The sequence below is a fragment of the Arachis hypogaea genome, chromosome 14 (genome assembly GCF_003086295.3).
Source record: "Arachis hypogaea cultivar Tifrunner chromosome 14, arahy.Tifrunner.gnm2.J5K5, whole genome shotgun sequence".
Taxonomy (NCBI): Eukaryota; Viridiplantae; Streptophyta; class Magnoliopsida; order Fabales; family Fabaceae; genus Arachis; species Arachis hypogaea.
In genome coordinates this window covers 126,471,336-126,543,424 of record NC_092049.1, presented here as the reverse complement: position 1 = coordinate 126,543,424, position 72,089 = coordinate 126,471,336, and the positions used below count along the sequence as shown (strand labels likewise).

Here is a 72,089-nt window from a genome sequence, read left to right as displayed (position 1 = left end):
AAGATAACCGTGTATTGACTATCTAAAATGACAAACTACGTACCAAATGACTATATAGTATAGCATGAAGTTATTTTGTAATACAGTTAATAACCTTACTCCCAAGTTAAAGAATAGCCGTCATGTATACTCATTATGCATTCGATTCATTCAAATAAATAAAGCAAAAGGGTTCATTCCGGTCACATTTAAATGGTTCCTGTAAATTATTCAATCTCACTCTTGGAACAACTGCATACAATCTTAAAACCTATATGTTTACATGAAGTCATGCCACCTATTCACCCCAATTCAGTAAATTATAAACAACTATTCTTTTATCCTTTGATCATAAATTAATTTAAACTAGTTGTTTTAATTTTAGAAGTATGGATTATTTTGACTTTTCGAAGAATTCAATGTACACGGGAGGCTGGTTACTGTCCCAAGCATTAGAATACAGGATAAAACTAGAATCCAAACCTCGTAACCAAGAACCATCTCTTCACTTCCAACCTCAGTAACATCCAATAGTGGCATGGCCTATAATCACGAAATAAACACCCAAACAAAATCATGAAAACTAATTAGATAAACAATTAGTAAATGAGAGAGATACACAAATATAAATGAAATACACAAATATAAATGAACCACATCAACATTTGTTTATTAGAATTTAACAACTTAGATTCTCCATTCCATGACTTAACCTGAATAAATAGCAAATAAAGTAATTTAGTATGCAACAGGAAGGGCCTCATGCAAAGAATTTTCATTATTTGGGTGAAGTATCTAAATCTGTTCCAAATTTAGGCAAAAATTTATCTACTTAAGTCATGGATATTGTACACCAGAGGGAGTATTACAAATTGCAGATCCGACAAAACTGTCAAGCATGATATTTATTTGTCAGTTACATTTATCTTGGGATATGCCATATCATAATCTCACATATTAGCCTGTTTGTAATTGCTGAGTAAGCAAATTAATTGAGTACCTTGATGCAACTTCCATGAGTACCTTCATATCATGTGTGGTTTTTATTTCTTCTTTTATGTTGAAGTCATTATAAACCACTTATACAAATAAGCATATAAACTCATAAGCATGAAAAATAATAAAATAATATGCAGGAGGCATGTAGGTATACCAAATAATATGCAGAAAGCATATGAGCATATAAATAACACACATGCAAAGAGCATATAAGGATACTTTAGCCATTATAAAACACTCATATAAGCATTCCATGATTAATATGCTGCAAATACAATAAGCATACATTTTAATTCAGACAACGATTTCAACCACTGCATCACTCTATGGTTGCTTTTTAATTCATTGAATGACCATCATGTAAGGTTAGCATATAAAATGACATATAACATGAAGGCAGCATACATTCATCTACAAATACATACATAAAATATACTTCCTGCATATAATCATATAAGCATGAAATTATTAATTAATTTAAGCAAATCCTCCATGAATATAATCATACCATTCATTATAAAACAATCACAATTTAGTTGAATCTCAACTCATCGATCACATTTGGATATTCCATTAAACATACTAACAAACACCACATTTTCATTGTGACTAAAAATATAAGTTAACCAAAAAATAACCATTCGTGGCAGAAATTGTTGATCGACATTGCTCACCTTGTTCGACTTCTGACCGTGGATGATGACATCGCTGTATAAGTTTTCCTGTTGATTTGATAAATTCTCTGCAACCTCAGATGGAACACAAACTAGCAGTTCAACCATATCGCACTCCATTAATGAATTTCGGCTCGGTGGTGTGCATGAAGGAAGACCCTCGCTTGAAACACGTTCGTCTTGCGATGTCAACATTTCGAAGAAGGCAAACCGGCTTCGTAATGTGCGGACGAGAGGGCCGTGCTGGGCGGTGGACTGTGCGATCCGAAAGGGCGGTAGAAACAGAACAACGGGACGCAGTGCTTGCCGGTGACCTGTGCTGTGTGGTTGAAACAGATGCAGACGGCAGTTCGTTATTAATGGAGGTCACGCCGTCTTAAAAGAGGGTTTCGTAGGTTTGATTCTATAACTGAGGCTAATCCTAATTTAATTCAAATTTCAAATTAGAAAGAATTCAAAATTAAATAATGACCCATAATTTAATTTTAATTACAATTAAACCCCATTGTATGCATTGTACAATAAAGCTATTGTCTCCTCATACTTTTCCTAACTTAATTTACCAATAATGCACATGTAAGATAATGAAATTAAAACTAAAATTTGACATGATTACAATTAACACAACTAATATTAGTTATAATAAATTAATTGCTTTTTGCTTTTTTTTTTGCTTTTTTTTTTTTGCCTAAATCTTCAGAAATAATTTAGCTTTCAACATAATCCAAGCACTTAGCAAAGGAATTTTATGAAATTAGTATGAGATCATATTTTTTTTATAAGATAAAATACCAAAAAAAAAAAACTTTATCTTCATAAATAGTTAACTAGACTTAAAATTCATGAACTAAAGACAAACTCAATTATATATATGATGTTGGTAGCAAAGACTAATACAATGTAAAAATTAATAAATTTGGACGTCAAACTTGTAGCCATGAATCTTCATCTTCATCTTAATGTGCATCTCTATTCACACATACTGATATTTTTAATCACATCCACAATGCTATTATCTTTGTGTGTGTTCTCTTCTTTCTTTTTTTTTTTTTTTTGATCCACCAATAGAATTGAATACCAGAAAAAAAATATTAGTAATTTAAAAGCTATCTTTTCAAGAAAATATCTTTTATTAACATGAAATAATAATCATAATAGTCATAATTAATTTTTTTAAATCTAAATATAAAAAAATATATCCCTCAAATTCTTGCCTTATTTTGAAAAATATAATATCATGAATTTTTTTTTTCTGGATCTCTTACTCATTTTCAACCCAAAAGCGAGTCTAGCAAGCACAACAACAACAGCTACATACAAATCAAGAAACTCATAAGTCTAATCACAAAACAGCACCACTACTCACAACTAACTACTACAAATAACAAAACTAAATCAATCAAATAAATTTAGAACACCACCTATAAAATTGTCATGAGATATATATATATATATATATATATATATATATATATATATATATGTATATGTATATATATATATGTATATGTATATGTATATATTAAAGGCACCTAAAATATCATGCAGGATGTACTGAATTGAAAAAATATGTTATGTAAGAGACCGATGATAATAACAATGAGACAAAAGAGAAGGGTACTAGAAAACCAGACAAAACATTACCAAGTCACTGTTGAATAGAAAATTGAATCTTAATTATATCAATATGCAAGAATTTATTGTTTACTGACAATAATAATATCGATAACACACAATGATGACTTGAATAGCAATAACAACAATAACAATTTATAGGCAACAACCTATTCTAATGGGTAGAGATAAAAGATTCAACAATAATATCGTATATCATAATAAAAAATGAAAAATTGTATCTGTAAAAAAGATGTAACAAAAATAATCAATAATACGAATAATGAAAATAGAAACAACTTTGTTACCAGAGCACAAGCATTTCAAACTACCAATCTTCTAATAAAAAATCCAAACTTGATAGAAAATTTATCAAAATAGTCTTTATATGTTATGTTATGATTATCCAAATAAATTCTCAAGTTATTTTAATATTGATTCCCACTTTTAATTTAGAAGCAACAAAGTTCACAAGAATTCTATATTATCGCATTAAGATAGCTAATATCTTTCCAATCCTAGAAAAAACTAATTCAAAGCATCATTGTATTATCAAATTAGTACCTTAATACATAAGTTCACTTACACTATTTCATTCCACGAACCCAACCAAATATAATTCATGAAAAATTAGGTCTCATTGAGAAATCAAATAATTTAAAACTAGAGTTATTAAGGACTTCATAAAAAAAAGGTTTAATTACTCTGCAGATCCCTATAGTTTCACCGAATTTTTAATTAGGTCCCTATACTTTTTTTCTTTTCAATTGAGTCCTTATACATTAATTTTTTTTTCAATTTAGTCCTTGTTAACGTTAAACGTCAAAGAAATGTTAGTAAATTATGAAATTACTTGTATACCCTTAGGAACCCAATTGAAAAGAAAAAAAAGTATAGGGACCTAATTGAAAATTCGATGAAACTATAAATATTCAATGAAAGATATTCCTATAATCCCTATTCAATGATTTTACGACATGAAATATATTTCTATAATCCTTTTTATTTTGTTACTATCATATTTGTAACATAATTACATTCTGAATGCATCTTCATTTGTTAAAAAAAATCTGCTAGTGTTTACAATTTCACAAGATTTTTGGAAAGATATGCAAATGACAATTTTAATGATATTTTAGATGAAAGCTATAATAAAAAAGATTATAATATGTTCTAGTTCGATTCCAAAAGTGAGATATACATCCAGTCTCCACAACAATAAATGGTAGAATTTTTCACTATAAACGAATTCAAGTTACAAATATCAATTTAAACCAAACACAAAACAAAGTTCTCAAACACCTCATGACTTTTTCTAGATATTCTCACATCCTAACTCTCTTGCATTTCTCACGACAGAAGTTGATACTCACTTTTTAATCTCTCTCTTTCTTATAAATAGAATAATTCATATCAGCTATCCTAAAATAGAATGAAATGATGAAGACATGAAAACTCTTTTAAGAGAAAAAAAGATAATTGCACAATATCAGTCAAAATATATAACTAAGTTTTTCCTTCCTTTTTTTCTTTGTACACTTTCTGCCTATTTTGACAGGCAGCCCCAACTGTATCCTTATCGTTGAAGGTGCTCTTGTTGCATTTTGATTGATCTATCCATTTTAGCGAAATTCTGTTCTACATCATCTACTTCTTCTTTTGATTTTCTACGAGGATGGTGTCTTCCATGAATTCAGCTTTTGTATCGATGCAGAGACCACACCTCGTGAAATCATTCTTGACCAGGTTCCCTTGCTCTCCAAATTGAGCTTACTCCAACTTCGCTTCAATTTGTTTCTTGCTGCACCGAAACAAACACATTATAAAAACCCATACAATTTTTGCTTAGCACACATTAACTCAACCATAAATGTTTGGCATCACAAAATTTATTAGTTTCTTAATTCAAGAGAAATTAATAATAAGATAATAAACTTATACCAAATCCAACAAAGGCCACGGGGAAGCAAGCAGAAGCAACACCAAGAAAGGTAATGAAAGGCCTTCCATTTGGGTGTAAGACAAGTAGGTGATTGAAATAAGAAAAAGAAAGAAAGGCCTTCCATCATTCTCAAGGTATGATCCTTGAATTAACAAAATAAGCTTCAATAGACTGAGAAGCATCCTTACAAGAATGGAGGTGCACAACCGAACTGCATTAAATTGATGAGTCCCTAAAGAATCATTAAATGTCCCTATACATGAAGAACAAAGAAGAAGAAATTAGGAAAAAAAAAACCAAAATTGACATTGTATACCCATACTATATGTTCTCAAAAGTAGGCATCGACTTAACAGTGTGAAAAGAGAGGAATCAGTTTTATGTTTTCCGCAAAAGAGTAGAAGACACAGAATTTGAATGAGGTATAGAAATTTGGAAATAAAAATAAGATTATGTTGGAGAAAATGAAGTGGGTTTGGGATATAGAGAGATAGCAAAAGAGTTACCTGTTTTAAGATATTGAGTCATTGTCAACCCAATGTTTAATTCAAGGTGAGTACAATTATCATTACACGTAGTAAAGCATGTGCTTTTTTTTTTCTGTTCACAAAAATAAACACATGGGCTATGATCCTAGCATGCATTTCATCCATAACAAACATATCCATATACAGTCCAACTAATCTAGATCATGAGCAACCGCATTTTGAAGTGGATGTAACTATCAAACTAAGCCTGAATCAAGCTAAAATGAATTAAACTCACCCTGCGAAAGTATAAGCAAGGAGAATGCACTTCGTTGGTGAAAACAAATTCAGGAGCAGCAGTGACCACATGAACATCATGACCAGCAAGGATTAGATGCCTCACCACTTACATATATACATGCAATTGAAATTGAAATTGCAATTCAAACTTAAGTGCAATGCAATATCCAAATAATGAATCATGAACGACAATGACAATGAGAATGAGGATAAGAAATGAGAGGTTACATCCGCAACACGAGTTGCGTGGCCAAATTCATGACCAGTGACATAGTAAGCAAACACCATTTTCTGTGTGGAATAAACAGCAGCAGCACCATCACCATCATACCCTTCCTGCTGCTTCATCCCCATTTTAATATCCATTTTAATCGCTACCATTTTAATTGCTACCATAATTTGTTAGCAGCCACACGTTGTTGCAGAGCCAATCCAGGAAGCAAGATGGAGTTGAACATCGGCGATTCGAGGCGAGACGCGGTGAGACAAGGTGAGACGAGGCGATGCAATGGGCAAGGCAGACAAGCAGAGCAGAGCACCCGTGGACCGTGGACCCGTGGACGATGCAGACGGACGATGACCACCCAACGACATACAAGGACGACGCCACGGAAGACGGCAGCAGAGTGCGACGGAGGAGAAACTCAATTTGGATCTTAGGAAACTAACTTAGGGCTGGTTAGGGTTTTTTTATTTGGGGACAAAATGCAAAGGGTACTATTGGTATTTTAAAAAAATAGAAGAGATCTTAATTAATTAATTTAATCTAATTATAAGAATATTCGGTTTTTTAACAGAATATTCTGTTATTTTAAACAGATTTGTGACGGTAGGGACTAAATTAAAAAAAATAATAACGTATAGGGACCCAATTGAAAAGAAAAAAAGTATAGGAACCCAATTGAAAATTCGGTAAAACTATAAGGACCTGTAGAATAATTAAACCTAAAAAAAACATGGTTTAATAATTAGTTAAATGTAACAAGGAGAAAAATCGTATAAAGAATTTATTCAACTTTAGGAAATTAGATATCTAATCCCTTTTGTCGGAAATTGCTAGCAATCATTTCCCATATCTAAGATCTACATTCTCAATCTCACAAGGGCACTATAAACCAAGAAAATAAATTTCCTAAATCTCTAAGAATAAAAACGATGGTTGATAACAAGAGAACATTCAGAAAAGTAAAGGATTAAGAAAATTCTCAATTTTCATATCTTAGCCAAAAGTAAGTATTCACAATCTTTCTCTCAACTTATCATGTCGAAAATAATTTCGTGACAAGAAAGCCATGTTCAGCAATAAAGAACTATAACAGAATCGGAACAAAGCATTATCAACATAAGAAAAACTCCAATATCGCTTATCAAATCCAGAACAAAGTATCTCAATCAGCAGCTAAGTAAATCTACAATCCACAAATCAAATTACAGTTCTATAAAAGGAATAACAAAATAATTCAAAGCAAAAACATATCAAATCACATAGATCATGGATGAAATCTTGAAATCGAAAACCAAAGAAAACAACATAAAGATGAAGAAGAATAAAGCAAATATTCACAAAAACGAGGAAGAGTAGAATCAGCTAAAAGATAGAGAATCGAAACTTAAACCAATGCACCAACGCGTACAAAATAACCTACTCAAGCATAGGCTAAGATTGGGTATAAGAAAAGGATAGGGAGTAGCAAGAAAGTGGCAAAGAACGCAGGATCACAATAAGCAAAAGACAACTATGACATAGAGAAGACAAAGATGACATTCATATAGGCCTCTGATAGTGCCACAATTTATACAAATAGGCGCGCTTCTATTTATACAATTGTGATCCTACCATAGGACACTTGTTTCATATTACACAGATTAAGCCTAAGCTCTGATACCACTCTGTCACAGCCCGAAATGAGCCATGACTGGCGCTCAGGAAAAAGAGTTTCCTAGCAAGCCTAACAGATTCAAATATAAGTTAAATAAAAATGTTACAAATAATTTTTGATAAATTTACACTTTCTAAAATGAATAATTATATATTTTAACAAAAATAAAATAAATAAATATAGATGGATCCTACCTGTGACATATGGAGCAGATGACGTCTAAGAACTCAACAAGGAATAGAACCCATTGCAGATCATTACTCTTGAATAGAAAGGCTCACATAATCAAATACTTATTCCTGAAAAATATTTTTTTTTTAAAAGGGTGAGTTTTGCAACTCAGTAACTAGACAGTACATCTATGATTCACATGAGACCATCTAAACATTATTATGAAAATAATTTTAGTTAGAAAATAATAATTTATATCAATAAGTAAATTAATAAGGGAGTTCTCATACAGAAATCAAATCAAATAGTCCACACTTGGGCGGCTCCACCTCTAAGGGTAGCCCTTTCCTCTAGTGTGTACGTACGGAATAACAGATCCAACGTGTGGCCTACACGTTAGGCTAGCAACGTCCCTGCTAGCTGAGATCTGAGTCAGATGCATCTAGGTTAACGTCATAACCGCCATTAACTACGATTTTCTAATACAAGCTTCCCAAATCAATTCAAAACATATAATTTCAAATACAACCAACATTTGATCTTTCAAATATATACAATATCAAATTAAATAATACTTTCTTATCAAAAATCCTTCTCAATCATATGAAATGTCAAATGTACTTTACAAATTCATAGTATATAAGTGAGTATTCACAATACTTTAATGTTCCAAAAACACATATTCAATAAAATCGAATATTCTAAAATAATACAAAACTTCATCAAACATGTATATAGTCTCATGTGTAGATTAAAAATTTGAATTTTACAAAAATAATATTTAGTTATAATAAATCCATTATTAAAATCAAATTCAAATCCTTTGTTAATAACTTGTAAGTATAGACATAAATTCAAGCAGCATATGTCAAAATAATTATAGATGTAAAGCCAAATAATTATAAATGTAAAACCTACTCACAAATTGGTCCCGAAAGACTGAAAAGACTAAACCCGAAGTGCCAAATTAAGGGTGAGGATGGTTGAAATAGAATGGATCGAAAAAACGCAGAATTAGGCAGTGGCAACAACTTTGACTAATCCGGCAACAACAACATTGTGATAATCACGGTTATGGTGGCTTAAACAGAACAGAACGGAAATGATGTAGCATAAATGGAATAGCAGCAGAGCAAAAGTGGAAACGAGGCAAGTTAAAGGAAATGACTTAGACCAGAATAGAGGCACTTCGGCGGCGTTTTTCCAAAAACCACAACAGTGACGATGACAAAAGCTCCGGTGGGATGCTTAAACTGGAAGCATAGGCAACTACCAGCAACGGCACTAGCAAAGAACGACTCTGACGGCGGTGCGCAGCTCGACAGTGACCTCCTTCCCCAGCAATGGCAGCAGCAGCAACAACACACCACCGGTACCCTTCTTCTCAGCAACGAGCTCTGTTGCGTTCTCCTTTTCCTTTCATGAAGCCTCTCTCTTTCTCTTCGACCTTCTTGGCGGCACAGTAGTTCGACAACGGCGAGGCTGGCTTCAACGGCGGCAGCTAGGGCTCCGGCAGTGACGGCGATGAAACCTCCCTCCTCTTTCATCACGGCTCTCTCTTCCCCGCGCATTCTCTTTTCTCTCCTCGGGCTCCCCTCAGTGACGGTCTTCCACACGCAGCCACCACGACGATAGCGATGACAACAGTGTGGCCCTACCTGGCGTCGTCCTCCTTCCCCTCTTCTTCCTTTCTTCTCCCTCTTTATTTTCCCTCTCTCTCTTCCCTTCTTTCCTTATCTGATGTGTGTGTTAGAAGAGGTTTAGTATGGACAAAAATTAGGGTTAGGTTGGGAAAAGAAAGTAAGGGTAGTGTTGGAAATTTGATCAAATTGGAGGGTTGGATAGTAAAAAAAATCAAATGTTTCAAAAATAAATAAAAATTCAAAACATTACAGGGAAGATTCCGGATTGGTGTGGTTGTGGGATGCGTCCAGTTCTTCGGTGGTCTGGGACGAATGCCAATCCCAAAAGATTCTTTTATGGTGTCCAAATTATAATGTAAGTTTAATGTCTTCTTCTTCAATGTATTGTTATTGGTACTTTTGTTGATGGGTATGCTGAATTTTTTTTTCTTTTTCTTGGTTGTTGAAGAATTGATAGAGTTCTAGGAGAATGTGTGGTTTCTTTATGTGGGAAAAGCACAATCTGCAAACAATAATGATAGTTGGAAGATGAATTTGACATGGAGAATTAACACAATGAAAACTAAAATTAGGTGTTTAAAATTATGGATTAGTATTTTAAGTTTGCTTATTTGTTTAGATGTGTTTGAGACTCTTGTGTATAGTGTAAGTATGGTTAAATTTTATTAAAAGTATGTAACTAATGGTATATATGTTTAGTATGAATGAAAGCATTGTAGAAAACAAATATGAAAAAGAAGCATACTTTAACTCCTCTAGTACATATGTAATGTTGTAACAGTGAAGAAGTAAAATTAAATATTAAATATGCTAGTACCATTCATAAACTTTAGTTTAAGTCTACATTTAGGATCTAAAAAAAGGCATACATAGCCAATATTCAAAGCATAGTTATCAGACCCGCGCGAGTCTGCCATGCACATGCGCGCCGCTAACCATTGTAAGAGCTCCCGTCGACAACAATTTCCAAAAATAAAGCAGAGGAGGTTCGAACACGAATTGGTAAGAAGACAGATCCTAGCCCTTGCCGCTGTGCCATCAAGCTTCTTCTTTATATTTATGACAAAAATTAAATATATAATAACAATGAATGAACTTTTATTTTTTTACCCTTTTAAACATAAATTGAAATGGATACCAAATAAATAATAATACCTAATATACAAATATATTGATATATTGATATTGATTGTGTTATCTTTTGTTCTCTCTAGTTCATTTAAATTGAGAAAATATTTTATACTAGTGACTAATTTATTATCTATTTTTGCACCATAAATTATATTTAAAAATTGATATTTGATTAATCATTAATATATTTTTTGAAAACATGCATTTAATTTTTTATTTTTATAATTTTATATTTTTATTTAATTATGACCGGGTCAACCGGATAAATCAGTGACCCATCGGTTGAACCAGTGACCCAGTGACCCAGTCGTATGACCGGGTCAATTATCGGTTCGGTTATGATAACTATGATTCAAAGGCATTGTTTGCCATTAATTAAACAAAACAAACTGACCAAAATAAACATGGTAGAATATCAATAAAATACATCCAGAAAGTCATCAATAACCAAGTATATGGACACATACATAACCATGTTCCAATGACACAAGATAAACATAATTAAGAAAGTAACTATCCTAATTATAATAATTCATCATTGCTGAAAATCAATCACTTTTTTTTAGGAGGTTTGAATGCTGGCTTCGTTTCTAGTGTATGGACAAATTTCATGAATTCAGCCATCCTTAAAGATGTTCCAAAACTTACTTCTTGCATTGGATCAATACTTGCTGATCTTGGGACTGGAGATGCTTTATTTTTAGGTTGTAGTTTGTTGGACCTCATTGTAGGAGTTACCTATAGTTGCAGGAGTGGAATACAATAAACTAAGCAGATAATTAAAATAAATCTTAAATCCACAAATGTAAGGACAAATTGGATAATTACTTGTTCTCCATCTTCTGATTGTGAAAAAAATGGCTCGGATAGCATAATCTCTGAAGGAGCACTAGCATTTGTTGGGGCCTCAGAGGTAGCAACATCAGTGGCTAGAATAGGCTCACCCTCTCCTTATTCACCTTTTGCAGATTCACCCTTTATGGTTTCATTTGCATTAGAAGCCCATTTTTTCTTAGAAATTACAACTACTGTAACAGTAGCAAAGGCAGTTGCAACATCATCAGTTTTTTGTGGGAGCAGCTTCTCTTCATGTGATCTTTTGTCCCACAATAAGTAAAAGTAAATTCCTTGTATTTTCTATTTAGTTTCATTGCTTCAATCTTACTCTTCTTACTTTCTAAAGGCTCTTCATCTGCATCCTTACGTCTTTTTTTCTTCAAAGGATCTGGCTTCCTCCGAATTTCGGGAGCTTGAGACCTACTATACTGAGACTTCTTCTACATTACTTGTCCACAGATAGAATTCAACGAATGCACATATGTTTTTTCTATGAATCCATGGTCAATCAAGTGTGACAATAGTCTTCAAAATTTTCATTCAGTCTAGCTATCGCAGTATATGTGTGGACACATGGCATGCCTAAAACAGTTTACATCCAATCAGAATTTGTTCCAACCTAAAATGTATGTCTAACACAGTTATTTCAACCAAAACACAATACCTACAATTTATAGTGGTGGTTGGAATGGACTTCTCATGTTTATTGGATTTTACTTTAGAAGAATATGGTCTCGAAAGAGGCATTGATGTGGACTGGACTGGAGGTGCAGAAGCGGTGGACTGAGCTATAGGCTTTGAGGTGGTCTGGGTTGGAGGTGGATTGGGCTAGAAGCTTTCAGGTGGGTTGGACTGAAGGTGCAGAGGTGGGCTGAGCTGGAGGTGGGCTGAGCTGGAGGTACAGAGGTAGTCTTGGTTGGAGGCTTTGAGGTGGGTTGGGCTGGAGGTACAAAGGTGGGCTGGACTGGAGGTGTAGAGATGGGCTGGCTTGGGGCGTTGGATGTGGGCTCCTCAGAGAATGTGGTCATTGTTGGCAGGGGTGTGGAAGTATTTTGTTCAAAAAGTGTGTTTGAGATACATTGAAAAAAAAAAAACTCAATGATAATTTCAAAAAACAGAGCATAATAGCTGAACTTACTTCAAACACCAAACAACTAGACAGAGCATCATTATTTTTTAAACCACAAAGTTTTTAAATAAAAGTAATAACACACACATAATAATATTTATCCAATTATGATAAAAGATACAAATGACATTTTTTTCAGCAACGAAAACAAAAAACAAACCCTAACATCACTTAAATGCAATAACTTACAATACTCTAGATATAGACAACAGATTGCATAAAAAAATACAATGCAAAATACAAACCAAAACAAAAGTCAAGAACAGAGTATCAAGAAATTAAAAAAAAAAAAAACTTCATTTCCTAATCTGATTTTCGTCCTTTGTTTTTGCGCTAATGCTACTTGTTCAACAACTTTGCCTAACAATCCAATACAGGACGAATGTTACTCACACTTCTGATTCTCCTTTCTCAAAGTCAAACATGCGATAAGAACAAAAACGTAGAAAAGAAGAATAGAAGAAAAAGAGAAGGAAGAAGAAAGGTCAAGTTACGTCTGTGTGTTCATCTATAGGTTGACCCAACTTTTTTAACCCAACCAAGCCCTTAAACGACGTCGCATTTAGTAAACATTGGGTGGGAATAGAAAACGACGTCATTTTAGGCATTCCTACTTGACAACTTAGTGTACTACATCGAATTTCCGTTAACAGAGATAACTCTAGGAACGAACGTGAGTCACAATCCAATATTTGGAGTCTTAATTAGATAACTTGAAAATTTGGGGGTCGAAATTGAGGCCGAGTAAAAATTTCAGGGGTCAAAATGAATTTTAACTCGGATAATTATTCTTTAAAGTTTAAACAATAACTTTTATTTAATTATAAAATTGATAACTTCAATTAATTACAATTATAAATTGACAACATGGTGTTTTTCTAATTGTTTTTAAAAAACTTATATATAAAAAAGGTCAATTTTGGTGTGTAAACTTTCTATGTTACGCATGGTTTAAGAAAAAGTAGCATCTAAAGAGTATAATGTGGATAGTTTAATGATAAACAAGTTTTGACTCCAAGACCAAAAATAAATGTAAAGAATAATAGTGGAAGTTAGGTACACAGAAAACGCCAAGATATGAAAGACAATGCCGACCATGGTAAATTTACAACTGAATTAAGCTAGTAAGCGACCTTGGATGAGCCATTGCATTCTTGGACTGCAGCATCAAGGTAGGTAGGAGCTACATGAAGCTTTGTCTCTGCAATAACCTTCGGGATATTTTCTATTCATAACCTATATATTTAATAAGTTCATTTATGTTGAATTGTTGATCCAATAATCAATTTGGAGTTTATGAATTAGTTCCTTCATCCCCTTCCCTTATGCTTTATTAATGAAGAAAACAAGATGATTCAGCCAAGCAAAAATAATATTCTATATACCACTTTAATGAACTATGATTTAATAAGTTACTTGATAGATTAGTCTGGAAAAAATAGCAAGGTGTTTATAGATTCTCAATGAAACTAAACTCTATCTTATTTTATTTACTTCATGATAATGTCAATAGGAAGTTCATCTGTTTCTGCATTTTCAGTTTCAACTTTGCTGAGAAAATTGAAGCTTATATTTATTTATTTCTTAAAAATTTATGATATGATAAGATGCAGATGCAAATAAGTGTGTCACCTCTTGGATTTATTGCTAGTTGAAGACTTTCCTCATTCATATTATTACAAATTATATCCCTTGTATTCATGGAAATGCAAGTCAGAAATGGGGATAATGCTTGGTAAATATTTGAGTTTCTGCCATTTAGAGCATGCAAGTTCATCTAAGAAGCCGTATCCATCAATAATTAAAGAGCTATGCCCTCAGTTTTCTCTTGAAGATCTTAGGAAATCAATCAACAACTTTGATGCAAACCATTTAACTGAAATATCAGCATATAATAGAGTATACAAATGTTGTATCAAACATAATGGTGCAAGTGATTTCACAGTGGCATTGAAGAGGTTGAATCGCAAAACCGACCTATGGAAGTTCAAGAAGGAAATTGAGTTCCACTTCCAATAGGATTATTCTGCAACCACAAAGATGAGAAGATTCTTGTGTACGAACACATGTCCCTCTCTATGATTACCTATGTTCCAAGAATATAGAAAAATTGTCATGGAAGAAAATGTTAGAAATATGCATTGGAGCAGCAAAAGGACTACACTATCTTCACACAGGAACCAAGTGCCCTATCTTTCTCTGTGACATGAAGCCTCATAACATTCTTTTGGACAAGAACATGGTACCTAAACTCTCACATCTTGGATTTTCATTGCAGGGGCCACCTTTGAATTCAAAGCCAAAATCAGTAAAGTTGACAAGGTTATGAGTAACTATATTTACTTTATGCTCAAAGTTGTTTGCTAATAACTTCATCAAATGAATAACTTAATGCTTCCATTGATTGCTATAGGTTTAGCTGGTTACATAGCACCTGAGCATGTCCTAACCAGAATCTTCACAGATAAATGTGATGTTTATTCATTTGGTATGGTCCTAATAGAAGTTGTATCCACTACTTACAAGCACACCATCTTTGACAAAATCATTATGTTGGAGAGCTCATCAGATTTGTCTCTAGATCCATTTGATTTAATGAATCCATTTGTGGATATATCTGAAATGTTGGAGAGATTCTCAGTTGATGAGATTATTGATCCAATTCTGATGAGAAAGATAGCACCAGAATGTTTGGCAGTATTCATAGATGTCACAAAAAGATGCTTGAGCAGAGAAGCAAATGAAAGACCAAATATAGGTGAAGTAGATCTTGAACTGGAGCTAGCACTAGCACTGCAAGAGGAGGCCGATGACCGGAATCATGGTGGTGGCTGGTGAACATAATTTTTCTGTCCACTTTTCTGCAGAAAACCTCTGTAAACAGTAAACACACCTTGTCCAGTTCTCAAAGACTCATTGAAGTTGCATGTTGCTGATTGTTTCTCAGCAAATGAAAATTTGTGACAAATTATTGTATGGTGGTTGAAGGTTGTTTTGTTCTCCTTGGCCTTGGATTACACCACAAGCAAAACAACCCATTATTTGTGCTGTGTTTTTTCAAAAGCTTAAGCTAATAGAAGGAGATATGTATGCTTATATTTCTAACACATAAACTACCTTTAATTACAATTTACATTACAAATAGTAGTATTGCTAGCTTTCAAGATTAATTGCTTCCCCGGTGCATTGTTTATTTACTACAATTTACATTAGCCGGTGGATTGACTTGACCCGGGTCTACATGTTGAGAATTACTATACGTACAAAGTTTTTCTTAGGTCTGCTTAATTGATGGAGAGCCATATAGTATCATAAAATGTTTCTGACCAACAATATCTCATAGTTTAACAAGGAAATCGATCATCGTTTTCTGTGTCTTCCTCAGATTTTGGTGAGAGTTCAATCACACAAAATATGAACTTTTTAGTTATATTTATATCTGTCTTTGTTAGGCATACCAAATTCTGCTAGCATAGATTATTGTGATGGCTTATTTTCAATAATGATATTCTGACATGCTTGCTATGTCATTCTCCTAATACAGAGTGATATGATTATTTGGGTGAGAAAAAGGAACTGACATAGTGACATGTATCAAAATAGACATATGATGAGTGATTCTAAATCTTAAGCCATCATGGAAGGGATTTAGTATTTAACGCTACGCTAGAAGTATGAAATACTCATCTCATATCTATTTATAATTTATTAAAATCTTTTATTTCTACTTCTTATGTACTTTATTATTATAGCTTAAGATTCTTTTTCATTTTTCTTCTTACTCTCATGACATTTATTTTTCTTTAGGTTATTCTGTAATTCTCTTAATAATATAGTAGTTAGTATAATAAAATTGCCGGCAAAAGCAATTCTGATGACCAAGGTCTTTTTATAACAAATACATGTATCATTCATTCATCATACTATCATAGTACTGCAAGTAGCGAATAATATATTCCACCAACTATTTCATGATTGAGCACGAAACATGGCAGCATATGCTTTACCTCCTTCCTTCATTATTCACTGCTTCTTTGATTTGAAATGCTATATAGCAATTAGCACATCATGACCGATGATGGTTGTGGGCTTCGTCATCCTTATCAGAAGGAGGCATGTATGATGTTTTTCTGAACTTTAGAGGCATGAAGAAAACAGAGAAGGCAAAGACAAGGCGGAAGCGTCGAAGTTGGCTTTATCTACACTTTGCGGGCTAAAGTGGACAACACATTGTTGAAGGGAGATCAATGAGTTCTTTTTAATTAATTATTTAAGAAAAAGTAGGAGGAGCCAATGGAATATTTGTACGATGCGTAGAATGGAGGTTTAGAGAGTATTAGAGATATAACCATTAGTGTTACCTTTTTTCATCAGCGTAAGCCTCTTGGATGAGTAGTATCCTTTTATCCGGATGGTTATTCTGAATATTATGGGTGATGTTCATTTTGTTATCTAATTATTGATAGAGAAAATATAGAGAAATGATGATCATTGTGAATAATATGAACAATAAATAAAAAAATAAAATTATAATTAAAAATCAAATTGTCAAGGGATGAACATATTATTATTGTTATTATCTATATTTTTTAATTCTCGATATTTTGAAATTTTAGAATTTATGATTTAATCGAATTAGCGTTATTCAATTTACTACTTATACAACTTATTGACACAAATAATTAATTTAAAATTAAAAAATAAATAAAATATCAAAAAATAAAACTAATAAGAAATAGAAATTAAACTTTTATATTTTAGTTCAAATTTCAAAAAATCTACATTTTTATAAACTTGTGAATTTAAAACGGAACAATAAATAATTTCTAAAATTCATTAAAAATCATTCTTTCACAAATTAAATGATAATTTAATTGATATAGTATTTTAATTATTTCTCAAATTAAATTATATATTATATAAATTTAGTTCGTTATTTTATATTGTATAACTATCCGTATTTTCGATTATGAAAAAATTCAAGTTTTAACTCCTATGCTACTTCGAGGGCTATACTTTATATTAATTTTTTTAACATCAAAAGTCTCGATAATGATTTTTTTTAGATGCTAATAAATCAAAGAATGATTTTTCTCGAATTTGAATTAAAACATAAAATTGAATTTTTATTCTTATTTGTTTTGATTTTTTTATATTTTATTTGAATCCAAATATGAGTATTTTCTTATTGACATTTAGTAGTAAATAGAATCAAGCGGATTCAATTTACTGTATATATGATGCATAAGTAGTAAATCGAATCTGGTTGATTCGATTTACTACTATTATAGCTAAATTGAATCCAATTGATTCGATTTACATAAAGATATTTCAAAACAGGCATGTAACAAAAATTGATTTAGGACATCTGCGTAATTTTAAACTCCATTCAATTTATTAGTGTAAATTAGTTTATTTGTCATAATTCATGATAAAGTTTCTTTATTAATTAGTTGGCAGACATATTTTTTCTAAAATAATAAGTACAAAGATATTAATATTTTGATGTTGTGATTTGTAGTTATGAAACAGGGGTCATAGGCAAGATTGCTGAACAAGTCCGTGGAAAACTTCTAGAGATCAAGCAATTCGAAGTGGTGGAATCACTTTTGAACGTTGAATCTTGTGATACTGTTCGTGTGGTGGGAATTCACGAAGATCTGAGAGGCAAAAGTTACATAACAACATTTGCTTTTGACGGTTAGAATACGAGTCTTACTCGATTTTTGTGAGCAACCTTCCTGCAGACATATCAAAAAGAGAATTATTCCTTTTGTTCAATTGGACAGGACGCATCAATGATATATATTTATCCCAAAAACAGAAGAGTGAAAATATATACATTTTTGCTTTCATTTGATATACGACGAAAGGAGGGGTGTTGAAAGCTATAGTAAAAATGGATCAACTGAGACTGAGAGGGAATGTTATCTTTGTGGGAGAGGCTAGGTACAGAAGAATGTCGAAAACAACGCACATACCTCTGGGACTAAGAGGAGATGACATGCAACACCACAACACTCAGAAGCCGCATAGAGAAGTAGTGCCGAATGATGCTGTGTCAGATGGACGTGCTCTACGAACGGAAAAGGATGAAAAGGACCCGCATGGCAATGGTTGGACGAAGAAGGTAGAAGTTGAAGTAGCTAAGAAAAATTTGGAATGGCTACAACGAAGTCTCGTTGGGGGCACAGCGAAGCCTATTAATTTTGGATCTCTGAAGGAAGTCGTGGCAAAGAACCTACCTAATGTCGTCCAGGTTAGGAAAATGGGAGCATACAAAGCTCTACTGACCTTTTGATAGTGCTGTGCATGCTGAAGAAACGTACACCTTGAACATGAATTGCCTTCTACGTTTGTTCCACAGTGTATGGAGGTGTCAGACCATAGTAAAACTCGTAGGGTGTGGCTTGAATGTTTTGGGGTTTCGTTACACGCATGGTCTGTCGAGACTTTTACCACAATAGGAAGCCAGCGGGGGGAAGTAGTTGGCTGTGCACGAGAGACAGAATTGTGCAATTCATTCACGGCAGGTTGCGTCCAAATTGATAAGTGCTTAATGGACGTCATTCAAGAATGAATTCATATAACGGTGGGTTCTGGGGGCTTTGATGTATTGGTAAAAGAAGTTGGACATGAGGCGTGCAACCTGCAGTGCACAGAGAGCCTGGGTAATGAAGCTATAATAGCCGGTAGAAAGAGGAACTCTGGCAACACAAATTCAAGCTTAGGAGTGGTTATGGTGCAGGGACATCAAGCAGGGCCGATGTCCGAGGCCGCTCAAGACGAAGACATGCTACTACAGGTCAACTGGGAAGGGGAAGGAGACAAGGGTAGAGTGGTAATTCCAGTTGCAATTTTGAATGAATGGTTTAATGGCAGTAATTCTCAAAATCGCTTGAATTTCGAAACGAATCAATCAATTAAGGGCGATAATCAAGGTGTGGCTGAATTTGGGGAAGGGACGGTTATGAGTGATGCGGCTGACTCAGAGAGGACATTGTCTTATGCTTATACTGGGCTGCAAGGGAGATCCAATAAGGGGAAACAAAAAAAGCTCTCCCACAACTCAGATTGGGCCTGCCAAAACAAAAGTGTGGAACAGGAGTAACAATTCCTGCTGGGCCCAGCCTTGAGTGAAGGTAGCGTCGAAGATAATGGACCTGTGCTGGAGAATCCGGGTCGGGCTCTATGCGGTTCGTTAAACAGAAAGGACGAGAAGGTGCGCAGCCATCATAATAGTGTGGTTCTTCTTGAGGATGAGGGCGAATTGCTTGTTGGGACTGGCCGGGGGGAAGTCGGCGGTCTGCAGACGACGGAGGCAGACTGCGCTGCGGCGGAGCTACACGCGCGCGGACCGGTGACAGTGATCAGGTCGGGACTGCTGGGAACGGCTCTGCCTCTGCGCTAGATGGTGGGGCGGAAAGACTTAGAGGGAGTTCCTGTGCTGGGGGTAATGGTGCAACGGGACCGAAGCGGAAGGAGACCGGCAAGCCTGGCGTCTTCAACGGTGAGCCTGGCGCAGATGTGGAGGGAGAAGAGACTAGTGCTGGTAATAGCTCCAAAGGGATAAGCGCGGGTCCAATCTCTGGCGAAGCAATCTGTGCCTGTCCTGATGTGAGTTTGGGTGGAGGCCAAGTTCGGATTCAAAGTGGTCTGAGGTAGAATTCCAGCCAAGAGGAAGGGGTCCTTGGAGGGAATGAATTTGGGTATGGAAGATGGGAATGTGGCGGAGGACAACGACACGCAGCGCTTGAAGCTGGATGAGCAGATGCTGGAGAACCGAAGGACCTGGGAGTTGGCAAAAGAGTCGGGCGTTATGCTGGTCAACGAGGAAGATGACATTATGGCAATATTCCAATCGCAGAACGAAGAAATAGAACGCAAAAGGAAATTAGTGAAGCAGAAGGAAAAACTGAGACGGTACAGATGCAAACATAAAAACAGGTGTGTCAAAAGAATTTTAAATTATTTTTAGCTCTTGGAATGTTAAGGAGTTACGGGGTGATGGTAAAATAAGAATGGTGAAGGAATTAAAGAAAAAACATAGATTAGATATGCTGGGTTTGATTGAGACAAAAAAATAAGTTGTGACCAGTTTTGATGTTGCAAGAATTTGGGGGCAAGTTAGTGCAGGGTGGGCGTTTGTAGGTTCTGATGGTGCAGCGGGTGGCCTGTTGTTAATATGGGATGAATCGGTGTTTAAAGGGAATAATTGTTATAAGGGGGAGAGATAGTTGTGTGTTGACGGGGTCTTGGTAAAGAATAATTACAATTGTGCTATTTTCTTGGTCTATGGTGTACATAATAGAGATGCGAAGATTCAGGTGTGGGAAGAGTTGAGTTACATAGCTAGGTTATGTCAAGTCCCTAGCTGTTACATGGGAGACTTTAATGAAATAGTACATGTAGAAGAAAGGCAAGGTACTGATGTTCTACCTAGGTCGGCAGAAGAATTCAGGAGTTGGATACAAGATATGCATCTAGTGGATCTGCCGCTCATAAATCGCAAGTTCACATGGTTTCGGGGACGCTCCTGCAGTCATATAGATAGAGCTCTGGTTAGCGTGGAGTGGTTGGAAGAGTTTCCTGAGACTCGGATACGCAGCGGACCGAGGGGTTTGTTAGATCACTGTCCTGTCATCTTAGAGTACATGTGGCAGAGGGTAGGTCCAAGGCCATTCCGAAGCCTAGATTCATGGTTTACACATTAAGGCATTCTTAGCTTTGTGAAGGAGGAGTGGAGAGGCTTGGGGGAGATGCAGTTCACAGACAAGTTGAAGGCTTTGACGGTCCCATTAGGGATTTGGCATAAGACTAAATTTGGGGATATGGACAAAAAGATTACGAAGTTTGAGGAAGAAATCAAGAAGATTGATGATTTGGTAAGCAATGGAATGTATGACGGAACGATGGAGGCTAGAAGGAAGGTGCTAGTTACCTGCTGTGAGAGGTGGTATGTCAGAAAAGAAGTCCATTGGAAACAGATGTCCCGATCACGGCATGCAAAAGAGATGGATAAAAATACAAAATACTTTCACAACATAGCTTCAGCAAGATGGCGGAACAATAGGATTGATACACTCTTAATCAACGGTAGACTTGTCAGGAACTAAGCTAGAATAAAGATTGCTATTAAGGACTTCTACAAAGAATTATATCACCAGGATAATTCTCCTATGATGAGCTTCAGAGATGGTCTGGTATGTAGGATAGAGCAGGAAGATTCTGTAAATCTAGAGGTGCTACCGACAGCTGAGGAGATCAGAGAAGATGTGTGGGATTGTGAGTCTTCTAAGGCACCAAGGTGCGACGGGTACAAAATGAATTTTGTCCAGAGGTGTTGGGGTGAGATTGGGCCTGAATTCACGGCTGCAGTGATTGGGTTCTTTCAGACGTCAAGGTTGCCGACAGACTCTAACATCACTTGGGTGGCGTTGGCACCTAAGTTCATCGGGGCCAAGGAGATTAAAGATTTGCGACCCATCAGCATGGTTGGGTGCGTTTACAAGGTTATCTCCAAGGTTTTGGTTAGGAGGATGAGACCAGTGATGCCATCATTAGTAGGAAAAACTCAGAGTGCATTTGTAAGGGGCAGAAAAATACATGATGGGGCACTTATCGCATGTGAAACGGTAAACTGGCTTAAAATGAGAAAAAAGGAGGCAGCAATAATAAAGCTAGATTTCCAAAAGGCATATGATAGAGTCAGATGGAACCTTGTGGACATAGTGTTGCAAAAGATGCAATAGATGGAGATCGTGGGTTATAGAGTGTGTGTCTACAGTATCTATGTCAGTTCTGATAAATGGGTCGCCATCCAAGCCGTTCAAGATGGAAAGAGGTCTGAGACAAGGTGACCCGCTTTCTCCGTTCTTATTTATACTGGTTGTGAATGTTCTACATCGATTGGTGGGAGAGGCGGTTAGGAATGGGCGTATATCACCTTTGTTGATTGGCAGAGATAGTATAGCGCTGTCACATCTTCAGTTTGCTGATGACACAATTTTGTTTTGCCCACCAGAGGAGGACACTATCAAGAATTACAAGCGGCTATTGAGATGCTTTGAGTTGATATCAGGTCTCAGTATTAATTTTGACAAGTCGAGCTTGATTCCAATAAATTGTGATGAACAGTAGATCCAGAATATGTGCCAGTTGTTGGGGTGTAAGGGTGAGTCCCTTCCAATCAAATACCTGGGCATTCCCTTAGGTGCGAATCCGAGGTTGGTGAAAACCTGAAAGCCTATAATATACAAAGTAAAGGAGAAGCTCAGTCTGTGAAAGGCTAAAGTTCTGAATAAAGCTGGGAAGTTGGTGCTGATTAAATTAGTCTTAAATAGTCTGCCTGTGTATTATTTGAGTTTGTTCAAGATGCCGAAAACTGTTGCTGAGAAATTGATTTCACTGCAAAGAAGGTTCCTGTGGAGTAAGGATGATGGTAGTAATGGAATGGCATTAGTAAGATGGGAAGTGGTGCAGGCCTCGAAAAAACTAGGTGGGTTGGGAGTTGGGGATGCTATGGTTCGTAACACAACTATGTTGTTTAAGTGGTGGTGGCGGTTTGCTAAGGAGGATTGCCCATTATAGAAGAAGGTGGTTTGTTCCTGCTATAATCTGAATCCTCATGAGTTGATGTCAACTCAAGAGCTACCTACTAGAGGAGGATCGTAGAAGGATATATGCCAGCTACAAATAACGAATGATCATAATGGATAAGATGGTTACAGGCTTGTCTATGGAGATTGGTGATGGGCGGCGTACACGGTTTTGGGAGGATATTTGGCTGCTTTGTGGGCCTCTAAAAGATCGGTTTCTCAGACTTTTCTCTGTTTCAAACCAATGTGGATTTGTTATAGGGGATTGCGGATTTTGGGACGGGATAGACTGGATTTGGAACTTCCAATGGAGGAGAGAGCTCTTTCAATGGGAGTTAGGACTACTGGGTCAATTACATAAGGCATTGAGACCTATGCAACTAGTAGTTAACAGAGAGGATAGGGTTGTATGGAAATATGATAGACAAGAAGTTTATTCAACTAACTCATTTGTTCAGGTTTTGCAGGAGGCGATACTCACGGAGGAGGTGACAAGCTACAGCTTCACAAAGACCATCTGGAAAGGGTTAGTTCCACCGAGAATAGAAATATTTACATGGTTTATCCTGGTAGGTAGGGTGAATACAAAAGAACGGTTAAGCCAGTTAGGGATCATTAACCAGGAAGATAACGTCTGTGTTCTATGTAATAAATATACGGAACACGTGCACCACTTGTTTCTATGCTGTGAATTTGCTTGGCAGGTGTGGAGTGCTTGGGTATCGATGGTTGGCCAACAATGGTCTATTTCAGGGTCAATGAGAGAACATTTTCTGTGTTGGACAGAGGGGCCAAGGAGGAGGGAGGATAGAGAGCAACGATTGAGATGCTTTTGTGCGGTTGTTTGGAACATCTGGCTAAAGAGGAATAGAAGGATATTTCAGAATAAAAGCAAAGGTGTTAAAGAAATCACTCACATGACTGTGTTGAGCTACAACGAGTGGAAATGTGTGGACCCCTTTAGTTGTTGATAGCAATACCGGAGATGACAAGGGGCTTCTTTTAATGTTACTGTCTTGATTTTAATTTGGTTGTTTTGTTTCTGTTTGACTGCTCCACTGTACTGTGTTGAACTCCTTGCTTTCAAAAAAAAAAAAAAAACAACATTTGCTTTTGAGCTATACTATAGATCAAATATGAATTCAGAGCGGCAAGTTTTGTTGTTGATGTCAGTAAACAGTTAAGGAAAAACACCGCTAATGGCTTGGAAATTGTCCAAAAGGAGCTTCTTTCTGATATGGCCTTAGAGCCCATGCAAGAGTTGCAGTATAAAAGAGTGCTTCTGGTTCTGGAAGGGGTTGATAGTAAAGATCATTTGGAGTTGCTAGAGGGAATGAGAATAGTTGATTGGTTTGGTCCTGGTAGTAGGATTATCATAACAACAGAAAACGAATATATCTTTCAGAATTCTCATGTGATGAATGGTGTTGAGCTTGAGACACATTGCATTCATGAAGGTGATATCATTGGTATTAATAGAAGTGTGAAGGAAAAGAATGTAGTGGAATTTGTCAAAGATTTCATTGATGTAATTAATCAACTGAGGGAAGAAGATTCAATGAGGAGGAATGTTATTTCAATTGTTGGCATGGGCGGGTCAGGCAAGACTACCCTTGCCCGAATTGTCTACGATAGCAATGAGGTGAGGAAGGTATTTCCTTGCCGTGCATGGGCAACTGTTTCCAAAGATTATAGAGAAAAGAAAGTTTTCTCAAGCCTTGTTCGATCTCTGATGTCATCATCCACACATATAACGGAAAACGAACAAGAGTTAAAGTCCAAGGTGAGAATACATTTGAATGAGAAAAGGAGAAAGTATTTGGTAGTGCTGGATGACGTGTGGGACGCTCAGGTGTGGAACAAGCTGAAGGATTATCTTCTCCCAAAACACAATAACGGGAGCAGGATATTGGTGACTACACGAAATGTTAGAGTGGCAAACTATGTAGGGTCAAAGGAACCTCACCATGAACCTAGCCGTTTGAATGGAGAAAAAGGTTGGGCAGCGAAGTGTTTGGTGGAGAAGTGTGTCCTGCTGAGTTAGAGCCTATTGGTAAATCAATTGCCAAGAGTTGCAAGGATTTGCCATTGGCTATTGTTGCAAAGAGGAAGACCTCAGAAACAGAATGGAAAAGTATTGAGAATTTAGTTCCTCATTGGTGTGATGATGATGATATCGACCAGACGAAGAAGATATTGAAGACAAAGGTGAGGGAGTTAATCAGACTATGGATGGCAGAAGGTTTCATACAAGTAAGACAAACCGGAATATCAAAGGCACCACCGCAGCCTGAAGATATTGGTGAGGATTACTTGAAGGCATTAGTGGATCGTAACTTAGTACAAGTGGCAAGAAGGAGTAATGACGGGGAAGGCGTGAAAACATGCCAGATCCACAATCTCTTTCAAGATTTGTGCATATCAGAGAGCAATGGCAACAACAATGCTCGTAGATTGTCCTTCCCCCGCAACGCAGGATCCATAGATTCCTATGTTTGTTCAGTAACATGTAGTGAATAACAGACATGTTCGTTTAATGTGCTTGACTTATCGCCTTTCACTAAGGAAGTAGCTCATGAGGAGGTTATGGAGAAGTTGATCCATCTAAGGTCCTTGAGAGCAGGCGCATATTGGGACGTTCCAAATTATTTGTGCAAACTTGAGGAGTTAGAAATATACAAACAGGGACAAGGGGACAGACATAAGTATTGGACAGATTAAACAGCTGAGACATCTTCACTGCAGTCACGAGTATTTGACACTATCACAAGAGGAAGGAACTAGGGACAAGATGCAAAATCTCCAATCTCCAAACCTTAATATGTGCATCTTACTCCTCAAGTAGAGTTTCTACTCAACGCGGGTTGCTTTCCCAACTTGATATCACTGGGTTTATATCTGTTTGATTTTGGGATAAAAGAAAAAGAACACTTGAGGAGCCTGCACTGCCTAAAATATCTGAAAAAGCTGAAATTAGAATTTTATGGTTGCCGTCTCTCGTTGGATGCAATTGCATTTCCGCCAAGTCTTACCAAGATTAAGTTGTCACATGTGAATGCCAAAGAGTTGAACTCCGAAGACATACATGCTTTGAGAAGGATTGCAAGCCTTAAAACCTTAAAATTGTGCGTTGCAAGATGTGAGGATAATCTGAATTGGGGTGGCCCTGGGAGTTTCCCGCAACTTCGAGTGCTTCACATGACAAGGGTGCGTCTCAAATGCCTTAGATTAGGAAATGGTTCAATGCCTCGTCTTCAGCGTGTGCACATTTGTTGGTGCCCTGAATTGAAGGACGTTGATAACCGAGTGCTTTCCTTGGCTGGTAACTTCGAGAGGGTGGAGCTTGACCCTTCTTCTTGGTTTAATATATGGGCTTATTAATAATTTGGGAGACGGAGATTTTTCATTGAGTAACTCAAACACCTTTTGGTTTGGTATGAAAAAAATTTTACCATCTAAACTAAAACATTTACATTTATTTTTGGTCTTGGAGTTAAAACTTGTTTATCATTAAACTATCCACATTATACACTTTCTTAAACCATGCGTAACATAGAATGTTTACACACCAAAATTGTCCTTTTTTATATATTAATTTTTTTAAAAACAATTAGTAAAACACCATGTTGTCAATTTATAATTGTAATTAATTGAAGTTATCAATTTTAAAATTAAATCAAAGTTATTGTTTAAAAAATAAATATACGAGTTAAAATCCATTTCGGTCCTGAAATTTTTACTCGGTCTCAATTTTGATTCCTAAATTTCAAGTTATCTAATTAAGGCTCCCAAATATTGGATCGTGACTCACGTTTACGTCTTGAGTTATCTCCGTTAACGGAGATCTGATGTGATACGTTAAGTTGCCAAATAAGAATATTTAAAACGACGTCGTTTTTTGTTTTCGCTCAATGTTCACTAAATGCGACATCGTTTAAGGGTTGGTTGGGTTAAAAAAGTTGGATCAACCTATATATTAATACAAAGACGAAACTTAACCATTCTTCTTCCTTCTCTTTTTCTTTTATTCATCTTTTCCACGTTTTTGTTCTTATCGCATGCTTCACTATGAGAAAGGAGAATCAGAAGTGCGAATAATATTCGTCATGTATTGGACTGTTAGGCGAAGTTATTAAACAAGTAGCATTAGTGCGGAAAGAAAGAGCAAAAAATCAGGTTAGGAAGTGAATTTTTTTTCATTTTTTTTATACTCTGATCTTAGCTTTTGTTTTGATTTGTGTTTTGCATTGTATTTTTCTATGCAATCTGTTGTCTATATCTAGAATATTATAAGTTATTGTATTTGAATGATACTAAAGTTTGTTTTTTGTTTTCGATGCTGAAGAAAAAATATTATTTGTATTTTTTTGTTGTCTTTAGATAAATGTTATTATGTGTGTATTATTACTTGTATTTAAAAATTTTATGGTTTAAAAAATAATGATACTCTGTTTTATTGTTTGGTGTTTGAAGTGAGTTCAGCCATTATGCTCTATTTTTTGAAATCATCATCGATTTTTTTTTTTTAATTTTGCAATGTATTTCAAACACACCTCTTAGACAAAATACTTTTACACCTTTGAGCAGCCAACAATGACCACATTTCCTGAGGAGCCCACATCCAAAACCTCAGTCCAACCCACCTCTGTACCTCCAGCCCAACCCACCTCTACACCTTTAGTCCAACCCACCTCAAAGTCTCCAGCCCAGTCCACCTCCAGCCCAGACCACCTCAGCCTATAGCCCAGTCCACCACTTTTGCACCTCCATCCCAGTTCATATCAATGCCTCCTTTTAGACCATGTTCTTCTAAAGCAAACTCCAATAAACTTGAGAAGTCCATTTCAACCACCACTACAAATTGTAGGCATTGTGTTTTTGGTTGAAATAACTGTGTTAGGCATACATTTAAGTTAAAACAAATTCTGATTGGATGTAAACTGTTTTAGGTATGTCATGTGTCCATGCATGTGTTACAATAGTTAGACTGAATGAAAATTTTGAAGATTATTGTCACACTTAGTTGACCATAGAATCATGTAGAGAAACATATGTGCATTCGTTGAATCCTATCCATGGACAAGTAATGTAGGAGAAGTCTCAATATAGTAGGCCTCAAGCTCCCAAAATTCAGAGGAAGTTAGGTCCTTTGAAGAAGAAAAGACGAACGGATGCAGATGAAGAGCCTTCAGGAAGTAAGAAGAGTAAGACTGGAGCAACGAAACTAAATAGAAAATATAAGGGTTTACTTGTACTTATTGTGGGACAAAAGGTCATATAAAGAGAAGCTACTCTCATAAAAAAACGGATGATGTTGCAGCTGCCCCTTGCTATTGCTGTAGCAGCGGTAATTTCTAAGAAGAAAAAAGGAGCTTCTAATGCAAATGAAATTATAAAGGGTGAATCTTCACAAGACGGAGAAGGAGAGGGTGACCTTGCTCCAGCCACTAATGTTACGCCCCAACGAATGTTAGTGCTCTTTCAGAGATTGTGCTTTTCCGGTTACTTTTTTTACAATAAGAAGATGGAGAAACAAGTAACCATTCAATTTGTCCTTACATTTATGGATTTAAGGTTTACTTTAATTATCAGTTTAATTATGTCTTAAACTGATGTGGACTTATATTTCACTCCTGCAACGAGGTCCAACAAACTACAACCTAAAAGAAAAGCATCTCCAGTTCCAGGATCAACAAGTATTGACCCAATGTAAGGAGCAAGTTTTGGAACATCCTTAAAGATGACTGAATTCATGAAATTTGTCTCTACACCAAAGATGAAACCAGCATCAAACCTCCTAAAAAGAAGTGACTGGATTTTCAGCAGTGATGGATATTATAATTAAGATAGTTGCTTTTAATTATATTTATCTTGTGTCACTGAAATATGGTTATGTATGTGTCCATATACTTGGCTATTGATGATTTTCTGGATGTATTTTGTTGATATTCTGCTATGTTTATTTTGACCAGTTTATTTTTTTCAATTAATGGCAAATAATGCCTTTGGATATTAGCTATGCATGCCTTTTTTTTATCTAATGTAGGAACTTAATTAAAAGTTTATGAATAGTACTAACATATTTAATATTTAGCTTTATTTTTTTACTGTTGCAATATTACATATGTATTAGAAGAGCTAAAACATACTTCTTTTTTATATTTGTTTTTTACAATGCTTCCATTCATACTAAACATATACACCATCAATTACGTATTTTTAATTAAAATTTAACCATACTTGCACCATACACAACGATAAAAAACACACCTAAACAAATAACCAAACTTAAAATAATAACCCTTAGTTTCAAATACCTAATTTCAACTTTTATTGTGTTAATTCTCCATGTTAAATTCATCTTCCAACTATCATCATTACTTGCAAGTTATGCTTTGCTTACTAAACTCTGTTCTTCCTCGGCATCTACCCACATAAAGAAACACACCACATTCTTCCAAAACTCTGTCAATTCTTCAACAATCAAGAAAATGAAAAAAAAAATTCCAACATACCCATCAACAAAAGTACTAGTAGCAACACATTGAAGAATAAGACCTTGAACTTACATTATAATTTAGACACTCATAAAAAGGTCTTCTAGGATTGGCATTCGTCCCAAACCACTAAAACACTGGACACATTTTACAACCACACCAATCAAGAATTTTCTCCAGTCTCCCACGATTAAGGTTTCTCACAGAAGCGCCATGAGAACGTGACCGCGCTGAGCTCTTTGAAGCTTGGCTTCCTGAACTTTTCATATTTCCAGCAAAGTTTCAAACATTTTGGAAAAAGAGGACTGCAAATTAGAGTTTAACATCTTTAAAAGGGTTAAATTGAATAGAATCAACTTTTGTCACATCATTCAACTATTATACATCCACCTTGACAAGTTGAGTGCCACCACCTTGACAACTTAAGCATGCCATATCAAATCTCCCTTAATGGAGATAATTCCAAAGACAAATGTGAGTCACAATCCAATATTTAGAGATTTTAATTGAATAACTTAAAACGGGGTTAAAATTAAGGACAAATAAAAATTTCAGGGGAGTAAAATAAATTTTAACTCATAATTATACAAATATAGAGTATTAAAGCCTATCTTACATTTGTTTCTAAGTTTTAATTTAAAAATTAATATATACTTATTAATAAGTATAAGTATAAGTATTATACATTTAAAATTCAAGAAAATTGATAACTTGAAATGTAATAATTTTTTCCAACTTATGATGTAAGTTTATAGTTTTACCACCCACTTCGATGCACATCAAAATTAGAGATAGGTAGGACTTTACAATGCCAATAAAATTTTATATCAACGGAAGTTAAATCTTAGATAAACACCGTTACATTGACAATTCACTGCTACAACAATGAACACATCTCTTTCAACCCTAAGCCCTCTACAACCATAAACGTTACAAGTTATGAGTTGCTATGAATGGAAACAAAAAATGGAAAAGAAGGCATTACTGCAGCATTGAGCTGCGTGAAGTGTTTACTTCTCATGAACAAGGGGGCTATACTCAGGGAACCACATGTTTTCTCTAACGTACCCCACTGTATCCTCCTGTAATCAGTGAAACAAAGCATGTGTTAGCAGTGGCTGAATATAAGTGAAATAAAGATGACATTTTCTTGTCAAAAATGGATAAAGATATTCTGATGCTCAACATTTGTACATATCATCGGTGAGTAATAAGATATTTTCCATACTTTTGACATGTGTGCAAGTTCTTTTGATCCTACATCACCATGTCCTTCAGCCAGCCCTTCTACAACTGCTGCTCTTAGAACAGCAGCCCCAACCTCTGCTGTAACGTTTCGTATACTGCAGCATGGAAAGTAGTATCAATCAGAGGAGGCTGTAGCCTATCATATAAACTATTAAGAAAATTTTATCCAATAGTAGAACTTCAAATTAGTCCTCAAAAGAGTTATAGGATATTGAAAACAGCCGTTATATCAAATTATCAACTTGCTTTGCAAAAGAGTAAAGTTTATCTCAAGTTGGTCCAAAGGAGTTTGACATAACTTGAAATGATAGTTTAATTTCAATAAACAAATTAATGTGACAGATTTTTTCTGAACCAAATCAATATCGCACAACTCTTTGGAAAACAATAATTGTGTCACAGATCTTGAGAACCAAGATGAGATCCCACAACTCTTTCAAGGTCTAATTTGGAAAAGGCACCAAATATCCAAACCAAAACTATATGTTGTCAAAAATACTATTTGTACACTAAAATCAACCACCATGTATTTGTGTATAAATACATGTGTTATTTAACTCATTTTCAATGTCTATTTTGTATTCCAATATGTATGTTATACTAGTGGTTGATTTTGGTATACACCTAGTATGGTTGTATCGTTATATATTTATTTTCCAACAGTGTATCCATCCAAAAGTTGTGTTAACAAATTGAATTTCCTTTCTTGCAGTGATTCATAAAGGTACTAGGGAAAAAAGGAGACTAAGAGAAAATAAAAATCAAATGATGACAAGGAAAAGGGGGAGCATTACCAATCAATTGATGGATACAAAATTCCTTTATGGATATCTTCCTCAGTCATGTATGAAGCAAGACTGTGAGAAAGACAGCATGTTAGGTATTCATTAGAAAAAGACAAGTGGCATCTCATTAAAGGAAATATTAAAATGGCATATGAAACACAATGAAAAGAAAATGTAATAAGTTTGTCACCCTATAGCTCGTAGAAATTAAAAAGTACTAGAGCTTAGCGCAATGGACTATCATTTATGGCGTTTATTTACACCTTTAACATCAAAATCCTCATCATATTGTGCACATGTATTAGTGTTTTAGAAAAATCATTTCTCGAACATTAAGATATATAAAGAAATGATTTAATTGAAAGGATATAGGAAACAGAAAGAATAATAATTAGACGAAACATAAGACAAGGTCAAATGGCTGAAATGTTATTCCTAAAACCAGAGCGTCCCTACATACATCAAATAAGATTATTTCCTAAACTCTCATTGATACCAGGTATGGCTTAAAAAGCAGCATGTCCAGATTAACATACCATTCAGCTGCTTCCTGCAACATTCCATCCGTTATGAGACGAGCACCTGACAGAAGTGTTCCCAAACCAATCCTGAAATGGAAAATCACAATACAAATGACACCAATGTTCCACCACAAGAGAAAATTGATGAATAATTTTAATTTCTAAGCTGCAAATGCACCCTACCCTGGGAACAGGTACATGTTGTTGGCTTGATTTACATGGCCAAATTTTCCATCACCTGTGTGCAATTGAAAATATCGACCAAAATAAATAACAATATTCATCTTATGAAGCCTTTTGCAGCTGAGGAGAATCTGAACAAGACAAGATACTTGAATTCAAAACCAATTAATCACAGGAAGATGTACTTACCAAGATTTACATTTTCGAAAGGGCTTCCACTGGCAAACACTATATTTTCTCCCGCATGGTTAAAAGCATCAGTAGCAGTGCATTCAGCTGTCCGAATAGCCAACACGAAAAAAGGAGTGGGGAAAAAAAGAAAAAGAAGTTAAAAGGAAAATTGAGGACATTATTAAGCAATTGTGAGTGCTTAATGAGCCTTGTACAAACAAACCATTCATTGTGGGATTAGACATTGCAAAGATAGCAGGTTTTGTTGAAACAGATTCTCTCATTGCCTTAAGCACCTGAGTTGAATCTCAACCATTAAAATTAAGGACTTAAATACAGTAATAAAGCATAAGATTCAGAACCTAAAGCTGTGAAACAGACATTTTCAAACATGTCTGTTGCATTTAAGTAATAAATATATTTCCCGAGGAATATGACATAATAAAAGTGTTAGTATAGTAGGTAATGACCTCCTCATTGAAAATACCACCAACCCCAGACAATCCAACAAGCACATGTGGCTTAATCTTCTTAACCTAAAGAAAATAGGTTCAACATTTAAAATAGTTTAACTCTCTTATAGCAAAATAAAGTATTAAATACATCATAAACATACTAGATCCAACTGAGTTTTCCACAAGTAACATTTACCACTTCAATTATACTAGCACCCTCTGCAAGACCTTCTAGGTCACTTTGGTGTTTAGCAAAGGGAACTGCAGCCGGATCTAGATTGCTCCTTTCTGTTGTGACAAGACCCTGCATTCAGACATCATGTCATTAACAACATACTTAAATAATGAATCATATAATATAATCTTCACAATCAAATCACGTTCATATGATAAAGTAAGAGAATCGATAGAGGAATGTACTCAGACAAAAGTAATTTGATGATAGAAGATAAGGTGATAATTCTACTATTTGGATAAGAAAAAACAGCACCAAAATCATGAGTGAACTAGATCATATACTGTGGTGAACACAATTACCGTTTGAATACTTTAATTTAAAAAACTAGTTATAACACTAGTAAGAAGTTGGAAGCGTACATTCTTATCAATTAAATAGAATTGACTTTTGGCAGCTGTTTCACTGCACCCGGACATCCTTGAAACTGCCTGGACAGCCATCTTAAGAACACCAAGACCTGCACTGAAAGGCAGGAAAGAAAACATGTAAGGCAGAACTCGACAGTAACATGGAAGCAATCTTAAGGAATGAAGAAGGAGCAATAATGGGATAAACAAAGTGGACACTATTAAGAATTACATCACAATCAATTTTGCAAGTACCTCCCAGCTCCAACCACAACTATCTTTTGATTCACAAAATCAGACAATGGTCGACCTTGGGCTCTTACAGTTCCCAGTAATCCGGCAAGTGCAACACCAGCAGTGCCCTGTTGGACAATGGACATGAAGAAAATTGAACTTCCATATACTTAAAGAACACAGTGCATTGCTTAAAACCTTGAAGATTGTACACGTACTAAATATTGCATCACTTCCTCACCTGAATATCATCATTAAACATACAAAACTTTCTGCGATATCGGTACAAAGTTTCAAAAGCCCACTTCATTTGGAAATCTTCAAACTGATAAATCAGCCAAACATCCAGTTACTAAATTAATCAAATCTAAATTGAACATTGAGAACAATATGGTCTAGAAGAAGAAACCTGCACAATAGCCTTAGGCCAACGAGCATGGACAGCTTCCATGAATTCATCCACAACTGCTAGGTACTCTTCACCTTCCAACCTAGGTTGTCGAACTCCCAAATCTGTCACATTGAAATCATGTTAGAACACAATAACTTTCACGATGTAAATTAGGATGAACTATCATCCTAGTTCTCTACACGATCACCAAAAATGTGTAAAACAATTGAGGAATTTTACCCCAACACTCCAAAAATCAGGAAGCAAAAGTTAATTATGTTTATACTAAGCCAACAAGAGTGAAAGAGTTATTTTCTGCAAGGTATTAAAACTGAAAGGCAACCACAAAATCTAGAATGCTGAATAACATCATAGTCCTCTTACATAAAAAACACGTCCTCGGAAAAAACAAGAAAGGGACAACCAAATTAAGAGATAAGCGAACAAAACATCTAAAGAAACAGTGTTACTTACAAAGTGGATCTTCAAGTAGCTTTTGATTGTTTGTGCCAACATCTAACATAACTGGAAGTATCTGCCACAAGAAAATAACAAACAGTACAAGTTAAGAGTTATGGTTTGCTAACCAAGTCAAGTTAAATTTAAAGAGAAAGAATGTGCCTAAAATTTAAATTATCACCGATAACAAATAGTTATAAGTTATAACAAAGTCAAAATTTGACAAAGACACCATCGAATCAATAATTAACTAAGCAACAATGAACAAGATTAACTAGAACCAAACATGCCAGCAAACATGTGGAGTTCAAGTTGAAGAGGAAATTAGCAAAGAAGAGAGATATCAAACTAAAGGAAGAAACACATACTCTTTGTGGGTTCATACCAGCAGCAGCAACATACATATCAAGTTTTCCTATTGGTATTCCAATCCCTTGAACTCCAAGGTCACCTAAGCCAAGAATACGACTACCATCTGTCAAGACAATCATATCTACCTGAAATGGTGGAAATAAATGATTAAAACCAATAATGATAGATAAACAATTTAAGGCAGGCCAGGAAGAAGTTTGCTACTTAATGATAATGAATCAAATTCTTCTAAAAACATGGTGAAGAAGATAGTCACGTAACAGTTGAATAAATCAATTTACCAGAACATTTATCAAGTTGAGAAATAAGAATAAAATACTGTAACTGCCTGCATAGTTCCTAATTTTTTATATGCCTCCAGTCTGTTTTATGAACCTAAAACCTAATAACAATAATAAAATACATTGTAAACCTATGTACTTCTTTTGTCCCTTAATTATTATGAATTTTGACATACTACAAAATAAATCATAAGAAAATATGACATCCAGGTCAGATGAATTCAATTTTGATGGCTACTCACATAAAAATGTCAAAACATCTAATGGTTCTTAGATATCATCTTCACATGAAGACATGTGAGTAATCACCTTCAATTTTATCCATAAGGAATGCAGAATTTACAAAATTCAGGAACAGAATTACTTATTTCAAGTATTAAAGAAGTTCATATAGGTTTTAGTTGTTCCAACTTCTAGCTGCTGATAGCGTGTTTGGTAAGTTTGGTTTAGCTTGTCTCCTGCAGCATATGTCCAAACCATGGCCTGGTTCTTTCAAAATGCTAAACTAAACATGCTTTAAGTACTATGATACAATCTTGAGCAATACTTTTTAGATATCATAAGGGAAGAATGAAAGGGGAAAAAGCCATTGCCATATTTCAATCACGAATGAAGAGAAAAAGGTGTGGCATTTACCAGGGTTAATTCAGTACTACCTGATTTGCTGGCCAGTTATAGATCATCGACATCATCTCTCCTTTATCTTTGGCACTAAAATACATTCCACGTGGGCGCCTATATAACCCTGAATAATTTTGACACACTAATCCAACTGTAGGAGTATAGATTATTGGTGCAAACTCTTTAATATTATCAATAAGAACCTGAAGAGGGCAGGTAACAAATAAGATCAAATGTCCTTATACTCTAGGATTAAAAACTTAGTGATGAAACTCACTCTGTAGTACAGAGTCTCGTTCCTGTCATGCAGTCTATTTAAGATTCTCCATTTCGCTAAGGAGACAAATTTATCTGATTGGCCCCGGGTGTTCTTCTCCAAGGACCTGTATGAATTCACTGAACGAAAAATAATAAATTAAAATAATCAGCTGATTTAAGATTACTGAAGAAGGAATTAGAGACAAGTAAGAAACAGGAATTCAAAGCTTAGATATTAGCATAGATAAAACAGCTATAAGAACAGCAACAACTAAGCCTTGTGTCGCTAAGTATAGTCAGTTACTACAAGGATCAAATCGAACAACACCAAAGTGCTAAAATAGTTCTAAAAAGATAATACCCAAAGATCAGTATCAAACTTACTGAAACGTTCATATTGGTGCTCGAACGATATGACACGAGGAGGAAGGAGACCCCGAAGCCCCAACCGATCCCTTTCAGTCAAGGGAAACCCAGTATCCTATATTTTTAGAGAATTTAACAATAAATATATAAATAAATAAAAAGAGAGTTTTAGGATGCAAAACATAAACCAAAGCAACGTATATCAGTCTACCAGATAGAGAAAAGGTTCTCATCAAGCATAATTTCGTAATAAATCAACATTTTCAACGTTTAAACAAACTTCAAACAAATGCAACGTAAAATCTCTCTCTCAATATAAATAAGCAAGCAACTATAAAAAATTTGCTCCAATGAGTTAGCACTAATTGACATCAAATTATCTACTTACATATACACATTAGACGATTTTTTTTAAATAAATAATTTCATAACAATTATCAAAATGTCATCCAAAAAACTCTGGAAACAACTTTTTGAGCACAAGAACTATCATATTCTATGTCAACACTCATTCCGTTGCCTAAACTAATGGTTTTCGCTAAAATATTTATTACTGAACTATTACAATCAGCACCGCTGCCTTTATTTCATTCTAGGCTTCAAGGCTAGTTTTCTATAAAAACTCATCCTTAATTGGATATAACGAAAAAAAGAGAGAAAGAACATAAAAATCAATAAATACAATTTTATCTTTAACAAATAGAAAATAAAAACTATACCATGTGAAAAACTCATCGTTTTAGCAATCATTTCAGCTTAAACAGTTAGTTAGTTCGTTACTTCCTTTCCGTCAAATTAACGAAAGTAAAATCATAAACTCAACATCTTCATTACAAAAAAGAATAAAGTATTAATAAGTGAACATCTACATTCTCGAAATTCAAAGCTGAAAAGAGAGAGTTGCGAACTTCAAGTGAGAAAAAACTACGATAGATTGCAAGTGAAGCTAAATAAAGAGAAAGAAGTAAAAACCTTGTTGAACCATGGATCGTGCAGGATATCTGCACCGCGCTTGTGAACCATACACGGACCTGGAATCGCCGTCGAGAACCGCCGCGATCGGGCCAAACTTGTTGCGGCGAATCGCGCGAGCTTCCACATTACTGATAAACCGATCCGAAAAAAGCTCGAACGCACTGCAACGACGTAACTAGCTAAACAAGAAGAAAAGAAAACAGAGAACGAATGTTTTTGGTTTAATGTCGCGATTACGTGAACTGAAGGAGGCACATTTTCCCGAGAAAGTGAAAAATGTTCGGTATGATTTTCCAGGAAAAAAGAGGTAGTTGAAGTGCACGTGGTGCGTGGTTACTATATATAAGGACTCTGATGAGTATTTTCTTCTTTTTTGTTTTTTGTGTGTGATTTGTGTTTCGGAAAGGTGGAACAGTTTGAAATGTTCGAGTGGCGGAACGCAGGTGCTGCCCGAGAGAGATTCGGGCAGGGCACAGAGGGTTTGCTATTGCTGGAGGAAGCTGCCCGTGTGAGATCTGGGTAGGGTCTGAAAAGAAAGAGAGAGAGAGGGGTCACTGTCGGTAATTAAGAAAGATAGCGACCAACCCTTAAATTCGATTTTAGTACAATAGTTTTACTTATTTTAAAAATTAAATTTATTACATTTTAAATATCAAATCATAATATATTTCTGGTAAAAAAGTTTATATTTGTATTTGTATTTATTACTTATCCAATTAAATCCTTCTACAAGTTACGATGTTATATATATACTAAAAAAAATCATCAAATTAGTCTCATATATAAAATACAAATTAAAATACACAAATATATATTAAAAATAAATTAAAAAATACATATATTTATATAAAAATATAATAACTAATTTTTAGTGTGTACATAATATTTTTTATTATTTTATTTACATATTGATAATGGTTAAATTCAAAGATAATGATTAATCTAATTGATTTCTTTACCTATTAAATGAGCAAAATATATAGAACTTAACCTTAAAAACCTTAGATTGAATTTTAGGAAGAGTTAAAAATTAATTTTGTTATAAAAATTAAAATATTTTATAAAATAAATTTAACTGAAATTTAGATATATAATTTATAGAGGGAAAAAAAAAGAGAGACAGGGAAGTTGGGGGGGCATTGTCCCTTACTATGAATGAGGCTTCGTCCCTTGTCCTTAGTTAAGCTAATACAAACCCTTACTAACTAAATTAAAGCACATGTTCCCTGTTGGTTACTTGGAAAATGTAAGGAATCAATATCTTTAATGTAAGAGAAAACGGAGTTGGCTAGCATTAGTTCAAATATTAAGGCAAAAACAAGGAAAAAAAATGTTAATTTCTCAATTCTAAGTTGATTCATGATTAAGATAAAAATTTCACTATATTAATGTTAATATTTTATTCTAAAAAGGTAAAAATGCTACAAGAAATATTAACAATTGTATTAGAAAACTATGTTAAACTACAATTACGATTTTTATTGATATTTATATTCAGAAATTGACCCAAATAAAGTGGTTTTAGAAATAATAAAAAGTGTTTATGAATGATTGTACAATAGTTGGGGGGGAATTAGTTTTATATCTAGCATTGTTATAGAGAACATGTAAGCTAATAGAAAGTTTAAGTTTGAAGCAAGTAAGGAATATGTCATATTCCACATTTGATGGCCAGGAAAGTGAGCAAAACAGCCTTATTTTGGAACCATTCACCAAAAGTTATGAGCAAACCTGGGATTGATTGAGACCAGAGAAGCATACAAAGCTCAAATAATTTGTTATTCGAATACAATAAAACATTCTGTTTTAGAAGTGGTTAGAATAACTTGGTTCATAGAATAAAAACCATTAAACCAAAGCCTTTCTTCTCATGGTTAGGGAACTATTAGGAAGATAAAATGGCAAAAAGGATGCAACTAGGAGGTTGATTTAGGTTGAAATCAAAGGAATTTGATTCCATTATTTTAGTGCAATGGATGGATAGAGATTGACCATTATAAAATATGGAACCAAAATCAGCATCAACACATTCTATTCCTTTGTGAATTTTTTCAGTGGATACTGGATAACATGGCATTACCACCAGTTTTAAGCATTGGATTCTTTCTCTCATGCTGCTCAAAATTGTTTTGACTAATGGCTAAATATTAAAAAAGAATAGAACAATTATTACATTATATATGGTTAAAAAAGGATAATCTATCTATTACAACTAAACGAAAAGGACTTATGATTAGCACACATTGTTTTCCTTGTTGCCACTTGCCTGTAGATTTCATATTTCAGAATTCTTATCATGCATTAGTACACATTGTTTTCTTTAGATATTGTAATTCGATATGCCAACATCACTTACTTTACATCCTAATTTGTACATTTGAACTCACCAAATAATTTCCTTGGTTAGTAGTTTATAATTATTGGTTACTCTTCTGTTCCTCATTGGGACAGATCATTAAGTATAGAGTTAACTAGTGTTGATTCAAATATAAGAGAAAAAAAAAATGTTATTACTTATTAGTCACCTAATATTTTTTCTACAATATTTCTCACATTAGTAAACATATACCATGTTTATCATTCTCTATAACGCATGTAGGTTCAAAATTATTATTAGAGAAGTAACAATCCAGGTTCTTAATTATTACATTATCTAAGCATAAAGCTCCAGTTTTTCACTTCAGCAATGAAAACAGATTAGATTATTTTTCTACTATAATACTTGTGGAGGGAAAAAAACATTAAACTGCAAATTATAGTATTAAAATTAACAACTATGCTAGGTGTACAATAAAATGAAACACTAAAATCAGTCACCAGTATAGAATACTCATTGAAATACAAAATATACATTAAGCATAAATTAAACTACACATGTATCAGAAATACATAATAACTGATTTTATTGGTTAATCTTAGTGCACAAATAGCGTTTTTGTAAAATTAAAGGTAGCTCAAGTATAAACTAATAAAAGCATGTCAAAACCTGTAAAGGCTGTCTCTGTCTCATCTCTCGACAAAAGATAGACTCTAATATACAAAAAGAAAACTATTGGCTCAAACACAAAAAAGATATAGGCAAAATTGACAAATAATCTCATTTAAAGTAACCAACATGAGCAAATTATTGTAATTTCATGAGTTCTAAAATGGATGTACCCATAATTTAAAAAAAAAAAAAAAAAAAAAAAGCATGTCCATTACATGATCCAAGGCTTACTAAACATTAACAGTAATAACAACACTTTAAAGTTGTTCATATGCTCAGCATTTTAACAAACAAATCTGTGAGCACCCGCGACAGCGATCAGATATTATCATTCAAAGTCTTTATAGTCTTTAGTTCCAAAGTTCTTGCACCAGATTTGGGAAGGGATCGGCCGAACAGGATGATGTGGCCGTTGCTGAAACATTAAGAAAACAATTCTTCTCAGCCAACAGATCCAAAGTATAAAAGGAAAGAAAACAATGTGTCATCCCTTTTTCATTAGAAAGAAAATTAAAGAATAACATACAACTTAAAGAGTTGAACCAACTTTTTTCTACCACTTAAAAAATGAGAAGAAAAAGTTCAACTCATCCAGCCATTCAAACTTGAAAGTAAATCAAGGGTTGAGGTAAAAACAGATCAACATTCCATTTTGTATCCACCAAAATTCTGGAAGCCAGAATAAAATCCAGATGGCTGATACAGAATATGTTCCAAGCTAACAAACTATTAAGCATTATTAAAAGTTAGACATTAATAGTTAGACATTAATATACAAGGTTAATGCTTTATAGTGGAGGATAAGTATCTGATGTCTGAGAGACATTCATGGAAAAATATGGATAATAAACAACCAATTTCAAATGACCATAAACATCTACCATTGCCACTTGTAGTTTAGATATATGCTGATGCATATATACCTTTATTCCAAATTTCCACCTACAGGTTCATATTTCAGCTAGTAATTTACCAATACTTTCTAGAGTAACATTGCCATTTTAGAGTAACTTTAAACTTTGATGGTTAAACATCTTATTCACAGCAATACGACCTTACTTTTTTAGTTACAACAGCAAAAACTAGGCCTTATTCCAATAGACGGGATTAGCCATACAGATCAAACAACCCATAGTATCTCTCTCAATAACTGCCTCAAAACTTTTCTTAGGTCTGGCTATATCTCTAGCTGCAAAACTACCCTCCATCTAATCCACTCTCCTTATTGGAGTCATACCAGGTCTTCTATAGGATGAGATTTTACCATCTAATCCGTTCTATTCCAACTCTCTTCCTGGTACATTTATTCCAAATTCTATCTAGTTTAATGTGTGCACTCATCCATCTAATCACCCCCCATCTGAACAGCTTCCTACTCCACATCCTCATCATCTCAATTAACATTCATTCTCACACAACATCCTCATCTCCTAAAAGCTGAGCAAAACTGCTCAATCTTCATTATGAATTAAAGGAACGCGGGGGAGATGGGCAAAGCCATGCACAACTTCTTCAACTTTATAGTAATAACCATTTCTCTTTTGGAAAGTTTTTAATGTGAGAAAAGAATTCATTTCTACTTGAAACTCAATTCTATGATTTGAAATTACTTTAATATACTAGTAGAATTGAATTCAATTTTTTGGTTTGGAATGATTTTTAAACGAGTTGAATTCTTCTTTTACAACTTCACCCTTGATAAAATCATTTTCATTAAACAATCACTTATAAATAGGGATATTTTTTACATTTCAAATGTTAAGTATGGTTGTTGTGAGAATTAATTTGGAAATCAAACCCTTTTTGGTCTGATTTATAAACAAAGTAAAAATGAGCATTGAAATTTAATTCATTTTTATCTGTTCCAAAACATGAAAAAGAATTCCATTATTGAGTGAATACAAATTCTTGCGATTCCAGACATACTCTAAAATTCGGATAGCCTGGTAGCGTAGCAACATAACCCAATTACGATAGATTGGAGAAAAGCAGAAAACAATTACATCCTTTGAATTAAATAAAGCCACAATTTATAACATGCTTTTGAGCTGTAACTTAATTCATCTGCAAACAAACCCAATTTCACAAAATGCACAAAGTGAAGCTAGAAAGCTATAATGACAAAATGTGAATAACAGTGCCCGCTATCCAACTGAATGATTGATAAAAAATCTAAAAATCTAAACAAATGCTTGATCAAGGTGAAAACAAGGAAAACTGGCTGAAAAGGTTGTTGTTTTCATCTTAGAGATAAGCAAGAGAAACAGAGAATAATAATGTAATCATCAATCTTAACATAGATCAACATTTCAGCATTCTAACTAACAATGCAAAATAAACAACTTTCAAATCTCAGGCTCCAAAACAATCCTATGTTAAAAAAATAAAAAATAAATAAAGAACAAAGTTCAATAGAGTAATCCTAAATCCTTAGCCACCTCCAGAATAAGATACTAGAAAACCCAGATTCCATTAACACACCTAGAATTCCCAAATAACACAAACTGATTGCGCAACCAGTCAATAAAATCATCAATCAACAAACCCTAAAAAATCCACCTAAACATTCAAAATTTCTGCAACAAATTCAACAGAAAAAAAAATAAGATCATAGATTGGGAAAAGGGACCTCGAGCTCCGCGGATTTCATAGCGAGTGGGACACAGATGAGGAAGACGCCGAACATGGCTATGGCGGTGTTGCGCCTCCAGTGCTTAGGGCGGCAGTAAGGGCCTCCGGTCATGCTCCATACTTTGCTCCTGAAATCTCCTCCATGAGCTCCATGGCCGTGATCTGCAGCTCCGCCTCCTCCCATGGTTCTTTCCGATTCGGTTTTCTTTCGGAAAATTGGTCACAAAATGGAGCAAGAGTGGTATGAGAATGAATGTGTGTGAGAGTCCAGGTTAAAATGTTTTATTATTTCAAAAAAAAATATGTTTTTGGTTACAATTTCAAAAAATTTTAAAAATTGATAAATTGACCCTTTTTAATTTTAGAGTAAAACTTTTTTGAGAAAGTCTAGGAGGTCAGTAATTTTTGTGTTTTGTGACTAGCACATAATCATCAAAAGAAAAGTGAATGATCTCCCACCATTGAATATAATCTCAACACCATTAAAAATATTATTGATGACTAATTGATGGTTACAAAACACAAAAATTACTGTCCCTAGCACTCCTCTCCTTTTTTTGGTCCTTATCCATTTTCAATTTGAAGTTTTGGACAATTCTTTAAAATAGAGACAAATCGGTCCATAAAATTCAATTTCATTAGACAAATCGACCCTTGTGTAAATATTTTAAGTAAAACTTGATAAATTTTACTTACATATGTTAGGTTTTTAAGTTGAGGAAGACACTTGTACTACACTTAACTGAGGTGGATAATAACGATTTGTTTGGGACAATTAACTCTCTAGCTAATCATCAGAATGACATCGTCATTTAAATTGATTCCATTACATAACCTAATAGAAACAGCTAATTCTATGACAAAAAAACAAATCATGAGTAATGTATATCGATCTTCAACTTCTCAGCGACGTGTTGGAGGAAAGCAGATTGCAAAATTCATGGATTCAACTAGCAATGCAAGTGGAGGTAGTAGGAGAAGAAAATTCGAATACCCTAAATGCGAATATAGAGCGTATGCTGACATGCAAGAATTACATACAATGAAAAAGTCAAAGAAAATTTTTCTCGGTACTGCTACTATAATATAAGTGTATATCCATTATTTCTTCAAGTATGTTTTGAGTAGTTTAAGTTCAAGGTAGATTTGTCAATATTGTGTGAACTTTGATATTAACTTGGTTGATAGTTTTAGTATGTTTGCTTGTACTGATTTAATGAACTTTATTTCAGAGCCACTGACTACATTCCAAAATTTTTGCGTGGTTGGATGAGATAATTTCAATTCAGTTTAGCAATGTGTAAAAAAATCATGCTAAATATTTGTGAAGTTGCTAGAAGATAAAATAGAAAAATTAAAAGAAAAGTTAGAATTTAGCAACCAAGAAAAAACAAACAAGAGAAAAATATAAGTTTTTATAGTTATTCTTTTATGTTTATATTATTTATATTTATAGGTATTATGTATAGATAGGTATTTTAATAAAAATTTTATAATTGTCTTCATGTGAAATTTTTTTTTTTTTAGATGATGAATTGTAGAATTAGATTTTGATATATTATAAAAGTATTGTTTTAATTTAAAGTGTGGACAAATAAATAAATCACACTTTTATACAAAACATTTTTATAAAAAAAAATATTTTTATTTGAATAACTCCCTTATGTATATTGTATTCTAGTGAGTTGTTGTGTAATGTGAAGAGAACTATGGCTAAAAGCCCTTCTCTATTTTTGAACCTTGCTTTTATGAATGGATTATCACCTTTTGATTTTATTCAAGTACTCTATGAATAGATTTGGCACGACAAATAATTTCTATAATAATATATACAACAAATTAAAACATAATATGTCCATCCAAAGCTAACAAGTTCATACGTTAACAATATGTTATCTATCTCAAAATATCATTGTTTTTGTTAAGATATTATCATAGCAGCACATAAGTGATACTCCATACACTAAAAATATATAACCATCCCGAAATACCATTGTTTAAGTTTGTTAAGGTATCATAGCAGTACAAAAGTAACAAGTTCATACATTATATCCATTCCAAAATACCAAATTTACTAAGTCAAGCACCTAATAATGTATTCAGATTGATATCAAAAGACAAACACTAATACACAAAATACACTATATATCACTATTTTGGAACAGAAAATTAGCCATTGACACCCTTCCTTTGCACATCTTGCTGTGATTTTCTTTGACTCATTCTTGAGATATTGAAGCTCTTTGCCTTTAAACACAAAGATGTTCTTCAAGGCTTATTTTATTGAACGTTGTCATGGCACAAAAGATTTGTCCAAACTCAAACTGCACTTCACCATATTCTGCATCCTCATTGAAGTATGGATAATTTGGTCCACCATCATCTTCATTTGAAATAGGAGAGTTAAAGGCCTCTAATTAATATACATATGGCTGAGTCCACCTCCTCCACAATTGGATCTGACTTGGGTCTATCCCCTGCCTCTTCTGAATTTGGAGTACTATCCCTTGACCCATCTCTAAGTCCATTGTTTATTTTATCTCCATTACAATTAGAACCATTTCATGATTTATTCCTTGGCCCATTCCTTGCTTCATCTTGTAAAAGTACATATTTTTTGGTCCTTCCCATATATTTTTTTTATACTTTTTTTTCTCTTGTCACAGGACACATTTCTAGATTTTTTATTAAATAAATAAAATAAATGCATTAATTATCGAAATAAATAATTTTAAAAATATTTATTGTTTTGCGTTTTCCAGTCATATCTCGTCTACATTGTAAACGAGATATGAGACGTCAGCTGTGTCGTGTCTATCTCGTTTACAGTGTAAACGAGATAAGGCTGAATGGCACCTATAAGTAGAAGTCGTTTACACAGTATTTTTGGACCCCACTTTGACCTAGTCAAATTCTTTCTCCCCTCTTTTAACCGTTTCCTTCCATATTTGAGTTCGATACGGTGATGGCACGCCAGGCGGGCAACGACGGTGACATCAACAGACTAAACGAGACTTCGCATTACGTTGGGGTGGCCGACTTTGAGGTTAGTTGCGTTATGTTCAGTTAATCTAAATATGTGGACATTGTTCGGGCAGTCTCATAGTGACAAACACTGAGTAAGATGCTTTAGGGTTGGACTGTATGATGAATTTAGAACAATATTTGCTTGTGTAAGATTTGTTTGACTTAATTACCATTTGCTTACCGACATAAGTAAGTTAGAGACAGGTGTAGAGTAGACACATGGTAGTATGTTCCTCAGTAGGAGTAGTACTTTGTTCTTAAGTAGAGTAGGAAAATGTATTATTATCTATTTATAGGTTAAAATTTTATTTTCATTCCGCAGAGGCCACGCTTTCTGTTGCCCTAGCGAGTCAGCCATATCCGTCCTCCACCCGACGCCATCATCCCGTATCTGGCTGAGGTCGGATTCGGCGACACGGTGCCGCTCAGGGACTTCACATTTGACAATTCCCTAATTTCGGCACTCGTGGAGCGATGGCGTCCGGAGACGCACACGTTTCATCTTCCGTGGGGTGAGGTCACTATCACCCTGCAGGACGTGGCATACTACCTGGGCCTACGTGCACACGGGAACCCCGTTGGGGGGTGCCTTCGTGACTTTGGTCGGTGGTACAACACTGAGACGTGGGCGATGGTGGAGCAGTTGCTTGGTGCCAGGCCTCCGGTGGTGGCACAGCAGGCGGCGCAGAGGAAGGAGTCGTTCACGCTGAAACTGGTCTGGTTGCGTGATCATGTCCGTCAGATGCCCCCCACCGACGATCCTGAGACCCTCCGACAGTATGCCCGATGCTACGTTATGTTACTGATCGGAGGGTATCTGCTGACAGATAATGAAGTATTGAAAGGCACATATAAACTTAATATTACCAGTATCCGAGGTTCTGTCGAAGGGCCACACAGAGGCTCCATTGACATCCATTATCAGCTTGATGGCACTGCACATGGTACTTTAACCGGTCTGATTCTATCACTTGGTACTCCGCACTCCTCCAAATACTGTAGTTCTTCACACCCTGAAGCACTGCCTCTCGGCTTCTAAACTTATGGCCGACCCAAAACTCTACACTGCAGTCTAGGTTGTAATCCTCTTCACCCGTGTCAAGAAACGGAGTCCTTAAAAGAACTGAGGATTGGTGGTTTAGAAGTTATAATAAATACTCGTTGTAAGTATAGTTACTAAACCAAGCAATCAACCTTTCTTACAAAAGTTTTGGTTGTCACAAGTAACAAACCCCTTTTTAAAATTGATAACCGAGTATTTAAACCTCGGGTCGTCTTCTCAAGGAATTGCAGGGAGGTATGTTCTTATTATTGGTTATGAGTCTTGTAAATTGGGGGTTTTGGAAAGAAGGAGCAAGTAATGTAAGATAACAAGTCGTTAAAATAATAAATAACAAAGCTCTTGGCAAGGTATAAGAATTGAAAGTCCTATCCTAGTTATCCGTATCAATTGTGATGAGAATGAATTTTTCTTCCACTTTGTTAACCTCTAACTATGGAGGTAAGTTAAGTGGATGAATTAATTTTTATTCCTCAGATCCTAGTCTTTCCTTGGGAAAAGTTAGAGTTATTAGAACTTAAATTAATTCTTGAAGAATTCCAATTTTCAATCAACAATGAGTTTGATAACTCAAGAGTCACCAATTATTTAACCAAAGCCAAAAGGGAAAATATCTAAATTAAATTAAAAGCATTTATAAATAAAGCAAAGCAAAATTAAATCTGAAAATACCTCGAATTGCATTAATAATAGAAGATCAATCTAAACATAAAGAGTTCATAAATTAAATTGAGAAAAGAAATTAAAAGAACATTGAACCTGGGATTGAGAGGCACTCCTAAAACTAAGAGAAATCCTAAATCCTAATCCTAAGAGAGAGGAGAGAACCTCTCTCTCTAAAAACTACATCTACTCCTAAAATTATGAAATATGAGCTTGATTATGAATGGATGTATTCCCCCACTTTATAGCCTCTAATATGTGTGTTCTGGGCTGAAAACTGGGTCAAAAACAGCCCAGAAATCGCTTGTTACGTTCAGGTTGCGGGAAGGTGACGCGGAGGCGTCGTCCACGCGGTGGCGTGGATTGAAGTTCGCAGATGCGACGCGGGCGCGTCATTCACGCGTTCGCGTCGCCTATCGTCGGGGCAACTATGGCAAATTATATATCAAATCGAAGCCCCGAATGTTAGCTTTCCAACACAACTAGAACCGCATCATTTGGACCTCTGTAGCTAAAGTTATAGCCGTTTGAGTGCGAAGAGGTCAGGCTGGACAGCTTAGCAATTTCTCCAACTTCTTGTATTCCTTTCACTTTTGCATGCTTCCTTTCCATCCTCTGAGCCATTCCTGCCCTATAAACTCTGAAATCACTTAACACACATATCACGACATCTAATGGTAATAAGAGAGGATTAAACATAGGGAACTTAAGGCCAAAGAAGCATGTTTTCAATCAAAGCACATAATTAGGAAGGCAAATGTAAAACCATGCAAATAGTATGAATAAGTGGGTAAAGAGTTGATAAAAACCCCTCAATTGAGCACAAGATAAATCATAAAATAGTGGTTTATCAACCTTCCCACACTTAAACATTAGCATGTCCTCATGCTAAGCTCAAGAGAAGCTATAAAGATGAAGAGGAATGGTAGATTAATATGAAATGCAACCTATCTATATGAATGCAACTACATGCAAAATGTTTCTTCCTACTTGGTTAAAAATAAATAAATCTTCCAAGATAAACATAAATCAGATTTCACTAATTCAAATTATACAATGAAAAGCAAGTCAACTTGTAAGAAGATAGCTCATGAAAGCAGGGAACATAGAATTAAGCATTGAACCCTCACTAGTAGTGTATATCACTCTAACTCTCAAGTGTCTAGGATCAATCACTCTATTCTTTCTTAGTCATGCTTTCTAATCTTTGTTCTTCATCTAACCAATCAACAAATACTTAGCATACTAATGCAAACATCATGAGGTCTTTTCAGGGTTGTAATGGGGCTGAGGTAAAGGTAAGGGTACATGTATGGCCAAGTGAGCTATAATATGAATCTTTGACTAACCTAAGCTCTCACCTAATATACATATACTCTATATGTTAAATTCATGCCTAACTACCCATAATTCTCACTTTTGTATGATTTCCATACTCATGTACCAAATTTTTTATATTTCTTTACTTTTATCACATGTGCATTGATCTTTTTATTAACTTAGCATTGGGGTAATTTTGTCCCCTTATTTATTTATTTATATTATATATATTTTTTTCTTTTTTTCTTTTTCTCTTTTTTTTTGAATCATAAAAGCAAACATAACTTATCAATGCACATGGATTCTCCATTATTTTTCTATTTTGGTTTTTCATGAGTAGGTTCCCAAATTCCCAATATTCAAATAAATTAGAAACATGATACATTCCTTTATTAACCCAAGTTTCCATAATTTCCCCACACTTAGTTGATGCACAATCCCTATCTTAAGCTAACCAAATATTCAATTGAGATATTTAATTATTTTTTTACTTAAGGCTAGTGATGTGGTAAAATACAGAACAAATGGGGATTAAAAGGCTCAAAGTGGCTGACAAGGGTGATTTAAAGGGTAGGCTTATTTGGGATAAGTGAGCTGAAATCAAACAATGGCCTCAATCATATGCAAGCATGTAAATACACTAAATAATGGACATATAGATTGGAACAAAATATAGATTACAATCATAGAGAAGAAAACACACAAGAATAAAAATTTATGGTTAAATAATGTAACCATGTAAATAAGTTCAAAATCTCACAAGTTGTGTGTTCTTTGGCTCAAAAACCATGTTCCAAATACAACTTCAAACAAGTTTTAATAGAAATTTTTTTTTTCAATTTAAATTAGTGAAATACTATAAAAATTTCTTGAAAAAGAAAATATTATTTCAATCAAGTAGTAACTAAATGCATAAAATCAAATAAACATGCAATCAAACATGCAAATGCAACAACTAACAAGAAAAATAAACCATTGGTGTTGAGATAGAAGAGTAACTAACCCATGGAGATCGGTATCGACCTCCCCACACTTAAAGATTGCACCGTCCTCGGTGCATGCTAAGATGTGCAGGTGGACGAGTTGTTCCAACTGATGTTTTTCTTTAATGATTGTGCAGATGGACTTGTTTGTCTCCCCTTATAGAAGTTTCTCCCTTTTTCAGTCTTCGGTGGCCAGCCTGAAAAAAGAGAAAAAGAAGAACAGTAATCCAGAAATAAAGATAAAAGAAAATATGGTTGGGTTAATGCCAGATAATGAGGGTCTCAATTACATGGTAGCTACAACATGCAAATGAGAAAACAGTAGAAGTACATGGCAAATCAAGAGTGCAAAAATTTGCAAAAATAGGGAAGAGAGTGTGGGTAAGGAGAGATAATATAAATTCATGTCAATGTAAAAGTAATACAGGTATAAAAGATTGGCATTGATATAAATAATATTACCTATCCAGAATAAAACAAGTCACTAAGCACCCAAAATAATTCAAGAGAAGATGCAACAGTTAAATAAGAAAATTCAACACCAAAGGAAAAATAATGAATTTAGAAAAGAAAAATAAAAATATGCACAAAATTAAGATGCAATGAATGAAATATGAAAATAAATTAAGTAAAAGAAAATGAAAGATAAGAAGAATGAGAAGGGAAAGAAGGGAAGAAGAAGTAAGTAAGAAAGGATAAGAAAAATTAGGATTGGGGAAGAAAAGATAAGATATTTGGCAAATTAGGATAAGATGTGCGGCGCAAGCGACGCGGACGCGTGGGGCACGCGGTCGCGTGACTTGCACTTATACGGATTGACGCAGTCGCGTCGGTCATGCGGTCGCGTGACACAGTTTATGCTACTGGCGTGAGGGCAGCCTCGCGCTCGCACAACTCTCTGTTCGAAACTTAGTATTGCCAAAATCCAGGGTGACGCGGTCGCGTGGTCGACGCGATCGCGTGAGTGGCCATCATGGGGATCTGACGCGGACGCGTGAGCCATACGTCCGCGTGGTAAGGCGTGTGCGATCAGCATCAGTCCAGCACCACTCTAGCACAACTTTCGGTCGTGCACCCTTTCTTACGTCGAAATCCAAGGCACGCGGCCGCGTGAGTTACGCGGTCGCGTGGGAGGCCAATGTTCCCAAGTGACGCGGACGCGTCAGCAACGCGGTCGCGTGGGATGATTTGTGCCATTGGCACGCCTCCAGCCACGCTCCTGCGTGACTCTCTGTTCGATTTCTCTTCTTCACAACGCACATGTGACGCGGACGCGTCAGTGACGCTGCCGCGTCGCGTGCGTGCTTTTTTTTTTTAATAATGCAGTATGCATAATGCAATGCTAATATGAGTGTTATGCAAAATTCCAGGTTCAATACAATAAAATAAAATAAAACTCGAAAACAAATAAAACTAAATAAAAATGAAAAAGGAACGATCATACCATGGTGGGTTGTCTCCCACCTAGCACTTTTAGTTAAAGTCCTTAAGTTGGACATTTGATGAGCTTCCTGTTATGGTGGCTTGTGCTTGAACTCATCGAGGAATCTCCACCAATGTTTGGAATTCCAGTAGCCTCCGGGATCCCAAACTAGGCGCAGAAAGCCTTCAAGTAAGTTAAAGCAAGTGACAAGGCCCCAAGAGTGTTGATTTCTAGACTGAATTTCGGGGTCCGAAATCTTGCTTTTGCACCCGTCTTCTTATTGATCATTATGATTCCATCTGGGTGGCAAGCAATTTGAATTCTCACTAAAGCGGCCAAACAACTTCCTAGACCCATTCAGCTGAGCTCTACACCAACCCTTGCATTTGAACTTAAAGCTTCCAACCATAATGAACCTTGCAGGACAATTCTTACCACTAACCATCTTCCTCTTACTCTTAATGCCACAAAGAGCTCTAAGTTGACCATCCGTCTCCAGTAGCCCATATTCAAGTGGAATTAGAAAGCTAAGGGATATGAATTTTACCCACTTGAATGTTGTGAAGAATGATGGCAACTTAGGGGGAGGGGTCTCCAATAACTTCGGCAAGGTGATTTCAAGCCCCATTCCCCTGGGCTCTTCCTTAACAGCTTCCACCTCTTTGCAAGCTTCTTCAATTTCAACCTCTTTCTCTTGGTAGCTGTCTTCCAATTCAATTTCTTCTTCATTGTTCACCAAGAGTGTGGGAGGTTGTGCTTTTTCTTCTTCCATCTCCATGTCAAGTTCAATGGGAGAGGATTCAATTGCGGATAAGAATTCATCAATGATTGAATCCATCTCTTGATCAACCTCTTCAAAGTCTTCAACCATGATATGTCTTGGAGGTTGTACACCCTCTTCAACATCAATTTTAAACGTCTTTGAGGGAGGCTCTATGTCTTGACTTTCCCAAGGAGGTTCAGCATCTCCTAAGTCTTCAACCACTTCTTCTTCTTCAATAATTCCGGCTTCCTCCACTTGTTCTAGTACAAATTCATGCTCCTTAATGTCCACCAAAGTTTCTAATGTCTCCTTCATACTACGTTCTTCATTAGATTGTCCACATGAAGCCATGGAGGTTCCTTGAATGTCTGAATGTTGGGAAGGTAATCAATTTATCGCTTGATCCAATTGTTTAAGTATAAAATCGTACTCCTCCTTGATGGTGACTTTTCTATGATAACTCCCTTCAACTACTCCTTCATCTGCAAAGGTCTCTTCTACCTTCACCTTTAGTGCCTTCTCTAGCTCTTTATGAAGTATGGATTCGCGAAGATGATCCATTCTCTCTTGTTCTATGTCAATAGCATCATTGAGATCATGTTGCTCTCGGATTGATGGATGTGGGTGCTCTTCCATGGATGGTGGTGATGGGATAGAGAGATCATTCTGTGGTTGAGATGGAAGTGTACTGGAGCTTGCGAGTTGAACATTGGAGGTGGAGGGTTGGTCCATGCGGGATATAAGATTTTGAAGTGTGGAGGTGAGACTAATGAGAAAGGTAAGTGTGCTTTCCATGGAGGTTTGGGGTGGATAGGAGGGTTCATTTATTTGGAAGACAGGTTCATAATACGGAGGTGGTTCTTTTTGATAAGGAGATGGAGATGGTGAATATTGAGGTGATGGTTCTGGGTATGGTTCATATGGTGGTTGGTGTGGTGGATAAGGATTATGGTCATATGGAGGTGAGTGGTGGTGAGAGGCTTGTGAGTAGGGTGGTCCAAGGTTATGTTGAGAAGGTGATTTATTGGCATATGATGGAGCTTGCTGGTAACTACAAGGGGGTCCACCATATCTATTGTCTTGGTATGCATTGTAGGATGGTCGTTGTTCATGGTATTTTGGAAGGTGATGTTGCCGAGATGGTTGATCAGATCCTCGTGGCTCCTTCCATCTCTGATTGTTTTGACCTCGATGCATGTCCCTGTTATAATTTCCATTCCTTGCAACAACATTGGAACCAAACTCAAAGCGAGAGGGGTGAGAACTCATAATAGTAAATAAAAATTAAAAACGAAAATAAAAATAAATTTTAAATTAAAAGGTTATTTAAATTTTTGAATTTGAAAATTAAATTTTTGAAATTTGAAATTTGAAGTTTTGAAATTTGAATTTTGAAATTTGAATTTTTAAATTTTTGAAATTTTGAATTTTTGAAATTTGAATTTTGAAATTTGATTTTTGAAATAAGATAAAATAACTAAATTTTTGAAAAAAATTTTTGAAAATTTTTTTTATAACTAAATAAAAACCAATAACCTCTTAATTTATGAAAAAAAAGTAAAAAATAAAAACAAGTAAAAAGCAAATATTTACAATAACCAATAATAGGGCACACGTTTGCAATTCCCCGGCAACGGTGCCATTTTGAAAGAACTAAGGATTGGTGGTTTAGAAGTTATAATAAATACTCGTTGTAAGTATAGTTACTAAACCTAGCAATCAACTTTTCTTACAAAAGTTTTGGTTGTCACAAGTAACAAACTCCTTTTTAAAATTGATAACCGAGTATTTAAATATCGGGTCGTCTTCTCAAGGAATTGCAGGGAGGTATGTTCTTATTATTCGTTATGAGTCTTGTAAATTGGGGGTTTTGGAAAGAAGGAGCAAGTAATGTAAGATAACAAGTCGTTAAAATAATAAATAACAAAGCTCTTGGCAAGGTATAAGAATTGAAAGTCCTATCTTAGTTATCCGTATCAATTGTGATGAGAATGGATTTTTCTCCCACTTTATTAACCTCTAACTATGAAGGTAAGTTAAGTGGATGAATTAATTTTTATTCCTCAGATCCTAGTCTTTCCTTGGGAAAAGTTAGAGTTATTGGAACTTAAATTAATTCTTGAAGAATTCCAATTTTCAATCAACAATGAGTTTGATAACTCAAGAGTCACCAATTATTTAACCAAAGCCAAAAGGGAAAATATCTAAATTAAATTAAAAGCATTTATAAATAAAGCAAAGCAAAATTAAATCTGAAAATACCTCGAATTGCATTAATAATAGAAGATCAATCTAAACATAAAGAGTTCATAAATTAAATTGAGAAAAGAAATTAAAAGAACATTGAACCTGAGATTGAGAGGCACTCCTAAAACTAAGAGAAATCCTAAATCCTAATCCTAAGAGAGAGGAGAGAACCTCTCTCTCTAAAAACTACATCTACTCCTAAAATTATGAATTATGAGCTTGATTATGAATGGATGCATTCCCCCACTTTATAGCCTCTAATCTGTGTGTTTTGGACTGAAAACTGGGTCAAAAACAGCCCAGAAATCGCTCTCAGCGATTTCTGTTACGTTCAGGTTGCGGGAAGGTGATGCGGAGGCGTCGTCCACGCGGTGGCGTGGATTGAAGTTCGCAGATGCGACGCGGCCGCATCATTCACGCGTTCGCGTCGCCTATCGTCGGAGAAGCTATGGCAAATTATATATCAAATCGAAGCCCCGGACGTTAGCTTTCCAACACAACTAGAACCGCATCATTTGGACCTCTGTAGCTAAAGTTATAGCTGTTTGAGTGCGAAGAGGTCAGGCTGGACAGCTTAGCAATTTCTCCAACTTCTTGTATTCCTTCCACTTTTGCATGCTTCCTTTCCATCCTCTGAGCCATTCCTGCTCTATAAACTCTGAAATCACTTAACACACATATCACGACATCTAATGGTAATAAGAGAGGATTAAACATAGGGAACTTAAGGCCAAAGAAGCATGTTTTCAATCAAAGCAGACATATGTCGACTGTACGGAAGGACCACCGCCACTATGTCCAACCTCCGCAGACAGCTCCATTACTTGCTCCACCATGATTCTCCCATGGATGTCGAACATCACTCGCACATGCTCGTCCCCTTGGAGTCGGAACAGTCAAAATCAGAAGACTCCATTACCCAGGGGGGCCAGTAACCTATACGCCACCCTTCCGATTTCCCTCGCTACTGTACCACCGAGCTTGCTCAGTATCAAACTCTTCAAATCCGACAACGTATTCACACGTTGAGTGCGAAACAATATCGGATCCTCGCACTCAAATGTCACCCCATTGTCGCCATTTCTTATACGGCAATTGGGATACACAAGCACAACTATGTACTGACTGTTACTGGCCATGCCTTGTATTTGTGAGAAATATGATACGAAAAGTTTGTGAAGAATACCAAGGGTTACACATCCTTTTATAGCCGGTGGGCCACAAATCCATGCATCTCGTTTACAGTGTAAACGAGATACATGGCTATCTCGTTCACAGTATAAACAAGATACATGTCTATCTCGTTCACACTATGAACGAGATAAATAACGTGTCATATCTCATTTACACTGTGAAGGTTATGGTAGGCTTAGAGAAAGGGGGGTTGAATCTATGCCTTTCTTTTAAGTTACTGAAATGACCCCTTTAAAATAAACTTTGAATTCTGAATCTGTTTGAACTCAGCAGCGAAAATTTATGAGACAATTTATTTTTGTCTCATGAATATCAAAAAACAGAACATTGCAAAGAAGAGAGAAGCTAACACCAGCATGTATCCTGGTTCGGTTGTCTTGTGCAATGCAACCTACATCCAGTCTCCTCCACAATAATGGAGGAATTTCCACTATAGTTAGAAGTATTACATACACCAATTCCACAGGATTGACATAATCCTTTCACACTCAAGTTTTAACCTAACTTGACATTGGCTATGCTAATACCTAACTCTTCACTCTTAGTGCTAACCCAACTAAGAAAAGGATACCTCACATGTACAAGATACAAGACACAGACATACCTAAAGAAATCTGAAATTAACTCTAGGCTTTTTTCTCTAGTGTATCTCTCAGCCTCTTTCCACTCATGGCTTTTACTTGAGCTCTCTCAATATGCCTTTTCACTCAAGAAATTAGAGAAAGATAAACATTGAAAAGTAAAATACAATCTATAATAACATGAAGGAGATTGACTTCATTAACAACCTCTTTGCTATGTGATAAACCAGATTTGCATGTCTCTGATTCAGTTTTTCATTTTTGGCGGAATGCTTCTTTGAAAGAAAGCACTGTCCAAGTAGAGGAACTTCTTCAGAGAGCTTCTTCACAGAACAAATCCTCAATATTTTGGGTTATCTCTCCTTACTTCTGAATAAACAGAAAATCTTTTTTTATCTCCTTGCATGTTGCTGGGTTCTTCTTCCTAGGTCAACTTCTTGAGCAGTGTGCTTCACCAACCCACCATCTCACCTTTTTCTCATTAATTCTCAGAGTAGAAAATTTGCTTCTGACCTTCTCTTGTTGACCGAAAGCCATAAAACAGCAACCACAAAAGTCTTCTAATGGTAAATCGAATCTGAGCCATTGATAAGCTACTTGGTCCCCAAGAATCACTTGTGACCGTAAATACACAGCAGATTAGGGCAGAAATCAACTTTCCCTTGTATGCCATTTTTGGACTTGCAGAGAGTTGGGAAGAAGAGAAGAAGGCAGTTTGCATGTAATAAGAATTCGTTTACCTTTAACCTGTGCTTAAGCTTGATATGGTTTGATTTTGTTGATTTGTCCTCAACCCTTCTTGTCTAATCTTCTCTTTCTTTCTTCTTCTGTGAGTAGCTTAGGGAAGAAGCTCTCTCTTCTCACTTTTTTTTATTTCTGACCAAATCACAGAAGTGAACGTTGCTTTTGGTGTGAGAGCAATTTGGAGCGATTTGCTACTAATGGGATTGGATCGGATATCCATAAGGCAACCCATTTGGTTTCTTTGGCTTTGTTTCCTTTTGGGCTTCGTTTGTGTCATCAGCCCACCAGCCTTGCTATTTTATTTTCATTCCATTTGGGCTGTTAAATTGAATTTTGGTCTGCAACATTTAATAAATATATAATTAGTAACATACAATTATTAATAATCAACACTAATTATTTATTTTACCCAAAAATAATGTTTGTCATCATTAATTAATTTAGTTAATTTCTTAACTCAACAATCTCCCCCTTGATGACAAACATAATTAAGCAATAACCAAAAGGAATTGTATTTTAGTAAATTTAGAAAAATAACTTCCCTTTGATTAATGTTTCTTGCTTTGGTGTTGCTCCCCCTTTCTTTTTCAAGAGTAGCTCCCCCTAGATTTATACTTTCCTCTTTGTTCCTGTTTTACATTGTACTTATAGAGAACACAATAAATAGCTATACACGTTTATCTTGACTAAAGGAGTTTAAGCAAACAACACCACCAAATCAGCCCCAACACAAAACATATCATGTCAACCAAAGCTTAAGTATCAAGATTAATCAAGGGCAAACCGACAACATATAAAAGCATGTTCCAATAGGCATGTCACTACATTTCCTGCAGTAGCTCAGTACCAATGTATGTTCAAAACTATCAGCCACTTTAGTAAAAAATTCGCAATTAAGATTCAAAAATCAACATTCAGCAGGCTATTACTCCCCCTTTTGTCATCAAGGGAGGATAAGAAGCAAGATCAACAAAAACATCACCTTAAAACCTGCAGGAAGGTGTTAGAATACATTTCAAAATACTTAAATAAGTTAAAAGTAACTGCAGCAGTTGTTAAGGTATTACAATCATCCAGAAATAACAAACATAAGTTCCAGAGTAGCAAAATGAATAGAATTCATGAGACAAAAAGAGCAGACAGCAGTAGCTTCATGAAATAAGCCTAGGCATCCAAACCATTTCCCTCCGAATCAACTTCCTCTTCAACATCAGTGGCAGGATCTTCATCTTGGTTAAGATTATCAATGAACTTCAGAAATACAGCCACTCTATCCCTTGATTTTCGGAGGAAGTTCTCATGTTTGCTGGCTAGCTTTCTTTGCTCTTTGCTCATAGCACTCATGTGGTTAGATTGGGAGACAAACTCCTGAACAACATCCTTGACAACATTTAGCAGAGCAGATTTTTGGCCAGTAGAGATGGAGGTACCCTCGGTGGAAAGAGGAGGAGATTCATCAGGAATGAACTCTTCATCGTCATCATCTAGAACCACTCTCTTAGATCGAGTATGTCTTTTTTGCTGTTTCACTGCACCACCTCCCTTTAGATATGAATGTCTATTTTCATAATCCTCATTAGTCAAGTCAACACCAAAATGCTCAAATATGCAAGTTAGAAACATGCCATAAGGAAGTGCTTTGTCTTTTTCACTCCTAACAGAGTCAAACATGTATCTAACCATCAAATATGCAAATGAAATTTCTGTTTTGGTGAGAAGGGAATATAAAATAAGAGTGTCAGTGTAGGAAACCCTTTGATATAAACCACTTTGAGGAAGAATGATGTGGTTGACGATTCTGTGCAACTGAGCACGTTCATATCCTAGGGCTTTGTGAGTGGGTGTAATGCCATCAATTAAGGAGACATGTTCACAAATATTAGCCAAAGCATCATTATAAGAAACACCAACTCCTTCATCCCACTTAACAGAAACATAAGCACAAGGCCCAACATCAGTATATTTCAAAGCTTCACTGATAGTTTCGTTATTTAACACTATGTCTCGGCCCTTTACATATGAGTGAACAGTTCCTTCATGATATGTCATGTTGGCATAAAACTCTTTGACCAAAAGAGGATAAACTGGCTTTTTGATGTTAAAAAGGTGATTCTAGTCTAAAAATTCTAAATTTTCAACAAATGGAAAACTTTTCTTTTTCAAGTTTGGCAGATCAGCAAGAAAAGAGGGGCATAGGATACGGTACCTAATAACGCCTTCATAAAAGTCATTGTTCATGGCAGACCTAAATCTAAAAGGATTTAGTTGGAATGTGATGTCATGAAGTGGGATTTATGAGCAAAAGGATCAATGTCAGGTTCTCTAACAGATTTAAGGGGAACTCGAGTTTTACCTCGCTGAGAACGTAATGGAACAGACCTCGACTTAGGTTGATGGGGCTCAGAGGCAGGTTCAGGCGCTGCTGGTCTTTTCCCTTTTGAAGAACTCGGCTTTGATGATCCAGACCTTGAAGAAGGTTCCTTTGGAGGAGGAGTTGGCTTGGCTGAAAATGGAACCCTAGATGGGTTTTTAGTGCGTGCCATAGGATCAGTCTGAGGAGGTGAGGTAGGAGGAGAAGGAGAGGGAGTAAAGGTTCGGTCTTGGGAGCAAGTTGAAGATTTTATGGGAAGCTTGTAAACTTTTTCACGAGGAGGCCTTTTAGCAATGGTTTTCTTTCTCATTTGGTTGGTTTTTTATTTTTGAGGGAAGAGAAGCAGTAAAGATAGTGGGAAGAAACTGAAAGGTTTGGGGAGGAGTTATGGAGGGAAGAAAAGGAGTATTGGTAACCGTACCCAAAAGAAAGTTTCTCGAACCATGTAACTGCATCACCTCTTGATATGACTTGAAAAGACTTGACATCACAAAAGAGAAAGATTTGATTTTATTTTAAAATAAAAGGAATTCAGTTCAGAATTTAAAAAATCTTTATTTGACTTAAAGTTAAAATAAAATTAAAAGAAAACCTTTTTGGACAAAAAACTGAAACACACACGCCAACAAAAACAAAGACAAAAATATCATGTAACATTCATATTGGGCCTAGAAGATGGTTAGATTTAAGGAAACACAATGGACCATTCCAGATCTAATATTTGAGGTTGGCCTAGATTAATTTTCACATGCAACAAGCCCAGAACACGTTGATTGAAGGGAACGTTCTTCACCTGCCCAGAATTGTCTCATACCTGTTTATGAGACAAAAACTCCAACAAACACATCAGCAACTTTCAAACAAAGAATCATAACTTAAAATTTCTAGGCTAGTCCTAAGCATGCAGAACCTGTCCTCAGGAAGTGGTTTTGTGAAAATATCTGCTAATTACTCCTCCGATTTAACAAATTGAATGCTAATATCCCCCTTTTGGACATGTTCTCTTATTGAGTGAAATTTCACTTCAATATGTTTAGTCCTAGAGTGCAAAACTGAATTTTTAGAAATATTAATGGCACTCATGTTATCACACAGCAAGGGAATATTTTCAGCATTTAATTTGTAATCAGCAAGCTGTGTTTTTAACCACATAAGTTGAAAACAACAAGAAGAAGCAGCTATATACTTAGCCTCTGCAGTGGATAAAGCCACTGTTGGCTGCTTCTTACTTGACCAAACATTCAAGGACTTCCCAAGGAAATAACATAAGCCTGATGTGCTTCTCCTATCAACTCTATTACTGACAAAATCTGCATCACAATAACCAACTGCAGAAAAATCATTATTCTTAGGATACCAAAGACCAAAATTGGATGTGCCATGAACATATCTAATGATCCTCTTAACTGCAGAAAGATGTGACTCTTTTGGTTTGGATTGGAACCTTGAACACAATCCAACACTTTGCACAATATCGAGTCTAGAGGAAGTTAAGTACATAAGAGAACCAATCATTCCTCTATACCTAGTCTCATCCACATCTTTCTCAGTTTCTCCCTTGTCTAATTTTGAATTAGGGTGCATGGGAGTTCCCATAGGTTTGGCATTTTCCATACCAAATTTCTTAACTAATTCCTTGGAATACTTCTCTTGATGAATGAAAATACCTTTTTCAGTTTGTTTAATTTGTAGCCCAAGAAAAAAATTAAGTTCACCCATTATACTCATGTCAAATTCACTTGTCATGAGTTTTCCAAATTCAGTACAAAGGGATTCATTTGCTAATCCAAAAATAATGTCATCAACATATATTTGGACTAAAATGAAGGAATCATTAGAATTTTTTATAAATAGAATTGTGTTTGTGGTGCCTCTTTGAAAACTATTTTTCAAAAGAAAAGAGCTCTAGGAGCTTGTCTTAAACCATAGAGAGCTTTTGATAATTTGAAAACATGGTTAGAATACTCTTTATTTTCAAAACCAAGTGGCTGCTCCACATACACTTCTCTATCTATCACACCATTCAAAAATACACATTTCACATCGATTTGATATAATTTAAAACCACAAAATGCAGCATAAGCTAAGAGAAGTCTTATGGCTTCCATTCGGGCAACATGGGAAACGGATTCATCAAAGTCTATTCCTTCTTCTTAGTCATATCCTTGTGCCACTAGCCTTGCTTTGTTTCTAGCAATGCTGCCATCTTCTCCTAACTTGTTCCGAAATATCCACTTGGTGCCAGTCATTTTCTTTCCACTTGGCCTTGGAACCAAAGTCCACACTTAGTTCTTTTCAAACTCTTGGAGCTCATCTTCCATAGCCTTTATCCAAGAAGGGTCACTAAGGGCTTCCTTGACATTTTGAGGCTCCATTTGAGATAGAAGGACAGTGTTTGTTTCTTCATTTGCCTTTCTTGTTGAAGACTGAGTTCTAACCCCATGAGAAACGTTCCCAATAACAAATTCCTCAGGATAATTCTTCAAGAATTTCCATTCACGAGGTCTGGTGGACTTGGAGGTAGATTCAGATACCAAGGGATTCTGGGTGCTGCTGGCTTCAGGGTTTCCTTCAGATTCATGAGACAAAATGGAATTGTCTCTTGAATTTTCAGCAACTGCAGTTTCTGGTTCAGCTTGAACAGAATTTCCATTTTCATGATTTTACACAGTTTCATCTTCCTTTTGAGCTTGATTGCCTACATCACAGTCTTCCAAAATACTTTACACCATGTTAGTATCACAAAATGTAACATGTATGGACTCCTCAATAATCCTAGCATCTTGATGATAAATTCTATATGCTTTACTAGTTGTGGAATATCCTACAAACAAACACTCATACGCCTTTGGATCAAATTTACCCAAATTGTCCTTATTATTTAAAACAAAACATTTGCATCCAAAGATGTGCAAGTATTCTAAGTTTGGTGGGTAACCTTTCCAAAGTTCATAAGGGATTTTCTTGAAAAATTTTCTTATGATTGTTCTATTCAAAATGTGGCAAGCTGTGTTAACCACTTCAGCCCAAAGGAATTTTGGAACATTACTCTCACAAAGCATAGCTCTTGTAATTTCTTGTATGTTTCTATTTCTTCTCTCCACAACACCATTTTGTTGGGGTGTTCTTGGACAAGAGAAGTTGTAAGATATTCCAAATTCCTCACAAAAGGATTCAAATAAATTGTTTTCAAATTCAGTTCCATGGTCACTTCTTATAGATGAAATCTTTAAATCCTTTTCATTTTGAATTTTCTTGAAAACAGGTTCAAATGCTGAAAAGGCTTTATTTTTGTGTGCAAGAAATAAAATCCAACCAAACCTAGTATAGTCATCCACAATCACTAAACCATAATGTTTACCACCTAGGCTTTGAGTTCTTGTTGGACCAAATAAATCAATGTGTAGCAACTCAAGTGGTCTTTTTAGTAGAGATGTCTTCCTTTGGTTTAAAAGAACTTTTTGTTTGTTTTTCATTTGGCAAGCATCACAAGTGATGTCTTTGTCAAACTTTATCAAGGGAAGACCTCTTACTAATTCTTTCTTTACAAGTTTGTTTATTTGAAACATACTTGCATGGTCCAATCTCTTGTGCCATAGTCACTTTTCAGATTCTTTAGAATAAAAACAAGCTACATTTTGATCCTTTAGTTCATCAAGGGTAAGTCCATACACATTATTACAACGCTTGGCAACAAAAATCACTTCATTTGTCTTTTCATTTACAACACAACATTTAAGTCTTTTGAAAGTCACTAAATATCCTAAGTCACACAGCTGACTTATACTCAAAAGATTGTACTTTAAACCACATACCAAAAATACATCATCAATAAAAGTAGATTGTTCATTACCTACTTTTCCAACTGCAAAAATTTTACCTTTACCATCATCTCCAAAGGTCACAAAACCTCCATCATACTTGTTTAGTTTGATGAAGTAAGTTGACCTTCCAGTCATGTGCCTTGAGCATCCACTATCCAAGTACCACATATCCTTTTTGTTCTTGGATGCTAGGCAAATCTGCATGAAAAGCTTCAAGTAACCTTAGGTATCCAAATTAATTTGGATCCTTTGAAGTTAATCCATCTTGGTTACCCAAGTGCATTGAAATCACAAACAACATTGTAAATTTTGTTTCCCACAACTCTCTTTTCAATGAAACATTGTGTATAAGAGTGACCAAATTTCTTGTAATTTACACAATAATTTTCTGATGTGTATTGCTAAAATTGAGGTGAGTTATTTTGCTGGAAATAATTAAAGGGCTGAAATTTTTTGGTTTTTGGAAGAGGTGCATTTCTTTTGACAAATTGATTTTTAGTAAAGTTGTTCCTCTTTGTAAGAACTTTTTCACCAGAATTTTTTTTGAACTTTTAGGCTTTTCGAATATGAGGTTTTGTTGTAAAATTGTGGTTTCTTGAAAGCAACCTCATTTTTCGAAATGTACCCCAAACCTGGCCTGTTTGAACTAGGTTCGGTTCTTGGTGAAGGCTCAGTTTCACTTGTGTATACTTTATCAAATTTTTCTTCAATTGTTGGAACATATCCAATACCAGATTTGTTTGGTGTGGATTTAGTATTTGATGAAGATGGCACAAACTTCATAGAGGAATCATTGAAAACTGCACTTTCCTTGGCTATATAACCTAAACCAGATTTTTCAAATAATGGTCTTTGGCTTGCAAGTAGTCTGTCCAAGTTACTAGAACTTTGAGCAAATTTTGCTAAGTCACCATTAAATCTTTAATCATATCATTTAATCTTTCGTTTTCAGCAATTAACTCATGAGAAGGATCCACAATGTGCTTTCCTTTTAATTTTTCAAGTTCACATTTTAGAAATCTGTTTTCTTCAATGATATCTAAAGCATATTCAGTTTCCTTCACTTTTTTTTTAAAAATCATTTTCAGCTCTTAACACATCTCTTTCAGATTTGCACTCATTGTACTTGTCTAGAAGTTTTGAGGTGTTTAAAGTAAGATCATCAATAATAGCATGTAAATCATCCATAGACAAGTCAAAGTAATTCACCTCATCAAAATTATTGTTTCCAGCCATGAAACAGTCTTTGTCTTCACCTTCAGAGTCTTCTTCCTCATTGGAGTCGTTCTCGAGATCCTCCTAAACTGCTATAAGCACTCTCTTCTTTTCCTTCTTTCCTTTGTCCTCTTTCTTGATCTTTGGACAGTTTAGCTTGAAGTGTCCAGCCTCCTTGCAATGATGACGCGTCACCTTGCTCAAGTCCATCTTGTGTTCCTTTGAGCTTGAACCCTTGTATTTGCCCTTGTTCTTCATCATTCTTCTAAATCTCCTAGCAAAAAACATAAGCTCATCATCTAAAATACCATCACTAGACTCACTCTCTTTTAGTTCTATTTTTTACTTGAGGGCTATTTCTTTTTTCTTTGAGTCCGGGTTTGTGTGTGTGGTTTCATAGGCAAGGAGTTTTCCTCTCAGCTCATCATAGGTTATAATGCTTAGGTTGTTGCTCTCTGTTAGGACAGTGGTAGTGGTCTTCCATTCTTTTATGAGGCTTCTAAGGAGTTTTCTCACTAGGGTTTGTTCTAAGTAGTTTGTACCCATAGCATCAAGGCTGTTGATTATGATTGAGAATCTCTCAAACGCTTCATCAATGCTTTCTCCATCCTTCATGTTGAACATCTCGTATTCTTTTCGCAGCATATCAATCCTCGTTTCTTTGACCTATTTAGTGCCTTCGTGTATAACCTAGAGTTTTTTCCAGATTTCTTTGGCTGTCTTGCATCTAGACACCTTTTGGTACTCTTCAAAGCTGATAGCACAGTGAAGAAGGTTGATGGCTTTAGCATTCAGCTCTATCTTCTTCTTGTCGTCCTCATTCCATTCAGCTTCTTTTGGAGTCACCACTCCATCAGCACTTGTTTTTGTTGGAATCTTGAGACTGCTCATGACAATCTTTCATATGTTGTAGTCAATGGATTGGATAAAGATCCCCATCCTCTCTTTCTAGAAGGCATAGTTCTTCTCGTTGAAGAAAGGTGGCCGGTTGTTTGACTGGCCTTCAGTGATGGTGTAGGCAACTGTGGTTGTGCCCAAGTTGTTCGCCATTGGATCTTTACTCTAAGCGGTTAAGCTTGATTCTTGAGACCTTAACTCTTGATACCAATTGAAGTTGTGGTAAGCTTAGAGAAGGGGGGTTGAATCTATGCCTTTCTTTTAAGTTACTGAAATAACCCTTTAAAATAAACTTTGAATTCTGAATCTGTTTGAACTCAGCAGCAGAAATTTATGAGACAATTTATTTTTGTCTCATGAATATCAGAAAACAAAACATTGCAGAGAAGAGAGAAGCTAACACCAGCATGTATCCTGGTTCGGTTGCCTTGTGCTATGCAACCTACATCCAGTCTCCTCCACAACAATGGAGGAATTTCTACTATAGTTAGAAGTATTACATACACCAATTCCACAGGATTGACACAATCCTTTCATACTCAAGTTCTAACCTAACTTGACATTGGCTATGCTAATACCTAACTCTTCACTCTTAGTGCTAACCCAACTAAGAAAGGGATACCTCACAGGTACAAGATACAAGACACAGACATACCTAAGGAAATCTGAAATTAACTCTAGGCTTTTCTCTCTAATGTATCTCTCAGCCTCTTTCTACTCATGGCTTTTACTTGAGCTTTCTCAATATGCCTTTTCACTCAAGAAATTACAGAAAGATAAACATTAAAAAGTAAAATACAATCTATAATAACATGAAGGAGATTGACTTCATCAACAGCCTCTTTGCTATGTGATAAACCAGATTTGCATGTCTCTGATTCAGTTCTTCATTTTTGGCGGAATGCTTCTTTCAAAGAAAGCACTGTCCAAGCAGAGGAACTTCTTTAGAGAGCTTCTTCACATAACAAATCCTCAATATTCTGGGTTATCTCTCCTTACTTCTGAATGAACAAAAAATCTTCTTGAGTAAAGTATCGTTTTTATCCCCAACGTTTGGGGTAAGTCCCAAAGTTGTCCCTAACGTTTTAATCGTCCTATTTAGGTCCCTAACGTTTCAAAATTGACTCAATGTTGTCCTGTCGTTATGGATCCGTTAACAGAATTGACGGCGGGACAAAATTGAGACGATTTTGAAATGTTAGGGACTTAAATAGGACGAAAACGTTAGAGACAAAAACGATACATAAAAATAAAATTTTATTTTTCAATAATATTATTTTTTTACTCTACATAGTATTTAATTATTTTTTAATTACATCTAAATAAATTACACTTAATCATATTACTTTCATTTTAAATAAATTTATTTTTTTATAATTTTAAATAATTTTGATACATTAGAGACAAAAGGTATAATTTATATTTTATTGTATATATATTATTTTTTTTCCAAGTTTATATACTAGTCATTCTACAAACATTTCATGATAACTAAAAATCTTTAAGAGTAAAATTATAAAAAAAATTTATTTATTTAAAATGAAAGTAATATGATTAAGTATAATTTACTTAGATATGATTAAAAAATAATTGAATACTATGTACAGTAAAAAAATTGATATTATTGAAGGATAAAATTAAAATTTATTTTTATGTATCATTTTTGTCTCCAACGTTTTCGTCCTATTTAAGTCCCTAACGTTTCAAAATCGTCTCAATTTTGTCCCGCCATCAATTCTGTTAACGGATCCCTAACGACAGGACAACATTGAGTCAGTTTTGAAACGTTAGGGACATAAATAGGACGATTGAAACGTTAGGGACAACTTTGAGACTTACTCCAAACGTTAGGGACAAAAACGATACTTTACTCAAATCTTCTTTTATCTCCTTGCATATTGCTGGGTTCTTCTTCCTAGGTCAACTTCTTAAGCAGTGTGCTTCACCAACCCACCATCTCACCTTTTTCTCATTAATCCTCAGAGTAGAAACTTTGCTTCTAACCTTCTCTTGTTGACCGAAAGCCATAAAACAGCAACCACAAAAGTCTTCCAATGATAAACCGAATCTGAGCCATTGATAAGCTACTTGGTCCCCAAGAATCACTTGTGACCGTAGATACACAGCAGATTAGGGCAGAAATTAACTTTTTTTTGTATGCCATTTTCGGACTTGTAGAAAATTGGGAAGAAGAGAAGAAGGCAGTTTGCATGTAATAAGAATTGGTTTACCTTTAACCTGTGCTTAAGCTTGATATGGTTTGATTTTGCTGATTTGTCCTCAACCCTTCTTGTCTAATCTTCTCTTTCTTTCTTCTTCTGTGAGTAGCTTAGGGAAGAAGCTCTTTCTTCTCACTTTTTTTTATTTCTGACCAAATCACAGAAGTGAACGTTGCTTTTGGTGTGAGAGCAATTTGGAGCGATTTGCTACTAACGGGCTTGGATCGGATATCCATAAGGCAGGGTTTGGTTTCTTTGGCTTTATTTCCTTTTGGGTTTCGTTTGTGTCATCAGCCCACCAGCCTTGCTATTTTATTTTCATTCCATTTAGGCTGTTAAATTGAATTTTGGCTTGCAACATTTAATAAATAATTAGCAACATACAATTATTAATAATCAACACTAATTATTTATTTTGCCCAAAAATAATATTTGTCATCATTAATTAATTTAGTTAATTTCTTAACTCAACACACTGTAAACGAGATACATACAATATCATCTCGTTTACACTGTAAACAAGATATGAGAAACAGTAAATATTTTTAAAATTATTTATTTCAGTAACTAATGCATTTATTTTATTTATTTAAATAAAAAACCCAAACATTTCTACCCATCAGCACCCACATATTGCACATTAGACTTCTTTCTAGGAGTCCCACCACCATTCTTCGATGACTCTTTTTTAGACCTCTTCACACCCGTATTCCTTACAGCCTTATTTTTTGCATTAACTATCTCAATACTGCTATCACTACTTACTATCAGACTCAAATCCGAGTTAGGGAGGTTTATATGCCTCATCCTCCACACTCTCATACCCGTCATCAAAAGAAGAATCACTTTCCTCAACTAAATCTTCTTTTTTACCTTCTTCTAAAACCTGTGACTTATTCACAGGATGATCAAAATAAATTAAAAGTAAATTAGTCTCTGTATTATGCAGCTTTTTATCACACGTTTCATTAATCTCTTTATCGCTTTAAGAATATGAAATTCAGGTTTCAATTAGGTGCACTAGTATCATACCAGTACATTTTTTTATAGCTAACATACCCTAACTTCTTAAATATCAGTTCAAACTCTATGAAATTTACATCATCTATATTTAATAGAAGATATGTATGCACTTTTTCATCCATATAATACATTTCTCTATCAAAATTTCTTTCAAAAATTTGTTTTGCTTTCGATCTTGTAACCATATTATGAACATTTAGAGTAGCAGAAAATTCTTGAGCAGTATTAAATGATATAGGATTATTATCAGTAGAAAATGGTTGGTAGATTTCAATCCCAGTAATAAAAATTAGATTTTTTTGATGCATTAAATCAGATTGTGAAATAGTTGATACAGAGGAGGAATCACTATGGATAGTAGTGGCAAAGGATGTATCATTAGGAATATCTGTAGAGGATGGTTGCGAATCATGAGATGTGACTGGAGTAGAGTGTTGCTGTGGACACTGAAATGTAAAAACAGGACTAATAGAAGAATTGTTATTAGAAGCAAAAGGACTATCAGTATGACTATCATAAGGGGATGTAAACAAAGTAGTGTAAGGAAACTCTTTCTCATCAAAAATTGTCTAGAGAGATAAATTTTGTCAGTTTTACTCATGCATTTGTAGCATGCTGACTATCATATCCCTAAAAAAATACACTTCTCAGACTTATAATCAAACATTCAAACTTCACTCGATTATATGGTTTCAAGAATGGAAAACAAGTGCATCCAAAATCTTTCATTAAGTGATAATCTAGAATTTTATTATACAAACCCTCAAAAGGCTTTTATTATGTAGAAATTACATTCACCAGTACATTATATATAATAATATATAATGTTTATTGATTATTGATTATTCACTCGCTGATATATAAAAGAAAGAATTATAATAATAATTACTAAAAAAACATAAAATAGAATATTAGAATTATTGAAAAATGATAAGTGTTCAAAAGGATATTTTTATCAATTTAAAACTAAAAGAAAGAATGGTAATCTTGTCACGTACAAAGATCTGAATATCAAAAGAATTATACCATGCCGGTTTTGGACATCAAGAAGATCAAGAGTTTGTTTCAAAAACAGTGATGCTAAAATGACGGCAACTCATATGACACATTAAACTAAGTCAAGACAGCAAGTTCAAGTCTAGTAGAAGACATAAATTTAGCAATTATTTTCGAATATATGTAGGTTTTATTTAGTTTTGATTTGTTGTTAGGGTTGTTAAAAGATTTGATTTTGTTTTGATTTGCTTAGTAGTGTTTATAGGTTTTTAAATTTAAATCAAATCTGATATAATCTAATAAGATCAAACCTAATTTAAATTAGTTATTTTAGGTTCTTTTAATTTAAATTGGTTATCGTATCTTTTAATTTTAGATTCATATCTAAGAAGATTTGGCCTATTTTTAGGCTAATTTGTTAAAGCCTTAAAGGTCTATTTAAATACTTTTTAATTTTTATGAGACAATTTACATAATTTTGTATGAATAAATTTTTGTAGTTGTTTTATACACATTTTTCAATGTCTATTCAATTGAGGTGAGTAATTTGCTTTGTTTGTTGCATGAAAAAATTTGAAGGATCCAACATAAGGTAATTCTTTAGTGTTAGGTCTTTCAATTTTCAGCCTTCTGATCTATAGATTGTCAAGGACAGATTCTTTCAAGGTCTAATAGGAAAAACCCTTCCGACTTCCGATGACCTAGGTTGCTAAGAATAGGTTTCTTAGGTAGCTTTTGGTGGAGAGACAGAGACGGAAAGACTGAGATTGAGAGATAGAGAATAAGAGACAGGTATTGAAATAAATTTCAGTATTCTGTTTGGTGCAAAGTGGGAGATAGAAATTGAAATAAGAATGAAACTCTAATTTAATTTGTACAAAGGGTAAAATTAAAATTAATTAATTGAAATGATGATATTTTAGGTATAAAATGTTATTAAAGTTTCAGTCTCCATTTCTAAAAATTTTAGTCCCCTATGTCCCTACTTTTTGGAGGTACTGAAATACTGAAATTTTAGGGACAGAGATAGAAATTTTAGTATCAGTCTCTGAACCAACAAACATGATACTGAGTCTCAGTCCCCCAGTCTCTGTCTCAGTATCTCAAAACAAACACTACCTTAAAGGTATAATAAAAAAAAACCTTTTTATTTATCTGTGTTTTCGCGGGGATTTGGATTCTCTAAAGTTTGAATTTCACTTTAAAGAGTAAAGTGTGATCTCCCACCATTTATTTTATAGGTGAGACCAAGAATAAATATGAGATAAAAACCATTTAAAAATAGAAGATCACACTTTACCCTCTAGAGTACAAATTTAAAATTTAGAGAATCCAAATTCTTCCACCGTATCTTTTTTTATTTTTTCCAATTTCATCCCTCTTTTCTTATTTATTCGTTTTTCGTTCTATCTTTTTTTTTTTTATCATTTCTTATCATTCATTTGTTCATCCGTGTTTTCTTAGTCTTTCATTCTTCTTCCATTAATTTTTGTATCAACAAATCTCAACATAAATAATCATTAAATACTAAGTTATGTATGCTTGATTACATAATACTTCCTTAAAAAATAGTTAAGAAGAAAAGATATATATGTTAGCATGTTTGGCATCAGAATGTAATCAATTGTAGAATAATATAATTATAATAATTTAAATTATTAAATTATTAATTATTGATAATTGACTCACTAAAATATAAGAAAGAATCATAATAATAATTACTAAAAAGACATGAAATACAAATTAAAATTATTGACAAATCTCAACATAAATAATTATTAAATATTAATTTATGTACGATTGATTACATAATACTTAAAAAAATCGATAAGAAGAACAAAGTATATAAACTGACACCAAAATGTGCTATGTCAGCATGTTTGACGTCAGAATATAACCCGTTATAAAATAATATAATAATAATAATTAAAATTATTGAGTTATTGATTATTGAATTATTAAAATATAAGAAAAATTATTATAATAATAATTACAAAAAAATATGAAGTAAAATATTATAATTATTAATAAATTTTAATATAAATCATCATTAAATATTAATTTATGTATGATTAATTACATAATATATTTTTAAAAGGATTATGCTACGTATATATTAAAATCAGTTATCAAAGTCAATCACCAGTATAAAA

At 34.9% G+C, this 72,089-nt stretch overlaps 3 protein-coding genes and 1 pseudogene across 3 annotated transcripts; 2 read left to right on the top strand and 2 right to left on the bottom strand.

The window, feature by feature from the left end:
* Positions 1 to 13,950: 13,950 nt before the first annotated feature.
* On the top strand, positions 13,951 to 15,873 carry LOC112740604 (receptor-like protein kinase THESEUS 1; annotated as a pseudogene).
* A 4,592-nt stretch (positions 15,874 to 20,465) lies between these two features.
* Positions 20,466 to 22,518, top strand: LOC140178726 (uncharacterized). Its single transcript, XM_072215957.1, has 4 exons — positions 20,466 to 20,689; positions 21,078 to 21,432; positions 21,502 to 21,696; positions 21,934 to 22,518. Exons 1-4 carry the CDS (start codon positions 20,466 to 20,468, stop codon positions 22,516 to 22,518), a joined length of 1,359 nt encoding a protein of 452 aa, XP_072072058.1.
* Positions 22,519 to 30,663: 8,145 nt separating this feature from the next.
* Positions 30,664 to 38,159, bottom strand: LOC112744045 (NAD-dependent malic enzyme 59 kDa isoform, mitochondrial). Its single transcript, XM_025793512.3, has 19 exons — positions 37,764 to 38,159; positions 36,810 to 36,906; positions 36,445 to 36,563; positions 36,203 to 36,370; positions 35,262 to 35,390; positions 34,909 to 34,969; positions 34,453 to 34,556; positions 34,285 to 34,368; positions 34,065 to 34,171; positions 33,822 to 33,924; positions 33,421 to 33,528; positions 33,240 to 33,305; positions 32,993 to 33,065; positions 32,788 to 32,874; positions 32,599 to 32,653; positions 32,431 to 32,502; positions 31,904 to 31,966; positions 31,090 to 31,204; positions 30,664 to 30,943 (listed from the first exon to the last, which is right to left on the bottom strand). The coding sequence occupies exons 1-19, from the start codon at positions 37,890 to 37,892 to the stop codon at positions 30,872 to 30,874; spliced, it is 1,812 nt and encodes a 603-aa protein (XP_025649297.1). The 5' UTR covers positions 37,893 to 38,159; the 3' UTR covers positions 30,664 to 30,871.
* A 2,682-nt stretch (positions 38,160 to 40,841) lies between these two features.
* Positions 40,842 to 43,871, bottom strand: LOC112744043 (uncharacterized). Its single transcript, XM_025793511.3, has 2 exons — positions 43,385 to 43,871; positions 40,842 to 41,170 (listed from the first exon to the last, which is right to left on the bottom strand). The coding sequence occupies exons 1-2, from the start codon at positions 43,568 to 43,570 to the stop codon at positions 41,084 to 41,086; spliced, it is 273 nt and encodes a 90-aa protein (XP_025649296.1). The 5' UTR covers positions 43,571 to 43,871; the 3' UTR covers positions 40,842 to 41,083.
* Positions 43,872 to 72,089: the final 28,218 nt, after the last annotated feature.

What these genes read in the sequence shown, in the direction of transcription:
- LOC112744045 (XM_025793512.3), bottom strand. Translation starts at nt 37,892, where the DNA reads ATGTGGAAGCTCGCGCGATTCGCCGCAACAAGTTTGGCCCGATCGCGG. An exon ending in GTTGTGGTTGGAGCTGGGAG is followed by an intron (nt 33,925 to 34,064) that starts GTACTTGCAAAA and finishes CCTGCCTTTCAG; the next exon opens with TGCAGGTCTTGGTGTTCTTA. An exon ending in AACTTGCACACATGTCAAAA is followed by an intron (nt 30,944 to 31,089) that starts GTATGGAAAATA and finishes CACTGATTACAG; the next exon opens with GAGGATACAGTGGGGTACGT.
- LOC140178726 (XM_072215957.1), top strand. Translation starts at nt 20,466, where the DNA reads ATGAATTTGGGTATGGAAGATGGGAATGTGGCGGAGGACAACGACACG. An exon ending in CAGAAGGAAAAACTGAGACG is followed by an intron (nt 20,690 to 21,077) that starts GTACAGATGCAA and finishes TGTACATAATAG; the next exon opens with AGATGCGAAGATTCAGGTGT. An exon ending in TAGAGTACATGTGGCAGAGG is followed by an intron (nt 21,433 to 21,501) that starts GTAGGTCCAAGG and finishes AGCTTTGTGAAG; the next exon opens with GAGGAGTGGAGAGGCTTGGG.
- LOC112744043 (XM_025793511.3), bottom strand. Translation starts at nt 43,570, where the DNA reads ATGGGAGGAGGCGGAGCTGCAGATCACGGCCATGGAGCTCATGGAGGA. An exon ending in TGAAATCCGCGGAGCTCGAG is followed by an intron (nt 41,171 to 43,384) that starts GTCCCTTTTCCC and finishes TTAATGTTTCAG; the next exon opens with CAACGGCCACATCATCCTGT.